Here is a 72,089-nt window from a genome sequence, read left to right as displayed (position 1 = left end):
GATAGAAAAACCTGATTATTCCATAGAATCAGTGGTGAAAGCCTTATCAATGACACAAGAAGAGAGTGATAACATAAGCAAGCAAACTGTAGAGCAAGCATCCTCCAAAGGATGGCACAATCAGCGTAAGGGAAGAATTACTGCCAGTCTGTTTCATCTGGTGGCCAGTCGTGCTAAAACTATTCAAAAGGATGAAGACGCAAATGTGACTGCCCTGACTGACACACTTCTAGGAAAAAAATCCTTCGATCCAAGTCTTGCCATGAAGCATGGAACGTCATAAGAACCAATGGCCAAGAAGAAATACACTCTCTCCATGAAGAAACACAGGAATTTCAATGCTAGAGAGAGTGGGTTGACTGTTCCCTTGAAACACCCATATTTGGCTGCCAGTCCTGACTTAATTGTCCAATGTGATTGGCAAAGGCCTATGTGAAGTTAAGAGTCCAGAGACAGTGAAGGACCAAATTCCAACAGTAGATAATATTAAATATCTTCTTGAAGAGAATGGCAAAATAGTGCTCGATTCAAAACACCCCTACTATTTCCAAATAAAGGATCAAATGGGCATTCTTGGCCGAAGCTTCTGTGACCTATTCATTTATACTTTACATGGCAGTCTTACTGTCAGAGTATGTTTTGACATGCAATTTTGGTCTTCGCTAGAAAAGAGTCTTAGTTCATTTTGGACTAAACACATGTTCCAAGCTATCTGTGGGTTGAACAGGAATGATCAGCCTTCTAACAGAGATGAAGCATGACGTGCTTTGATTCCAATCAGCACACAGCCATTGAAGCGGAAAAAGAAAACCAGAAAGGCTGAGTCAAAGACACTTGTATTCCTCTGTGGTATATGTGGTATATGTGGTTTGGATTGTTTGGAAGAGCCACAAAGTGAGAATGAGCAGTCTGTTCAGTGTGATGGATGTAGTGTTTGGACACATTATGTTTGTGCTGGGGTGACAGATGAGTTAGTGAGCATTGCTCTCAAGTGGTTCTGCAAAAAGTGTAAAACTGACAAAAATGAAATTCAAGTGCATAATACCATTAAATGGCAGTTTCATCTACACCGATATATATTTTTTACTAGCATTCAGTGGTGAAATTAGATTTAAAAAATATATGATCTAAGTAAATGTTAACATGAGTGTTTGCCGTCATAGTAATTAATATACTTATGAAGGGTTTCAGAAACATATGTTCAATAGTATTGGGATAAATTTGTTTGTATACTTTTATTTGATAACCCTTCTGGCTTGGAGTGAAGCTAAGGCACCCTTTTGCCTTATTAGAATTAAATGCTTAAAAAACATTATTTGCTGTTAAAATATGTTGCTACCGATGTGCTATTACATGAAATAATGCAAGTAGTTTTAATTCTTCTTGCATCTTTTCGAATCATTAATGTATGTGCTGCGTTCTATTTTCACATGATCATACCCTGTCACATCATTGTTATTGTTCTCAATGTTTGAAGCTGCACTCTCACAATTCATCAGTGCCTTCAATTAAGTCATATAAGTTGACTTACACTTCAACATATCTCAATTGTTTGGGCAACTGCCGATAATGTCATTTTTCTTAAAGCGTATGTCAGGGGTTCTGCCACAAAAACGCATTTTCAAATGAAGACAAAAAAAGTTGTCAAAAGAAGCAATCTGTGAGGGTGCAGCTTTAAATAAATCTTATTTTATGTTATAGTCATTATATTTATTTATATTTTTGCATGATCTCATTTCTATAATGCTCCTTGCTGATAATGGTCGGAATTAAATTATATGTTTTTTCTTTCATTCTTTCAATATTTGATGATGGCATAGCTTTAAAATCTGTACAAAATAGTTGTTTAACATTGACGCAGTAATAATCAAAATGATAGGAGTTATGGTAAATAACATAAATAAGACAGCGTGTAAGCTCCATCATTCTAAGGCCAGAGTTTTTATATCTTTAGATTTACGGGAGCGCCGTACCTAAATATTGCAAAACCCAAATAAAAATAAAATTCATTTTCGTAGTTTTATTTTTTCCGACGAACGTTGCTCCAAGGTTAAGAAAAAAAATAAAATTAGTGTTCTATAACCCATATCTCAGAACCAACTGGTGTACCAATTGTCATTCATTATCGGTCTTTTTACTGCACAAACCACGTAACCAGTCGGAAATACGCGGGGAAACAGAACAGGTACCCGTTACCATAACAACGTCCTGTTAAAAGTGAAAGTACTTTTTGTCATACCCCTTATTTCTCACAATTTCTGCAGCTATATAGAAATGTTTTACTACAAAAACGTTCCGATGTTTATGTTTCATTATTTAAATCAAACAGCGTCTTTATTGTGATTTTTTTGTTGTTCGCGTTTCGTGGAATGATTGCGAAACTTCCGGTCAAAAAAAGGAGACAGAAATTCGTGGGTTGTATTGTCTATTAAAAGTCGTTGGCGCACGTCGTATATTAACAAGGATGAATTGGATTACAGCGCAAAAATGTATAGCTTCTGACAAACACAAACTGCAAAATGATATCGTGTTCATCATAGTCAAAATGGATATTTTTGTCTGAATTTGACTCTGGGGAGCATTGAACACACTGCTTTACGATCACATATTTGAAGAGAAAAACACAAGGTATCGTGATATTCGTAGTTGTTAATTAGTTTAATAATGATTTAGAATTTAAATCGTTATAGAATACTGAAAATGATGTAATAATAACATAGTGTGTGTTTCCGATAAAACAGAAAAAATCTGAACATAAGATATCTGGCAGTCAGTGCAAAGTCAAACTTATCCGTTGCTTATTGCCAACGGGCATAGCTGGAATTAGAAGGATATTTTTCAGGACTGATTCTAAAATCAGTTCTTAGACCTGGTTTTTTGAAACATATAACACTCACAAAATTTATCTTAATGCTCTCGAATTTTCTTTGGTGAAGTACATAAATGTAGATTTTGACTGTCTGTGTATCCGTAAGCCCTGTCAAACTTTGAAGTGAAGAGGAATTTCCATCAGGGCTTCTACTTTTTTGGTTATATTTTCTATATAAAAACCACATCACGGTAAATTGTCACGGTGCTATTTCGTTAAAGACAGAAAAACACATTTGACCTCCTTATTATACCGTGTCTGAAACTGTGTTCAATGTTTGATTACTTCACAATGGGAAGGATATGCTTATATTGTGGGCAAAAGGTTAGAATTGGCCATTTAAACTTCTTTATTACACTGACATGTTTCATAAAATCCATGGGTTGATAATATATGTACCTCATATGCATAGATGCATTCAAACAAATATATACAATTAATTTCAATGAGCGCTTGAACTCACAGTGTTGAGGTCAATATTTTCAGTCATTAAAAGGATCTTTTAATTATGCTTTTGAAACTTTGTGGTGATCTATCACCCTTTTTTCAGCCTATGAAATAGCTGACACAAGTAAGGTGTGTTTTGTCTTCATGATATAAGAAGATTCAAAAAATAAAAAAAATCGGAGAAAAATCCGTTTTATTTTTATTTATTTCTCCTTTGGGACATTTTATGCATTTTATTTTTATTTTTATTTCCTCCTCCTTACCCAAATTTTTGAAAAATCTCCCGTAAATCTAAAGATAAAAAAACTCTGGCCTAACAGTTGTAATGAATCAAAATTACCTTTCGTCGACAGCTTTAACTAAGCTTTATCCTGTTTAAAAATGAAAAGATATGCCACTATGGTGAGAATGCATAAGCATTATTATGTCTGTTTAGTTCAAATTGGGTGTACATTTTTTCGGAATAAACAGAAAACTGTAATAAAACACAGATTATTGTGTAATTACATCATAATAACTGCACTAATATTTACAATGCATGTATTAAAGCAGATAGTTATCAAAGACATTGACAAAATGAGTTCATTTTTACAGTATGCAGTACCATCAATTTCAACTTATTACAAACACTGTCAAATAGGTGAACATAATGTTTACCATACACATTTTACTATGTCTTGCAAACCACAAGGATATCATCAATGTGAGACACAATGGATATTGGAAGCTCATTTGCCAGAATACGAAAAGTTTTGAGCCGCCTGATCACTTGCTAAATCAGAATTCTATGATTAGCAATTTTTTTAGTTTTTCTGACACAGTCACTAGGCATCTGAGATGTTCCTCTCCGCCCGGGTGGTACATACAGGGATATATTTCTGGAGGCGCACTCTCCCTGTATGTTAAATACCTTGTCTGCCATAACCATGCAGTGCATCGGGATGAGGTCCAAATAGTTCGAATCCAATGTTATGGCCTTATCCGACACTCGTCCAAGATATGCCTTGGATATGAAAATGATGGAACTGTTCGGAGAGCAGGCCACAAGCAGTTTTAAAGTGTTATGGTGTTTATAATCACTCCAAGTTGCACTTTATAGGTACAAGTCTTTGGGGGGTCTCTATGAATAACTCTGTGCAGTCTATTATTGAATGTAGGGATGACAGTTTACGGAAGCGCTCTGGTTTTGTTGCTATCAGGGTCTCTTCATCAGGCAGATACACCATAGCTTTAAGAGCTAAGCTAGATGCCCGCAACCATGCAAGGAAAATTCTTGAAACAAGACATTCCAAAATGTTGAAGCGTTTTGCAAGGTCTGCATTAAGTAGTCCTAACCTGATTTTCATTAACATCAACAAAAATTCACATTTTGAGGTCAATTTCCTGTCTGGCCCATAGCGTGATTTAGCTTTAAATTTTCGAACATTCTTTATCATAGATGTGACACCAGTCCATCTCCTATTCACAAAGGGACTTATAAATGAGTGTAGCTTGTTGAAGATAGATTTAGTTGACAAGCCAGTGTAAAACTGGACATCTTTGTCACACACCAGCAGTTGTTCTGAGTTCATATGATTTCAGTGTTTTTGAATGGTATCTTTTAATCTTTGAATTTCTTGCTTCTGTTTTTGAATAGTTTGGTACTGAATTATTAGAAAGTTAAACATAACAAGGATGACTGTAATAAGAACTAAAAGAGGTGGAAATGACAAAAGTGCTTGTGTCAATTGAGGAATTTCTGGATCTTCATAGATTGGTGTAGCAGTAAATTCTGGTTCCGCAGGTTCATCCGCAAAGATTTTGCACCGCTTTTGTTTAGGCATGTGTTTTGTAGCTTCGAACTGGTTCATCCGCTTTACCCGTTTCGAAGCATCGTCATAACCAAGATGAAGGGTTGGCAGTGGATTTTGTAGAGTCGGTTCCCCGTCAACAAAATGCCTTAAAAGAAATTAACTAATTTATTGTTTGTTGTATACTAATGACATGTTAGTTACACAATTGTACTTCAATGGCATCAGATGAAATAAGTACAGTTAAGCCAATACATGTGTAAATTAATCATTGCTTGAGGTTTAGTTAATAACAACTTGCTTCACATATACCTTGAACAAACACGACAGTATTTTGGTGGTGACCAAAGTTTACTTCCTTGTTTTCGCCCTATGAGTTGCTTCCATTTTTCACGTCGCTCTGGGTTCTTCTTTACCGTTGGAAAGGTGAACAGTCTGAAAGAGGATGGTAATGAGTTGACAAATGTTGCTTTCAACACCCATGTTCTTGAAATCAATATAATCGCATTCATATGGGAAACAAAATTGAATTTTGCTTCCGAAAAATACCTTTATTTAAATGTTATCAGAATGCCACATTCAATTTACAACTTACAAGGCATTAACACAAGTGACTATTCCACTTTAAGAAGTAAAATTATTTGGATGTTCTCGAAATATATACTTAAGCGCTTGATACATTACATATAAATGACAGTATAATATAATAACAATAAAATAATAATAGTAAAATGCATACACGAAAATGTGTAACATCCCATAATTTTCTTCATTATATATCGTCAAAAAAGTCAAACAATGGTATATTACCTAAAAGGGGCAGCACAGATGCAACTCTTGTCTTTATGCAGACAACCACACGTCTCACAAAGTTGTTTTCTCCATCTATTTAGCCAATAAGAGCCGTTAGAACAGTTCTGTACCGCACAGGTCAGGGCCATGTTCATTTCTTACTCGCACTTCAAGAAAGACAACTCTTACCGGATATTGATTTCGCGCATGCGCAGTGGAAAACTGTTAAAGTGTGTATTGTTGTTGTTGTTGTTAAATGATAAAATGCCAGGGAATTTGCAAGACAGAAACTCTCACTTTATGAACTGGATAAGTGGAAGACATCATAAATTAGACTGTTTTGCTCTACACAGGAGTGTTAAAGTCGGTTGATTCAGGTATTTTACATTTAGATAGATTGACATATGCTGTGTCAAGTTTACTGAGCAAAAATGAATAAATTCGAAACAGATATCTTGACTATGCCAGACATGCAGTTACTGGTTTATTTTTTTAAAGACGGGAAGATCCTTTATAGAGAAACCTTTACTTCATACAATGTACATGCCCTGATCCATATTGCTGATGATGTGGAACACTTTGGAACCTCGCTGTACAAAATATCTGCCTTTCTATTAGAAAATCACCTCCATAAATTGAAGAAAAGTGTTTAAAGAACTCAAAATGCAATACTGCAAATAACGAAATGTGCAATAGCGCTTGAAAAGTCCAAATTTAAATACACTCCAAAGTCAAATTCCGCTTTTGTTTCAACATTGAAAAAAGATTGCTGTTTTCTATCAAGGATCTAACAGTATGTTTTTGTAAATGAGAAACGAAGAAAAAAAACATTTGTGTGTAATGTTATTGACCAACCTTGCTTGGAATGCTTCTTTGATACTCCATGTGATTCAAAGCTTAATGATATAGGAGTTGTAAGGGATATCAGACCATATAGCATAAGAAAACTTCTTGGAACTCACGAGTTTTAGAGAAAGGTTGTTTTGCTCCCATATCAAACTGGTTGCCTTTTGCTGCCCATGCTGCTTGGTGTGGAGAGACGATAGTGGATGCATGCTGCATACTGGTTTTGCATGTATTCTTCAGTAATCATGTTTCAATTTATCTAAATAATTCTTAAAATAAATTTAATTAAGCTTTTAATTGCATTTAGACCAACTACCTTTTTCACACCTCCTGGTCATGAACGGACCTCTGTGGGGGTTTTCTGGGAGCCAATTTCTCACTCCATGCTAGTCATTACACCAGGTTTATCAGACTAGACGCTCTACAATATGTTTAAATTAAATGATTATTAGTTTTTGTTTTGTGTGTAACAAAGTAACAAGTTATATCCAAAATGAGTGAACTAGAAGGAGCTACTCCAAAATTGTCACAAAAGGTATCGCAGGTGTTGAGACAGGAAGAGTTGGTAACAAAGGATGCCTTGCGACTCATTGTGGAAAGTGACCTTAAACAAACTGGCATTCCATTAGAAACAGTTAAAATAATTATGCGGGACGAAAAACTGTAAAAAGGTGAAAGGACTAGCCCAATTGTGTCAGTAACCACAGAAGCGGCTGGCTTGAGAAAGACAACTCCCCGAGGACTACTACGACCTTGAATGTTTGCTGTTAGGAATTAAAGACACAGATGATTTTCATATTGTTGATAAACACAACAAAATATCAAGTTTTTCAGAGAAGAAGTGGTGAAGATAAATTTCAAATGTAAATGTTAAAAGGACATTACATAATAATGCATGAAAAACACTCAATGTATCTGCACTTGGTGCAATTCCAAAGAAAAAGTCATCAAAGCAGACCAACAGGTTCTCCTGTTAATGATTTTGCAACAACTAATCACTTCAAATATCAAACTGTGCAAGAGGCCTTGGATTTAATAATACCTAATTGCTACACCTCAAAGTTGAGCTTTAAAAGCAAATGCCTATCACAGATGAAAATACTTCTATCAAATTTCAAGTCATGGGTCTTCAGTGGAAAGTTAGTGGTGTGAGAATTACACCTTCATGGTACACCAGCGTCTGAGTTTCTCTGAGTTTCGGTGCAGAACGAAGTCCCGAAATCTTCAATCGTATTACACAATCTGTTAGAATAATGATGGCTCGAAAATGCTACAAATCAATCAATCATTACCTGGATGATTTCTGAGTAATTGCTCCAACATATGAAAAATGCGAGATGGCCTTACATATACTTTTACTTTACTGCCTGAACTTGGATTTCAGATAAACTACAACAAACTTGAAGGTCCCCAAAAAAAGATGCTATTTTTTGGTGTAAATTTAGACTCCACCTCTCTGACAATTAGCATTCATAAACAAAAGTGAGTTGAGTTGTGGGCATCTTTGCATACATTTATAAATCAGAAAAAAAGTTTAAAAGCCGAATATTCCGAGCATGGTGGGGATATTGAAATATTGCATACATGTTAATGTATTTAACCTTTTCTCAGCATTGGTATATATCAGAATACTTCACAATAAGTCCAAAGGTACATACTAGTATTGATTACTCTGTTGAACTGGTTAAACAGACATAAGCATTTTATGCATACATAAAAATTGTATTTCGTCAAAATTGTATTCGCTCATTGTGTTAATCAATTATGTTAATTAGGTAGCATATCAACTTTAACCCTTAAGCCGCTTATTGCGGCATAAGTCGTTTTTCGATATCGATCACGTTACGCTGCTCAGAACTATTGTTGTTTTACAGTGTACTCCTTACTGACCTAGTTTACATCTGAAAAAACATTTTTTAATGCGGGTTTTATGGGTAAATTGACCTCAATAAATGTTGTGGAGGCCCTAAACTATGCATATGTAAAACTGTCAAAGCAAATTTTACAATAGTAATTTAATTATGCATACCAGAACTGGGGCATTTTTTATGCATAAATAATTTTCACAATGGCGTAATCCGGTTCATCCGTTCCTGAAATATACGATATAAAACCGGATTTTGATGATTCTTCGGATGATAGTGATGGTGAGTTCAAAGGATTTGAACCAGTAGACTGTGAGAGAAACCGTGGCATGATCGTTCAGTTGCCTTTGACTGATTTTGCACAGCAAAATGACGCAGAACTCAAGGCCGACCTTGAACTTGGATGGACACGCGACGACGACGTTCCAGATATTGCCCCCTTTACTGGGGAATCAAGATTGCTCGTCAACATGAATTCTACAGAGCCTATTGACTCTTTCGTTTTATTTATTAATGACAAATTTATTCATAAAGTGACTGTAGAAACCAATAACCGGCTAGCAATGATAAAGGCCGCAACTTGAAGCCTAACAGCAGAATGCGGAAGTGGGTAGCTGTGACAGTTGACGAGATGAAGGTCTTTTTAGGCGTCGTCATATGTATGGGCCTTGCCTACAAACCAGGCATTGGGACGTATTGGAGCACAGACACGTCTTCTGAGACACCATTCTTCAGCAAGACCATGCCTAGAGACTGGTCAGTAAATAATAAAAAAAAAAATAAAAAAAATATTGCATGCTGCTATTATTTTTGTGTCACTTTACCCATATAAATGCATGTAGTTATTAAATACTTGTGTTTTGTCAACAACATTACCAATGATGAACATTTGTTTGGTGAACTCATACAGACTATATGAGAAGTTCACAACAAGCACATATAATAAAGGATTTACAGACATTCTTGTGACTAGGGTATCCAGCTATTGTTTAAGCCTTATTAATGCAGCAGTGACAGATTATCAGTATATCATATATATAGCGGCTTACGGGTTAAGCTAAAAAAAGCAAATATTAAGCTTAGCTGATAAGTTGATAACACCCTGCCATATAAACACCACGAGATCTTGAATTAGATGCAGGAAGCCATGCCTTGTTCAACAATAGAGACAAAAGAGACAGCAACATTTAAGCTATGATGTTTGATGTGGCTACAGATGAGTCTACTGAAAAGACTCTTGTTATCCATGTGTGTTATGGAAACATGGCAGGGCAGAAACAAAATTCTTTGTTGTATCTGGAATAAATGGGGATGAATGTAATGCTGTGCAAGATGATGACCCAAGTTCTAGAGGTGAACGATGTCAACCTATAAAACATTTGCTGCATCACGTGCTAGTGCAAGCTTGGTGACAGGTGTACGTGGAGGCTTGACAACGTGACAGTGCGAGCATGGTGACAGGTGTACGTGGAGGCCAACAAGGAAATAAACACCAGTGACAAGATCTGTATCACGTATGTCGATCATGCCATCCAAAACCTCACCAACTTTGCAGTGCTGGACCAAATTTTTTAACAATCTGCATAACAATCTACTAGCAGATCCCAAAGTCCCTGCATAAAAAGAATGTCTTTGTAAGTTCATCGATTTAGCCCAAACTCTGCCCATTCTTGTCTCTGTTGTCCCTGTCAATCCCCACTTTACCCTGCAGATGGATGGCCAGGCCAACTAAAGTCTAGTCACTGCACAAAAGTCATGCAAGGTAACCGCAATTGAACAATGGATAACTGGTTTTGTAAGGTTTGTTGTGGTATATAACTTGAAAAATGACCACCAACTTATGTACAAGGAACTTGTCTGGTATTTAGCAAAAAAACATGCTAATTGGTTTTATTTGATATTTTCCAAGTCAACACTGCCAAAAGATGGCTCACTTACATTCAACATAGAGGTTTGCAATTAGCAAATCTGTAATAATTATATAGATTTTATACTTGTGGTTAATTAAACTTTATGTTTAAGGGCTTTTCACCTGACTGTGCTGTGTTCTTGTAAAGCCCTTTGCCAACAGAAGAACAAGTTCATCAATTTTCAAAGTACAAGAGGGGAAAAAGATTTCTGGTGGCAGAAGGGTTCAATGCCAGATGTAGGATTTCTGGAATAGTTAGAGCGGTAGATGGCACACACTTTCCAGTTCCTGGTCCACGATCTCAGCATTTTTCATAAGTAGAAAAGGGTATCCTAGCAACCAGATGCAGGAAGTTTGTGATAGAAAACTCCAGCAGCTAGATACATACACGGGTTGGCCTGGCTCTGTGCATGATGCAAGAGTATTCAAGAACAGCCCTTTACAGGATGCATGCCAGCAGCTTCATGGACAGTACCATTCGATTGGGGACTCAGCATTTTCTCTTTCCAGATATATGCTAGTCCCATATAGAGACAAGAGCCATCTTCATGCTCAACCAAAGAAGTTTAACAAAGCCCACTCCTCAACTATAGTTGAAAAACCTTGATACGCTTCTTGCCGAACAAATACCTGAAGTCATAACAGCTTATTGTGTTCTGCATAACTTTATTTTGGACAGGGAGGGTGAAGATGTGCGGAAGGTTGTAGAATGTGATTCAGCAACTGTGGAGAATGATGGATGTGGTGATGCACTAAATGCCCTGGGAGAGGAGAAGCCAAAAATCATGTTTCACATGTTTTGACGATAGTAACTGTCATTAAAGAGAGTTGAAACAGTTTTAATAGGTGTCTTTGTTACTGGTTGTTTTAAATGACCATTTTAAGGTTCATTGTATTTTCCCAATTTTGGGAATTAACGCACTTATTTTCCCAATTGTAAATGTAAAGCCACAGGTGTTTTTAAAATTTTTAAATAAAAATCACTGCAGACATATTAAAAAATGGAAACATTTCTGTGGGGAAGATCATGATCCCTTGGTCCCATGACGGAAAAAGTCTTGAGGGAGATATGTTCTGTACTACAGGAAGTTTGTTATAGTCAATAAAGTAATTCCATGAGTAAGCCGACATTATAAGCAGATGATTGCAAAATCAATTACAAAAGCATTTAAATCACGTTACGGACACACAAAACAATTAAAAAAATGACTCCACTGACAATGAAGCTCCAAGCGGAAGTGAAACAAACAATCTCTCTGGTTCGGGCGATGTGCGAATATTGTCAAACATGCCTATATCTAGAGCCCATTGTTCTACCGCAAGAATGGGACAGCGGTTACCAGGCAGCAAGATGCAAGTGTGCTCTCCAAGTGCATACAAACAAGAGGCCCAAAAGGGCCTATGCTCTACTGGCATGGCTTTTGTGGTCATATCAATCCAGAGCATGTATGTATGGGTAAAAGGCAACAGACATATGGTTTATGTTTTGTGTTTGGCTTACCTGAAAACGTAGCACGTTCAACATCTGAGCCCAGAAAGTATTGTAAGCAGATTAGTTCCATGAACTATTTTAATATGTGCCAAGTAAAAGTCATCTGACAAAAAAAAAATGCTTTCAAAACTGTACTCATAGTAAAAATTTCTGTAGTTTTAAAAGTTAAAACAAGAGCTGTCACAGTATGTGACGAATGCCCCCGAATGTGACATTGACCTACGAACAAGGTCAGTACATGAAAAGTTGATCTTGCCTTTACGTGTCAAATACATATGGCAAGTTATTTTAAATTGCCTCTGAACATAAAAAAATACCACCCATACTTGACAACCTACACTGTTATGTCCTTATATTCAGAATTCCCTTGTGAATAAACACTTAGTGTATCTTTCACCTTAGAGGTAGGGACACAGGTCTTGCCCGCGACACGTCATCTTGGTATGTGTAACACATGTGGCAAGTTATTTTAAAATCTGTCCATACAAGGGAAAGTTACAGCCCTGACACGACAACCTATACTCTATGTCCTTATATGCAGCACTCCATTGTGAATAAACACTATGTGTGACCTTGACCTTTGAGGCAGGGACACGGGTCTTGCACGCAACACGTTGTCTTGGTATGTGGAACACATGTGGCAAGTTATTTTAAAATCTGTCCATACAAGGGAAAGTTACAGCCCTGACACGACAACCTATACTCTATGTCCTTATATGCAGCACTCCATTGTGAATAAACACTATGTGTGACCTTGACCTTTGAGGCAGGGACACGGGTCTTGCACGCAACACGTTGTCTTGGTATGTGGAACACATGTGGCAAGTTATTTTAAAATCTGTCCATACAAGAGAAAGTTACAGCCCGGACACGACAACCTATACTCTATGTCCTTATATGCAGCACTATCATGTCTCTGCAAACAATTGTAAATTTCAGATAAAGTAAAGGCAAACAATGTAAACCCGAAGAAGACGGCATCTGGAGGTGTCATTTCCACAGGATCTGCATACTTTACATAACTTCACGAGCAAAACAAACAATCATGTTTTACTGATGTCCATGTTATGCATCCAAGTTTCTCAGTGAATTCGAATCGTACCTCATGCTGTCAGGCATCGACCCAAGTATAGATAGTGCCCGAGCAATCGCTGCTTTCCATCTTCATTAATTTTGCAGGGTCCAGAGTATGTGCCATGAGACTGATTGAGTATATGCCATGAGACTGGTTGAGTATATGCCATGAGACTGATTGAGTATATGCCATGAGACTACTAGAGTATATGCCATGAGATTGATTGAGTATATGCCATGAGACTACTAGAGTATATGTCATGAGGCTACTAGAGTATATGCCATGAGACTGGTTGAGTATATGCCATGAGACTGATTGAGTATGTGCCATGAGACTGATTGAGAATATGCCATGAGACTGATTGAGTATATGCCATGAGACTCGTTGAGTATATGCCATGAGACTACTAGAGTATATGCCATGAGACTGATTGAGTATATGCCATGATACAGATTGAGTATATGCCATGAGACTTCTAGAGTATATGTCATGAGACTGGTTGAGTATATGCCATGAGACTGATTGAGTATATGCCATGAGACTGATTGAGAATATGCCATGAGACTGATTGAGTATATGCCATGAGACTCGTTGAGTATATGCCATGATACAGATTGAGTATATGCCATGAGACTGGTTGAGTATATGTCATGAGACTGATTGAGTATATGCCATGAGGCTGATTGAGAATATGCCATGGGACTTATTGAATATATGCCATGAGACTGATTGAGTATGTGCCATGAGACTGATTGAGTATATGCCATGAGACTGGTTGAGTATATGCCATGAGACTGATTGAGTATATGCCATGAGACTACTAGAGTATATGCCATGAGATTGATTGAGTATATGCCATGAGACTACTAGAGTATATGTCATGAGGCTACTAGAGTATATGCCATGAGACTGGTTGAGTATATGCCATGAGACTGATTGAGTATGTGCCATGAGACTGATTGAGTATATGCCATGAGACTGATTGAGAATATGGCATGAGACTGATTGAGTATATGCCATGAGACTCGTTGAGTATATGCCATGAGACTACTAGAGTATATGCCATGAGACTGATTGAGTATATGCCATGATACAGATTGAGTATATGCCATGAGACTTCTAGAGTATATGTCATGAGACTGATTGAGAATATGCCATGGTCCTAGTACAGTATATGCCATGAGACTGGTTGAGTATATGCCATGAGACTGATTGAGTATATGCCATGAGACTGGTTGAGTATATGCCATGAGACTGATTGAGTATATGCCATGAGGCTACTAGAGTATATGCCATGAGACTGGTTGAGTATATGCCATGAGACTGATTGAGTATATGCCATGAGACTACTAGAGTATATGCCATGAGACTGATTGAGTATATGCCATGAGACTGATTGAGTATATGCCATGAGACTACTAGAGTATATGCCATGAGACTGATTGAGTATATGCCATGAGACTGGTTGAGTATATGCCATGAGACTACTAGAGTATATGCCATGAGACTGATTGAGTATATGCCATGAGGCTACTAGAGTATATGCCATGAGACTGGTTGAGTATATGCCATGAGACTGATTGAGTATATGCCATGAGACTACTAGAGTATATGCCATGAGACTGATTGAGTATATGCCATGAGACTGATTGACAATATGCCATGAGACTGAGTATATGCCATGAGACTCGTTGAGTATATGCCATGAGACTGATTGAGTATATGCCATGAGATATCTCCTACTGTAGGCCAATGACTCCTGAAAGTTTTGAGTCAATCGGTGAAATGGTTCAGGAGAAACTGCACGCGACAGGTAAACCAAGATGGCTGCCTGGGGGCCATATTGGATTGCAGATCGCGACAAAAATCAATAGCGCACATTTCCTACTGTAGGCCAATGACTCCTGAAAGTTTTGAGTCAATCGGTGAAATGGTTCAGGAGAAACTGCACGTGACAGGTAAACCAAGATGGCTGCCTGGCGGCCATATTGGATTGCAGATCGCGACAAAAATCAATAGCGCACATCTCCTACTGTTAAACCATCTGATAATGAACATGACTAGGGGGGGTAGTGAGGATTTTGAGGGGGGGCCGCCTATTTTGTACCCGAGTTGGAAGGGGGGGCCGGCTATTTTGTACCCAGCTGAGAAGGGGGGGTCGTCTGTTTTGTACTCAGACCCGTAGGCGGATCTGGAAGTCATTTTGAAAGACAATTTTCATGCCAGAGACTTTGCAATTATTGTGCAGGTGATTGCATTTTAAAGATTGCACTTATAATACTTTGATCTGATTTTTGCATACATGTTTTGATCAGGGTCCATACACATTTCTACAGTGTATCCTATATAAACGTGCATTTTATTCTTAATATTCATGTATTATTTGCTCTCTGATTAGAGTTGATGTTTACACATGTTGTAGAAGCCATACATGCTTTAATATGAGAATCTTGCCAGGTTGAGATGTTTACCAAATTATGTGGTTGCAGAATATTAGGGTTTTCAGAATCATAACACCTTTGCTTAGCAATTATCATAATTTGTGTGCTGATGTATGGTAATTCATGCTTTATATAGAGATATTATGTATAATATAGAGTATTTGTTCATGTATTGGGGAGCCAATTGCTCTGGTGCATTTCCTCATCGTTTCCTTGTGCAGAATACTATTAAAGATACAATTTAACAAAGTGTTGCCATTTAACACTATGTTTACAGACATTTAACACTTTGTTTGCACAGGACAATTTTGGTTGAAATCACTTTTGGATATTTTCACATAGACTTGTTGACAAAATGCAGTTTTGTCAACAAGATGAGTGTTTTATTAATTGGGGGTATATTTCAAAGGTTTTTGATTGAAATGAAAAGGTTTGATATACTTTTTGTATTAGTATATATCAAGACGGACCTTGATATGAAAGATTCTGAAGGATCTCACATGGAGATTTGATATTAAACAATTTCATAAGGTGTTGTTTAATTGAGATTTGATTTAAATTTTAAGGAGTATTTTTGTGTGCATAGTTTAGGTCTGTTTGTATTAGCCTGCGTGCATCTTGTTAACTTTCAATAGCTTTATCCTTTAATACCGATGCCAAATGTGTTGCCACAGCCGTCGCCAAATGTGTTATCGCAGCCGATGCCAAATGTGTTATCCCAGCCAAGTCCGCAGCCAGGCCCGACAACTGTGTATCTTCACACTCTGGCTGTTCAGCCTATATCATTGTCGGACAGAATAATAAAAACCTTTGAGGTAGGGACACGGGTCTTGCACGCGACACGTCGTCTTGGTATGTGGAACACATGTGGCAAGTTATTTTAAAATCTGTCCATACAAGGAAAAGTTACAGCCCGGACACGACAACCTATACTCTATGTCCTTATATGCAGCACTCCATTGTAAATAAACACTAAGGGTGACCTTGACCTTTGAGGTAGGGACACGGGTCTTGCACGCGACACGTCGTCTTGGTATGTGGAACACATGTGGCAAGTTATTTTAAAATCTGTCCATACAAGGAAAAGTTACAGCCCGGACACGACAACCTATACTCTATGTCCTTATATGCAGCACTCCATTGTAAATAAACACTAAGGGTGACCTTGACCTTTGAGGCAGGGACATGGGTCTTGCACGCTACATGTCGTCTTGGTATGTGGAACACATGTGGCAAGTTATTTTAAAATCTGTCCATACAAGGAAAAGTTACAGCCCGGACACGACAACCTATACTCTATGTCCTTATATGCAGCACTCCATTGTAAATAAACACTAAGGGTGACCTTGACCTTTGAGGTAGGGACACGGGTCTTGCACGCGACACGTCGTCTTGGTATGTGGAACACATGTGGCAAGTTATTTTAAAATCTGTCCATACAAGGAAAAATTACAGCCCGGACACGACAACCTATACTCTATGTCCTTATATGCAGCACTCCATTGTAAATAAACACTAAGGGTGACCTTGACCTTTGAGGTAGGGACACGGGTCTTGCACGCGACACGTCGTCTTGGTATGTGGAACACATGTGGCAAGTTATTTTAAAATCTGTCCATACAAGGAAAAGTTACAGCCCGGACACGACAACCTATACTCTATGTCCTTATATGCAGCACTCCATTGTAAATAAACACTAAGGGTGACCTTGACCTTTGAGGTAGGGACATGGGTCTTGCACGCGACACGTCGTCTTGGTATGTGGAACACATGTGGCAAGTTATTTTAAAATCTGTCCATACAAGGAAAAGTTACAGCCCGGACACGACAACCTATACTCTATGTCCTTATATGCAGCACTCCATTGTAAATAAACACTAAGGGTGACCTTGACCTTTGAGGTAGGGACACGGGTCTTGCACGCGACACGTCGTCTTGGTATGTGGAACACATGTGGCAAGTTATTTTAAAATCTGTCCATACAAGGAAAAGTTACAGCCCGGACACGACAACCTATACTCTATGTCCTTATATGCAGCACTCCATTGTAAATAAACACTAAGGGTGACCTTGACCTTTGAGGTAGGGACACGGGTCTTGCACGCGACACGTCGTCTTGGTATGTGGAACACATGTGGCAAGTTATTTTAAAATCTGTCCATACAAGGAAAAGTTACAGCCCGGACACGACAACCTATACTCTATGTCCTTATATGCAGCACTCCATTGTAAATAAACACTAAGGGTGACCTTGACCTTTGAGGTAGGGACACGGGTCTTGCACGCGACACGTCGTCTTGGTATGTGGAACACATGTGGCAAGTTATTTTTAAATCTGTCCATACAAGGAAAAGTTACAGCCCGGACACGACAACCTATACTCTATGTCCTTATATGCAGCACTCCATTGTAAATAAACACTAAGGGTGACCTTGACCTTTGAGGTAGGGACACGGGTCTTGCACGCGACACGTCGTCTTGGTATGTGGAACACATGTGGCAAGTTATTTTAAAATCTGTCCATACAAGGGAAAGTTACAGCCCGGACACGGCAACCTATACTCTATGTCCTTATATGCAGCACTCCATTGTGAATTAACACTAAGTGTGACCTTGACCTTTGAGGTAGGGACACGGGTCTTGCACGCGACACGTCGTCTTGGTATGTGGAACACATGTGGCAAGTTATTTTAAAATCTGTCCATACAAGGGAAAGTTACAGCCCGGACACGGCAACCTATACTCTATGTCCTTATATGCAGCACTCCATTGTGAATTAACACTAAGTGTGACCTTGACCTTTGAGGTAGGGACACGGGTCTTGCACTATAACTTGACCTTACCCATATTTGTTTTCAGAAAAGTCGATTCCCACGTTGCACAATAAGTGGCAGTAAGCAAGGCATGTCGGCAGTGTGGAATTGGAAATCCGTGACTCCTAGTTCCATCGAAGCAAACCAGGTTGAGTATGATATACAAGACTGGGTGTGTCTGTTGCCCTATAAACTCTCAACTGATAGAACTGTTCCTGAAGAAGTTAAAGATAACATTGTGAAACTCGTGAAGCCACTTCAATCCTTGTACTTCAACAGTACTTCACAATCATGGCATTACAAGGAAAATTGTAAGTGTTGTCTTGCGTCGTCGTTAGAAAAATTTGTTACTAATTCCGTTACCAAATTTAAAAAAAAAAGTTAATTTGTGAAATATTTATTTGAGTGTGAATAAAACTAACTATATATTCTCCGTCTACTGCCTAATATACAGCACCAACATGACCAAATTAAACATCTGTTGATTCTTTGTTCTTTCTATTCTTTTCAGGTAAATTAACCGCAGCCGAACAAACTATTACACAAGGCTTTGTCTCGGATATGTCCAACTCCCGTGGCAGAGGAATGGTGGAGAGGATCATTTCAGGTCTATTCAGCTCAGAAAGCTCAATGAAAGTGGTGAATATTGGTGGTAACTCTACTTCCAAAGAGCCAGGAGTTAGGGATACATTTAAAATTACATTTGAGGAAAGTGAGACCGACTCTTCGGCATCAGATTCTCCTACCAAGTTGCCACCAGAATCTTCGCCGATAAAAATTTCACCTCGCATTTCTATTCAGAGACAATTAGATGAAATCAGTTGTCCTGAATCAAAATCCTTCAAGTTCGTACCAGACATTGTTCTCGAAAGCACAAGCAAAGAACACTTGGTAGTTGAAGTCAAGAAAGGGAGGGTATTTCATCAGGAATATGTATCTCAACTGAGATATATGCTCATGCCCGCAGCACTCCATCAAGAAACAGCTGTGGGTGTCTTGATTTGCGCGAAACGGGCAGTTCTAGAGAAATGCATCGCTACTAATGGCGAGGTGAATTTTCAGAGAAGTGTCTACGAGTTCGGGAAAGATTCTCTTGTGGCCGGCATGGAAAACCTCTTGAAAGATATCTATTGTAATTTTGTTCAGTGAATGTGAAGAATGCCAATTAACCCACAACATACTTCCTCTTGACAGATATCTATTTCCCTGTTCAATAAGGAGTGTGCATAAGGCTCAGGAATTCCCTATGCCCCTCTTACAAATATAGATACATACATAGTATTTTGTATACCCGTAGACTATAGTATTTTGTATACCCGTAGACTATACTACAACAATTGAGTTAATTTTTCCATAATAGCACCATATATTATGTATTGTTATTGCTTTACCCTTGGGAAGAAAATGGCGAACTTCAAAGCCAACGAAGCGATTTTAGCCAAGACAATTTCACAACCTACCTTCTGGCCCCAGGGCCCATTTCTGGTCTATAGACCACTTGGGGGACTGGCTACTTGGAGACTAAAAACTAGGTCAGTGCGACCCCATTTCTGGACTTAGTGGGTCAGTGTAGAAAGCAGAAAGGGGACATGTATGTGGTGCAGATAATATACAATAGCAACAGTCTTTAAACTTACACAAAAGAGTTATAATAAATTTCTATAAATTTCTATGTACTTATTGGTAAAATGTGCATAAGCAAGTATCATCCCAACCTACTGATTCTACTTGAGAAAGAGGCTGAAATTGGTAGGGATTCCCATCGATCAGAATAGAATGTTACTTGGAAGATAGATGGACAAATCTACATTACTACCATAGGTTGTCATCATAATGATGGCTACCCTATGGAGACCCCGCATTGAAATACATGGTAAAAGAGATTTCAGAAATTTATTATAACTCTTTTGTGTAAGTTTAAAGACTGTTGCTATTGTATAGTATTCCAAATAAATACCTGGGTGAGATGTAACTATTGTAATTGTATTTTCATGTTCCATGTTTTGTAGTGAATAAAGCTTATTGTCTATTTTAAAACAAACAGAGTCAGTTGTTTGTTTAAACACTCTGCCCCGCAGAGCCATATTATCAGAAACAAACAGAGTCAGTCGTTTGTTTGAATGGAGTCAGTCATTCAGTAAAGGTTTGCAACTAGGACCATGGCATATTCTCAATCAATCTCATGGCATATACTCTAGTAGTCTCATGGCACATACACAATCAGTCTCATGGCATATACTCAATCAGTCTCATGGCATATACTCTAGTAGTCTCATGGCATATACTCAACCAGTCTCATGGCATATACTCAATCAGTCTCATGGCATATTCTCAATCAGTCTCATGGCACATACATAAGTATGGCAAATGCTATCATCTAGCTTTATGGTCTACATTTGAGTAACTTTGTTATGAATCTTTAGTGACTTTGATGAAGGTTTATTTTAGTTGAGTATGTATGTTTGTCTGAATAACTGTTTGGGTGAATGATGTCCTTTGCCTGGCCAGCTGGGACTGGTATACATCAGTGTATGACTGTTTTGTGTAGTTTAAATTAGATTAAACCCTTACTTAGTCACTGTTGATTACTGACAAAACTTTTCTGCTCGTGTTAAAATTGACATTTCAATTTTAGTTTTTTGGCGGGGATGTTGTGAATATAGGGTTTAACGAGCAGGCAGGTTTTGTCAGTTGAAGGGAGTTAACTTTCTATTGTACTTCAAGCTGTAATTGATACGTTTAATGTTAGGTTGTTTCCCTTTGATGGTGCGCATGCGTGGAGAGGGACATGTGGAGGAAAATAAATGAGATTGTGAACACAATGCCGAGTTATGAATTAGACTTTATTCCCCTAAGAAGTGCTGATAAAACCATAAATACAACATAATGTCGGGCAAGTTATGTTTTTTAACCAGTTTAAAATCTACAATGTGTCTGATTTTGTTTAAGCTTATTGATAATTTCAGCAAATCTAATTTAAAATTCATTGTTCTAATTATATTTTTAAAAACAATGTGAAGCTAATTATTATAAGATAAACAAATAGATCTGTCATTGTAGTATTTCAAATATATGGCATTTTGGTATGCAATAAAATATTTTTATTCTCTATAGATTATGTCTGGATGTGGAGCAAGCAACTACCTGATGACAGTGTACTCCACAGGGCAGTAACCCAACAGATTGATTATTCAAGAAAGGAATGAAAAAAAGTGTCCAAAGACTAAGAGACCTGAACATTTCAGTATTTGATTTCAGTTGAATATGATGTAATATGATGCACCGAGTTGAGGAAGAGCTTCTTTACATATGCAGCAATCCTCTTCCACACAGGGACATAGGGACCCAATCATTGTCAAGGAAGGCTTGTCATGCAGTACTTAAATAGAGACATCTTATTATGCAAGTTGGACATTCAACTTTTCTAGTGAAAAATCAACTTTACAAAAATACAAGCCTGTATCCAGTTTATTCTCATGAATTATAACACATGATTAATTGAAAACTCGCAACAACTCACATCGCTCTTTTTGATATTGCTCTTTTCTGTGCAAATTGTTATAAAGAAACAATATAAGGACGTGGAAATCAGTGCTTGAAAAGGTCGAACCAATGTTCATGGAAACTGTAGAGGCTTATATATAGAAGCATCACGTCGGCAATGATACATGATCAAACTCATTTGACAGAATATGAATGAAAGCCTAGTCGGTAACACACTTCTTGACAGACTGGTATATAGTATATAGGCGGCTAGGCCTACTTGAAATATTGTGTACTTAACACGCCTGAAGCGCTGGACATCACGGCCAATGGGAAGGTCCCTATTCATCGACAGTTCTCAGTGTAGTGAACCTTTATCTCCAGATGTCTCCTTTGAGCATGTTGTTGCTGCCATTTCTACGAAACTGACATGCTTCATCTACAAGAATCCTTCGATGAACAGTTAAGACTTTCTTCAGTGTTAATCAGTGATTTGATGATTGTGTGATATTATTTTGCAAAGTTACATTGGAAGAATTGTTATTTCATTAGTCTTTGAAAACAACATTTATCTATATAGCATAAAAGTTAAGAAAGCTTAGAGAATGTATAATTATTCATCCATGAGATAGGTGTCATAAACTGTTATTCTGTTTCATTGTTTGATGGTTTTGAATTGTCATGCAATCGTCATTTGCTTATTTTTAACTGTTTTGTTTTGAGTCTTGCCAAACTGTTTAGATTTCTGAGTACAACCAAACTATTTAGAATTTTGAGTACTGCCAAACTGTTAGTTTTTGAGTATTGCCAAACTGTTTAGATCTTTTAGTCTGGCTAATTGTAGATTAATATAGTACTAAGGCCAAAAAAAAAAATAGGTCTGTTTCCGGTCGCCCGACCGACCCTCTTATTTCCGCGCCGACACTATACTTTTTATTGGTGTAAAAGTTAACTGCGCGCATATTTAGTACTTTTCGGTACTTTCTTTCCGTTAATTTTCTTATCTTTGGTCTCATTTCGAATTCGGTAATTTGATAAGCAGTCTATTAAAATGGCGGCACCCATGTCGAGTTCGTCAGTGTTGGGACTGAAATTGAAACGTTGCTCCCACAATAAAACCGATAAAAATATTTTAGTAAGCCTGCCAAACAATAAAAATATTGAAGATGTTTGGCATATCTACCATGATACGAACGTTGGTAAATCGAGCGTGACGATAAAATGCTCTACGGAAATGTCTGGTGCAACAAACTTTGATGTTGAAGGTATAGTGTTTGTATTTTGGCAAACCATATATTTTTCGTTCAAATTTCAAAATAATGGCCATGTTTTTAAGATATCACCTGCAATGAATTACTGTGTCTTATCAACTAAACTTGTATTTGTCTTTTTGTCACTGTCATATTCTGCTATTAATGTTAATTCTGCAAAGCTTGTGAAAATAAGTTTGTTCTGGTACTTCGTTGGAATGAGCTTCGGTAGGAAATTATTCGGCCTGAAAACACTTGTAGAAGGACTTTTATTTAATATAAAATTTAAAATAATTCCCAAATTGTATTAAATTTCCTTGGTACAATTTTTAAAGGAGTTCCACTTTAAAGGAATTAAAAATAAACAAGTTTTTAATGTTGCTTTTATAAAGGTAGTATGACAGTTGGGACCCTAGTACAGAATTTTGGAATAAAAGTGGTTGAGTTTACCTGCATCGACCTGGAAGCTTCCGTGGCTAGTACAAGTCTCGAAACATGTGCAAAGGAGGCTACAGAGAAAGCAGTAGATGCATTCCAGTTATTAATGGCAGGAGGAAGAAGATTCACCTCAAAGAAGGAGTCAAGGTATTTTTTCGTGTGACCAATATTTAGAAATTCTATATAAATTTTATTACATTTTCCTACTATTAAAGATATTTTTGTAAAGAATCATTTAATGGAAGTTTATTTTTCTATGCCCCTCACACAAACACAAACATATAAACAAGCAAACACAAGAAACACCAGAATGAGAAATATACAAATAAACAATGCACAAAAAATTGGTCTGGCGCAGCCGAGTATCCAGTCCAGAGAACCTCAGTGGATTGGATTCTCGACAGCTGCGCCAGACCTTTTTTTCATGCATTATTTTTGTATATTATAAATATATAGATAAATGCTTTTTTTAAAATATTAAACTGTATAAACAATGGTACTACAAACCTCACCTGTTTGACATCTGTCAAAATGAAAAAAAAAAAATTTGTGAAAATAAAACATAAGAGTCTCATTGTACGAAAAAACAGCCGAAATATTTTTGATAAGGCTTTTGTGACAAGCGTAGGCCCAATTAAGCCCTCAAGCAACTGTGTGGTCCGTCATATCTGACATGGTTCACACGGTTGTTTGTAGGCTGATCTGGGCCTATGTTGGTCGCAGACCCTTAAGGTTGGTTTTCTTATGACTGCCAGGCTAAAATATCATTTAATATTTCTAGCCATGGTTTGAAGACTGGATTATCAAGAAAAGACGAACTGTACAACAACTTGATAGATGATTTTAAAACCAAGGGTCTGGATTTTCCAAAAGGAACAGAAGCTGTGGAGGGATCCTACATTGTTCAGGTATTTAGAAATTCAGTACAGTTATATTAAAGCCTCCTCATGCAATATAAAGCAACAGAGTGGTGTCTGTGACAAGCCTTGGCCAAGGATCAGGGCCTGTGCTGTTAATTAAATAAGCTAACCTCGCTTGGTTCTGAGGCCGATTGGTGCAAGCTCTTATCAGAGTTGTGAGTTCAAGCCTCTGACACCATTTTGCTTGAGTAATTACATAGAAATATCTGGAATGTTTTTGTTTTATAATATTAATTTGCTTCATGTAAAGATGTCAGAATATTCAATGTCTTAAAATAAATGATTGTAATGTAGAAACAGGCAGATATGGTTTCATTCACAACTAGTATTATTCAGTATTTTAAATTTTCTTTCAGTGCAAGTCAGTACATTTGGTTTGTATTTGTGTTGTTTTCTTTGGAAAGAAGTGTCTGCTTTAATTATATTAACTATATTAATATAAACTATTTAATCTTGCTTTCTGTGTACTGGTGTGTGGGGTGATGGTTGTACAGTGTATACTCAGTAGTTTAGGCTTTAGCTATTAATCTTCTTTGTATTAGTCTGCTCATATCTTTCTTTTATAGTTCTTCTGTAGATTTCTTTTTCTTACAACAAAGTATCTGACAATGTTCGTCAGAAGGTATTGTTAATCAAAACTCTTGCTTAAATAAATTGCACGTAACAGCTCTTGCTTTAATTCATTAAAACAGAAATTTGATTTAATTTTGATACAGACAAGACTTTAGTATCTATAGATGTTACAGTGGTCTGTGTCAAGACAGCTGTAATACTGAAGTGAAATGCTTTTTTCTGACTTCATATTAACTGTTTTAATTTATAAACTTCAATACCTGAAAGAAAGATGTGTTTCAATTATATTAAACAATTAATAAGTCAGTCCTTGAAGTCTTTAATAGAAGGCATATTTTTTACGATTTTGCTTTTGTTTAAATTTTCAGGTGTTGTGCAATGCGTTATGGTACATCACAAATCACCATACCACAATAAATGATGCTGCTGCAAGATATAAAGATGTATTGCCTGTTCCGCCTGCTTTTGAAAATTATGATGGGTACAATGATGTCAAGCGGAAGAAAATAAAAATGACTCAGATGTCTGCTAGGGAGCTTGAAAGTCATTCCCAGGCTCTATATTCATTGCTCATGAAACCAGTTGTTAGTAGTACTGCGAAATGGCTGGACGGTAAAAAGGAAATTGAACAACTGGCTGAGTGTTTGGGTTCATATAATAAGTATCTTGAGAAAAAAAACTCTGATAGCCTAAACATACAGAATAGAACTGAGCCAGCTAGAACAATAGATAAACATGCTACTTTGGAAACTAGGATGGGAAGTCCGTTTGGTGTGAATGACAAATATGAGCTTCTAAATAAAGCTGTAATATCAGAGGGAGTTAACAGCTATGTTGTTTTTGATGAAACAGTTCATCTTGAGAGGCCTTTTAAAACACCAGATGAAAAGTACAAGTACTTCAAAAAATTGCAACTTTCAGTACCTGTAGACCTGATTAAGTTCTGTCCAGGTGGATCTCTTGAAGCAACTGTTTGTATCAGACAGGTAACGCCAAACAGAAGTGAGCCTCAGATTTTGACAGATGGGGCACGCTTTCTTCAGAATGTAAGACCAGTGTTAGGAGAGATCCATACTAGACTTCAGCGAATGTCTTTTAAGTCGAAGATTGCTAATATTGCCACAATTTCACCAGCAATATCAGACTTCATATATACACATTTAACATTAGATAAGTCTGCTGCTGAAAACCCTGTTACTCGAGAGAGACTTAGACTTATTTTCTCAGGACAGACTGGTTTGGTAAAAGATCTAATAGAACTAAATCCAGGAAGACCAAACAATAAGTTTGACTCATTCTTCAATGTACTATCTGGTATAGTGGAAGAGGTGACATCAGCTGATGATCGTCGACATGGGGAAGCACATATGTCACAGTTCATATCTCTTGACGAAATGATCCAGCAAGCCAAGTCTCAGTGCCCAGAAGGAACTGCAGTCCCTTCTAAGAGTTTGGTTCGTCTGCAGTTCGCGCCAAAAAATCCGTTCACCAAAATTGCAACAACCTTTACGTCAAAACTAAATGTTCAATATAAAATTCAGAAGCGTCAGCTGAGGGTGGCACACCCTGATGAACATTTCTGTAATGCACAGTTTAGATACATGAAAGAATGTGCCATTGAGAACAAAGAAAAAGTGAAACTTCTGTTTTGTGACGATAAAGCCAAAGTACCGTTTGGCAATCCTGGAGCATTGCTATCTACAGGGGTCAGAGGAAAAAAGACTATTGTGCCAGTCACATCAACTCTTAGCGCGCTTGATCATGACATGCAAAGTTCAGGATCTTTGACACCTTCTGTTTACCTGGACTGTCAGATACCAGATTCACCAGTGTCCTCCTTTGTTCGTGGCCAGGTAACTGTGATTGTTAATGATTCTGTTTTCAAGGCATCCTCACCAATGCGCCATGCAGCAGCTATAGTGAAACTTCTGACAATGAATGAACAAGTACCACCTCTTCTGTTTAAATTTACTGATGGTGGGTGTGATCAAAGAAATACACTGGAAAGTGTTAAATGTGCCAGTGTTTGCATATTTAAAGAGCTAAACTTGGACATGATAGTGCTAGGTAGATGTGCACCAAATCACAGCTATGTGAATCCTGCAGAAAGGGTTATGTCAATTCTTAATTTGGGGCTACAAAATGTTGCATTGGAGAGAAAGCCTTGTGAGGATGAAAATATTGAAAAACTATCAAATATAAGAATAGCATTATAGCACAAATGTGAAATTGGTAAATATGAAAAATTGACAAATCTGAGGCACTCTTTTTCGACATCTGTCATACAGACAAACATGTTCAACAATACATGCATTTATATTCTAGAAAATGTATATCTATACATTATAATTAATACACATTATACATTTCTTAATAAATGAATGGACTTGTATTTACATTTTATGCTTTAGTACCTTTTAAAATTGTCTCATACGCAGTTAATATGGTTGTTTTTGAATAAAAGTCAGCCGCCTTCTATTCTAGATCACTTCCCCCCCCCCCCCAAAAAAAAAAAAATTAAAAAAAATGCCTACCTACCTACCCTCTTTTTTTGGGGAAGGAGACCGGAAACGAACCTATTTTTTGGGGGGCCTAAGTTAAAATTGGACAGTAGCAAGGATAAATTAGGTGAGATAAGTGATAAAGCTGTTGAATCACATAAGTCAAATATACCATAAATAAAGCAATAAGCACTTGGCAGCTAAGTAATTAAATATAATATAAATAAAACAAGACTAGAAAAAAAAAAATATGGATGAAACTTTGCTCAGTAGATTGACGAGATTGACAGTCATTTTTTCTTTGAAATCTTCAAAATCGTCTCTTCTTGTTATGTGGCTGCTTATTTTGATTCAATTCTCAATTTGCAGTTTGGTAATTAAATATATGCATATATTGATCTTTTATTTGTTATTTTTGTCGCACTGATTTGTTAACCAACTCGCCGTTAGTTTTTGGAAAATATTGGCAGTACAAATAAAAAAATATTTTTCAGGTTGGAAGATGGATGTCAAAGTCTCAGACAAAAGCTTCTTGAGTTAAGAAAAGATCACTTCAACAAAAACAAGCACGAGAAGAAGTAAAAAGCTATACATAGCTTATGTTTCAAATATTATATATAGAATCCGACAATAAACAAATATTGACTTGACTTGACTTGAGAAAAAACAAGCTTTTAATGCAGATAAAATGGCATAAATGTATTAATGTGCTTTTAACGCAGAAAAAAATGCGCTTTTAACAATAGGCTTAAGACATAATGCCCATAATGCTGCTTTAATGCAGATCAATGTGCATTTAACACACTTCTTCGAGAAGGGTTGTTGGCAAAGAATCTTTTTTGTGGCTGCCTGGTAATTCAATATGACTGACAACTTAGTTTACTCTATAAGTGCTCTGTTCAAGCTGGCATAACAAACCCAGATAATAAAGATTACAAATGAGTATGTTTGCTTTTTCAGGTCAATCAATAATTTTTTGACAATATCTGCTTCTACTGAGAGGGAAATGATGTTCTTGACACTGATGAAGTGCGAGATTTAAAGGAACGGCATTGTTTGTCCGATATGTGCAACATGCAGGGAAACAAAACCTATCAAGACAAGAAGAGCAAAGAAAACAGAAAAGAGCACAAAAAATGACAGTTCATATCATAAAAATGAGATGTTTTGAAGTCTTAATAGAGCCAATGAATACTGATGTGTTTAAAGGTATAACAATTAATTACAGTCATGTAAGTGACATTGCTAAATTGTTGTATAGAATATCTCAATGTTTGTCTAGTTCTAAAAGTGACATCAGTTGTTATGTTTTGATGATTCTGGGAGCAATAATCAGCTGTTAAGCAGCTTTAAGGTATCATTTTTTCTAGTCCATATATAAGTTAATATATTGTTGCGATCACATGATCATAACATGACCCTCGAAGGTGAGCTTCTGATTGGCCATTGGAAAAACTTTGTATGGACACCCAGAGGACCAGCAGAGAAAGGCATTCCAGAACCAGAGCCCGAATTTCCAAGATCTAGAAAGAAACCAATCCAGATCCAGCCATCATAATAGAGTCTACCAGTTACGTCTGCTAATCAAGGGCAGTCCCCCTCACGTGGATGTTAAGTTGGGGCTTGTGCCTTAGAAGAGGCACCTGGGAGATTGTCATCTTCAGCGATTAACTCTGATCTCTCAATGGTCCCTATAAAAGAGGAGTCCTTATTCCTTATTCAGTCAAGCACCGCAGGATGGCCTTTTGCTTCAAATGATTGTAGGCTCTTGTGGGCCCTCGGGTATCTTTGAGAGTATTGAGGATCCTTTGATTGCTGGGTATTCAGGATCATATAAATGATAGACACCCGGAGGACCCGCAGAGAAAGGCATTCCAGAACCAGAACCTGATCTATGAAGGTTTAGAGAGAAACGAATTTGAACCCAGCCGTCATGGATGGTTAGTTTGGATCTCAGGGTCTTCCTGTAGTTAGGGTAAAATTCAATCATATTTACAGCAGATCTGATGCAGCAAGGTTGTCAAATATGTCATAAAGCACTTTTTGTTGATGACCATGTGTTATTAAAGACAAATATATGTATGGAACAAAACAGAGTACAGTGATAGTTTTATGTTATTTGCATTTTATGACTTCTTTTCTTCAGGTCTGACTTAGACACACAAGACTGTGCTTCTATTAATAAACTTATATGGTGAAAATAAGGAAAAGTTTTCTTCGTCCTGTTGGTAATTTTTCCCCGAAATTAAATGAGCATTTTACCTGTTCCCGAATGGTATATTACGTACATTTCATACCTGTACGGAAAATGACAGAAATATTTCTGGGAAAATACAAAGAAGATGATCCAACATGTCTGACAGTGAAAATTACACAATTAACGGGGATGGATCGATTGCTTTGTTGGATATTTGCTCGTATGACACTGAAAATAACATTGTTCCATATCAGTCTGAACCATTCAAACAGGGATAATTTAATTGACCACAACAAAATTTTACTAGATCTTTATGAAATTGATGATGTAGATCATATTGGCAACACAAAAAGGTAATCTTAAACTTCAAGTTGGTCTTGTTTATTTTAGCGTAAGAAAGACCATAAAATGTTAAAATGCAAAATAATTATGATACAATTTCGGTTGTAAGTCATTCAAGGCCATTGTTTTTATATTCTGTAATGCATGTGTCTGAATCAAGAAGGTAAATCAGCATTTGCCACACTGTGAAATGTCTGAAAATGCATGAAATAAAGTGACAATTTGGTGATTTAATCTATTATAAATCCTTTTTTTAGGTGCAGATGCAATTGCTGTATTGCTATGTGAACAGAGCGGGAATCGGTATGCTGCTGTGGTGTTGAACAAACAAACTTCAAACTTAATGTGTTCAAGGAAAAAGGCCATGACATTGAATGTATAACAGACCATCTTGGGTTTGGCACTGTGTGCCTAGACCTCTATGTGCTAGAGACCGCGTATTACCAGGACAGACAGCAGTATGGAGTGCCGCAACAAGAAGATAATGACTTAGTCTTAGTTATAAAGAAATAATTAATGTATTTGGTTAGAAGTTCCTTTATGTTCTGTCAGTATTGAGAATGCTTGCACAAGATATTCTTAGAACTTCATTATTTTTCAGTCAGTGGGAAAGAGATGGTGTTAGGGATATTTGGGAAGAGAGGTGCATATCGTACTTCCATAATGTGCAGTTGAAAGAATTTGGACACAGTTTCAATCACGGCAGTATCAGGGATTTCGGGACTCCTAGGCAATCATGAAAGATGTTTGTGACATATTGTTGTTACTTTTGTGTCATGTTTTGATTGTAGTATTCTTATTTATACATATTGCTATATAACAGACAAAATATTTGGAGTTGTAGTTTTTTTTTATTTCTATGGTTGTTTTTAGTGTCACTGGTTTTCTGTCTAGTCAATTGATATTAAATATATTTTATATATTTTTTTTGACAAGCCTTTGGCTTTTGCATGTATAGGCCTAATCCAAAACTAGGTTGTCTCCCTTGGCAAATCATCGGTAACGTCCCCTGATTATGACTAATTCTACTTTCGGGGACTCGTAAAACCAAAAAGGCGGACGACAACAGGATAGCAAATGCGTGTAGAAATGACACATTAGACCGTTGTAAAGTTGATGAATTGAAAAAGTATTTGCGCAGTGTTGGACAGTATGTATCGGGAAATAAACCTGAATTAATCGATCGCGTGAAGGGAGCATATAAACTGGGACTTGGGAATGTTAATGATTTACAAGAATCGGATCGATCTGCATTCCTGAGGAAAGAAAATGGGTTGCTGACGCCAAGAGGGGGGAAGATGACTCATCCATCGTGTATCGACAGTTGGAGTGATGATGTGTCGTTGATTCCGGATATGACTGAGAAGGACATTTATAATTATTTCGTGTACAAGCTAAACACCAAACGTCAGTTGAAGTCAAAGGTTGTGTACGAGGATGGGCACATACACCGCGTCCAGGTAAATATTCAGAAGACGTGAAGAAACTTAGTTAAATAAATAAATTACATCATTTTGAATGGAAATCTAAAAAAACCTGTACCTCTTATATATAGTTATGCTAGCTTTGGTAATACTGGCAAATGTCACACAATATGTCAAGTGAATATTAGGGTAAAAATAGAAAAGTTATGCAAGTAATATGAGTTTACAGTCTTTGTAGTTAAATAAACTCAGATAACAGTGTCTGCCAATGGTTTTCATGTCCAACAATAAATTTATTAATATTCTTACTTCTGTAAATTTTCCCATGAAAGTATTGGTATTTTAAATTGTTAAATTTGTCGTTAAAATACAGTGTGTCGAAGATGGTTAAAGAATTTGATAATAAATTAAACCTAATTGCGAAAAATGTGTGTTCTTCTTTTTTAAAGCTGCACTCTCACAGATGTTCCGTTTTTACAACTTTTTTATTTTTTGTCTTGGAAAGAGCAAATTGTTGCATAAATATCTGTAAACCAATGATAATAGACAAATCGCAGGTTTTCATATTTCCATTTGAAAATGCATGTTTTATGCCTTAAACCATACTAACGGTTTCAGAAAAATGCATAAAACATCAATTTTTTAACTGAAATATAAAAATCTGTGACCTAATTTTTGTCAGCAGTCTTATGTAACTGGTTTCCATGCATTTTCGCAAAAATTGGCTTGTTCCAAGACAAAAATTAAAACAGCTGCCTAAATGTTCAATCTGTGGGAGTGCAACTTTAAAAAAATTGTAGCGTTATTAATAACAGCGTTTTTATTTTCTAGCTTTGATTATTGTTTTAATAATTGTTCTTCAGGTTAACAACTCAGATGAAAACGAGAGTCATTGCTTCGTTAGATGCAAGGCGATTCCATCAATGCCTTCAACAAACCAGAAACCGTGTCCTGACTATGTTGTATGGGTGATGCTTTCAAAGATGATTCGTTGCATAAATTCTGCTGAATGCAGTTGCACTGCAGGGTATGTTCAATTTTCTACTTGTAAAACATAACATCATATTCATATTTTGGTTAGATATATTATAATTAAAACTGAGAAAATATAACAGTTTTCCAAAATCTGCAGGCTGGGAAATGGAAAAAGTTAACACCCCGCATTCCGGGGACATCCTAGGTAAAGCCTTTTCCAGCTATTTTCAGCCCAAAAACAAATCCACCGCCTTCACTCGGCTCTGTGTGGCAACCTAGAAGGTAAAAACACCACCCATTTTCCCCACTGTCCCAGGTTTTCCCCTGGAGCTTGGGGGCTGTGATTACAAATGGCTGGTGCATTACCTAACAGTGATTTATTTCCATGTAAATTTTCTATCAGACTACATTTTCTATGTTTCAGGAAAGGCGAAGGCTGCAACCACATAGCTGCCCTCCTGTATGGCATTGCAGACATAACAGAGAAGAAGAAAGATGGTAAACTTGCACCAACATCAGTGAAATGTAAATGGAACAATCCTAGGAAACGGAAATTAACCCCCAAAAAGTCTCAGGACCTTACATTTCAAAAGGTGATTCATGGGAAGCAAAGTGTAATTAAAAAGCTGTCCGTGCCAGTTTTCAATATACAGAAGCCAGTTGATGTGGACAAGTTTAAGGACAAACTTCTTGGCATGGGTGCAAATGCTGGGTGGCTGAAGAACTTCGAAGTGAAAACTGACTCCATCTTAATTCCAAAACAGAACGAAATTAATTTTAACTTTAGTGATAGTGTAAACCTTAAAGACCCAAAACAAAATGATTTCTTTAATTCATACTTTAAATCAATGCAGATCACAGAATTTGATTGCATGACAATTGAGTGTCTAACGAGAAGCCAAGGCCAGTCTGATTTGTGGGCACTAGCAAGGGAGGAGAGATTGATGGCATCAAACTTTAGGCGCATATGCAAACAAAAAAACACAACGGAACCAGATTCTGTTCTAAAAGACCTGCTAAAGTACAGGACATTTGATACCATATACACAAAGTATGGACGTAACCATGAGAGTGTGGTGAGGAGAACATATGAAAAAAATATGAGAAAATCCCATCCAGGATTAAGTGCCAAGAAATGCGGCCTGCTTGTTAGCAACGATTATGTATAACTAGAAACAAAGTATAATGTAACCAGTCTGTACAGGAACAGTGAACCCCTAAAAATCTCAACGTCCAAGCCATGTCTGGACAACTTAAAGGTGAGCTGTAACGCCAAAGGCCACCAGGTGACCAGTACACCAATTTCGCCAATCAAATACGTAAATTTGTCTAGACCAGTTATTCGCTGTAGTATTTCTGAATGCAATGAACATCCTACGAAAAGATTATGCATTCCAGGCTTATATCCAGACCTGTTTCGGTGCAAACGTAAGGAATATCAGCATAAAGAGCACTTTCACAGGCAGCATTTTGGCTTCTAGATTGTCCTTTCAACTTTACAGGAACTTTTGAACTTTGTGAATGCACACTGTCGTTTGCAATCTCCCGCCACACTGTCTTTTGCAATCTCCCGGAGCATCAACGATTAGGGACAATCTAGACCTTGGCATGCGGAATTTTGGAGCGGTTTTGGGAATACATTTGCAAGATTAGATTATTAAACTCCGTTATTCAAATAATCCATAATAATATAATATTGAATAACTTTAATCAAAAAATATTTTTGTTAAAATTATAAACGTCTTACGATATACCATATACCGATTTTCAACTGCCGTTTTAACCCGTATATAATCGATCAATATGATGCGAGTAACATCCCTTTCTACATAAATCTAAACAAACTCTCCGCTTGAAATCGACCTCAGAAAAAAAGTTCAAAAAATTGTTACTGGGTATTATATGCAGGCATTTCTTTGCATCAGAATCTGAGGGGAAAAAATGTGTCTAATACCCAGTCATTTACGGTACTGGACCCTACAGATGGGACAACTTGAGTGGGCTCTGAAGGAAGTGAGACCACACCATGTTGTTGTGATCCACAGCAGACCCATGGCGCAAACAGTAACTCATGGAATAGAGGTGCTCTCCATGCTCTTACCTAAATTGAAGGGGGTTATTCTAAAAAAATATATATGTTCACTGTTACACAGGTTCCCCTGTGACAATGACACTTATAATTCAAACCGTTGTGAAAACTTCTTATCAGATGCTGAAAAAACTATTGAAATTAAATGATTTTAACATACGAACATATCGCTTTGAATCGCAGCAAAATACAGAAAACCAGAATTCCAAATCTGAGGGGGAAACAGATGAAGAAAAATTAGCTAGATGATGGTATTCTTGAAATGTTTTGAGTTTGCAACGTTGACTGGTGCCTATGTGATCAATGTTTAGAAATGGTATAAGAGATTGAATATTTATGTTATTGTGTATTAGTTGCAGTTAATGACAAGCAGTATAGCGAACAAATTCAGCTTCATTGCCACTCAAAGTTCTCTACTTTCCGTCTGGATCAAGATGTTTTGAGAGTAGCAGCCATAACTGTATCTATAATGATAGCTGATAATGATGGGAACATTTCTACCAGTGCCAGTAACTGAGACATATGTTGAAAATAATAATTAAATTTATCATTGAAAATTATACCAGGTGGTGTTATGTATTTCTTATTATGAAATGCAACAAAAATAATAATCACAATTTATTTGCACCGTTTAGTCGTTTACATTTATAAATGTCATGCGGAACAATAACAAAAATTATTTCCTAATGGAAATATTTTCATTAAGAATTAAATGTTTTCTACAACCTAGATATGGGGAAGCACAAGTGGTTGCCCAGAAATCATTATGCGGAAAGCTCAGGTCATCCGATAACTTGACCATGTGACTAGCCTAGAACATTCTTTTCTCTCTAGCCTTTGAGGGAGCAACATGTGGAAAAAATATCGGAAAAAAAATGATCTAGTTTAAAGTTAAGTTTATGAAAATGCCAGGACGGGGGAGAGGTGTTAAGAGGAGGATGTCAAGACAAGCAGATGTGGAGCCTGACAATGACCTAAGCAGCCAGCTCAACAATGTGTCGAAAGGTAAAAATGTTGTTGAGTTTAGAGAGATTCTACAAATAGGAGTTCAAAAATTCAAAGAAAATGATCAAATTGATGCAAAAAGAGCATCCGTGCAATATACAAGTTTTGACGAGCTGTCAAAATGATACACAACTTGGGCAGGAATTGTAAGATTTGTATAGTTTACATAAACAAGAGGCCCAAAAGGGCCTATGCTCTACTGGCATGGCTTTTGTGGTCATATCAATCCAGAGCATGTATGTATGGGTAAAAGGCAACAGACATATAGTTTATGTTTTTGTTTCATGAGTTATCGTCCGGAAACAATTTTTCTATTTTTAGTAACAGTGACCTTGACCTTGGCCCCACCAGCCCCAATATCGAACTTGACCTGTATCTTCTGATGTTACACCTGTGTACCAAAAAATTTTCAAATCTGTCTAGCCTTTCATGAGTTATCGTCCGGAAACCATGAAAACCGACAGACCGACCGACCGACCGACCGACAAGCTCACTCCTATATACCCCCTCAAACTTCATTTGTGGGGGTATAATGAAATTCAACTTAACTGTGAAAACAGGTGTGACCCAATCTGAATTGACGGCTTTGACTATTGCCAATATGAATAGATTATATTATGTTCTTACGAGAGGCAGCGTAATTCATTGAGACACTAAAACTTCAGCACGTTGTGTTGAGTATTAAAACTTTAAGATTATAAATAACAAACTCCAAACTACTTATTGTAACGGGTGCAAATTTAATTATGTGTAACCTTTAAGTTTTGGTGAGCAAATTTGGTAATGAGCTTTACCTCACATCCGGCATCTTCCTTTTCGACAAAACATCTTTAAACAAAATTACAACTTTAAATCTTTAAAATATCCAACTGGCTATACTTATTATAGTTAAAATATTATTACGAACATTACATCAGACAGAAGTCTTTAGCAGCACACCCCTAACCCTGTGAGAAAGAGGTGGACCCTCGGTAGTCGAGAGGAGCTTATCCTCTGACAGGAAACCTACATATCAGCATTACCATTGAACTGTTAATCAATAGAAATAAATAGTGAACCATCATCAATAATCGTTTACCATACCCCTACTCTGACAAGTCACATTATTCAAACAGGTTTTTCATTACGTATTATATTGGTTTACGTGTATCTCTTGTAAAAAAATTCCTTGCATGCAGGTTTGCATCTTGTGGTCAGTGAATGAACGAATTTGGCTCATAAATTGGTGGCTGTAACCTAAAAATCAGGAAACACCTGCTTTTTATTTGAAAATCAATAAGTGCCCCATGGCAAAAATCTGTCACTTGTGAATGCAAATGAACTAAGGCGCTCATTTCACCAATTTAAGAATGTGATGAACAAAAACCGAGACCCGAGTTTGACAGAATTTTGCATCTATGTTATTTATGACTATAAAGATGCATATCCGACTTTAAGAAACATTAGCTTCAGTCTTGGGTTCACGCCCTTTGACATCAGTGCCATGTTCACGGGGGTTTTCACTACAAAATAGGCATCATACAGCAAGTTCCTGCAGGCATACAGTTGATAATGTGCAGAACAGAATGGAGTACTATTGTAAGCAAATGCCCAAGCCAGAGAAAAATCTTGTCATATCAAAAGTTGCTGAAGCATTTAGGCCTTAGACTTCAGTATACTAATACTGACTGTTCATATCTGTCATTTGTCACAGATAACTTAAGCCTACTGTAGATATACATCAGAGTTTAGTTTACTGTATAAACACAATACCAGTCCTGAGTCCTAATCTTCATGTTAAATTAGTAAGATCTCGTGATTTTGTTCTTAAAATGTCCCTTATCATACATAAAAATATTACTATGTTTATATGTTCAATAACTTTTGAATTGAAACAAAAAAAAAGGATCAATTTGATTTTAAAATACATTCAACTGCTGATTCCCTTATATGAATCGTGTTATTAAAAGCGCTTGTATTTAACTAATATGCATCTACAACACTTTGAGAAAAGACAATGGTTAACAAAGAAAATTTGAATCATTCAATGTCTCTATGTAGGTATATGAATGTTATTCCAGTTATATTAATGGCGACTCAATAACAGCGCAATTATGGCTTTAAAAATGTGATTGCAAGAACTACACATATTTCGGATGCGATTATTTTCGACTATGTTGCTATTCTTCTGAAAGACCCAATTTTCTGTTACAATGACTGCTTTAAGCCAGTTTTTCTGACATCTTACTGATACAGGTAAAAGAATTTTCATCTATATAAACTTTAAAGCTGTTTGATACTCATCTTCAAAGCTGTCTGATATTGGCTGAATGAAAAATCCAGAAGAAAATTACCAAAGAAGGCACATGTTGCAAGATCTAAAATGCAAAAAATCCAAATGGTCTGATCAAGACTAGTGATGCTTCTGTACAAACTGAAGGTGGGCCAATGGCAATGACCAGAGACGAGATTGCTGATCTGATTAACGATGAGGTTTTCAGCAAGCCATTTGATCTGCCATGTGCTGATGAATCCAATCAGGAGCAATACTTTATGAATAAAAATATGTATGTTTTCAAACTTTTTTTTACTCGTATCAATGGTATTTACACTCCAAACACATGTAAAATGATGTGGAAAACAGGAATTTTGCTCTTAGGAGAGTTAACTTGACTGATTTCATAATGCTTAAAAACAATTTCGACCCCCTGGGCCCCCGGTTAAATATGGGCTCTGCCCCTTAAACCCCATTGGGGGAGGCCCCCCTAAACCCCCCTTCTACTTTCTATGCTCACCCTTCTACTTCAAAAATTATTGAGAGCCCTGATATTATCAGGTAATAAAACAGTGGTTGCATGGGCATTTGTGTAACAGTCAAAACTGTTGTCCCTTCATGTCTGGGATGACATTCTGAACTGTAGCCCTCAGCCTATAGCTACAACTGTATACAACTTTTTGTTTTGTAAAATCATAAGTACATAAAGTAAGTATTGTTGCTAAATAAAATAAGATACTGTGTTCAGTTAAAGTTTTTTTGAGAAATTAGGACCCAAGTTTAAACTACTAGATTATTTCAATTTACTTGTTTCCAGATGAAGTGTTTATTATCACAGCAACTTATACTAGCTTTTATGCAATTCAGTTGTTTGAAAACCATAAATTTGGGCTCTAGTAAAGTGTTTTTAAAAATGGACAGATACATCAGAAAATGAGATGGAAGCTTTTGGCGCATTGCAAAAATAGTGGTGAGTATAAACCCATAAGCCAGAACTCGTGAGGAATATAACAGTTGACTTTTAGCAAGTTAAGGTTAACACAATCATTTTCCATAAAAGCAAAGAAGCTCATCTATGAGAAGTGTTTTCATAAATACCGTAAATGTCATATTAAACATGCATGACCCCATAGAAGATCCAGGGGCTTCCAATTCCCCATTTTGTGACATGAACAATGAATACCATAAGCTTAAACTCTACAAAATGCCATAAATTCCGGTGAAAACCATACGCTATTGTAAACAATGAGAGTCGCGATGCCAAAAATTGTGTAGTGATATATTGAATCCACATATTCAGTTGACCATTTTATTGATTTACACTACATGGTATGTTACCGCTAGGATGCAGCAAATATTGATTATTGTATTTTCCTTCAATTGAGCGGATTTTAAAAAGTTGTTAAATTAGGGAAAATGGTTCTTTTTGGCACCCAGGGATCTCAAAAAGACATTACCTGCATGCTTAAGAAGACATATACGGTAATTTCTCCAATTTCTGTCAAAGATAAAAGATAAACTAAATTTCTTTTATATTTGACAAAAAGCTAGAATAACATGTCTATTGGGAATATTGAGTTTGTAGAAATAATTATGATCCTTGATTGTAGAATTGGGAAACTTAACAGTACAATACTTCAACTGTCTACAGTTCTATCACATTTCATATCAATATTTTCAGTGCCATTAAGAGCTTCCTTTAGAGATGTATCACAGTATGTCGAATTTCTATCCATAGTATCAGAAGGTTTACTATCACATGATGGTATTATATCACAGGTGGTGCTTATCTGGGACTCTGAGAACTCCTCCAGGTTGTCCATGGATGGTGTCAAGTTTCCTTGGTCAGCATCACAGGTCTTGGTTGAGGTCAACTGCATCTTCAGTGTGTTTTCGTCCTCTTTCTTTCTGATGGGGTCATCAACTCTGTCTGTATAAAAAAGTAATAGTCAATAATGGCATTGAAATTTTATCCAGTTGTTTTATTTTGACATGTTTGAAGTATATACCACAGAGTGGGTAGAAAAAGTTCTATTTCACCAGTGGCATAGCAACCAGTGAAGTATTTACTTTGTTTATAAGGTGAAATAATGTGTGATCTTACACTGAAACAAACAATTATCCTATATATATTGTTTACTCTATAAATGGTTTCTTTTTATTATATTATATGCTTTATGCCTATAAGGTATTCAAATACTTTTTATCAAATTTCCTTTCATCAATGACTTTGATATCGTGTCCAATTACTGTTTGTGCGGATGTCAGATTTGGATAGCACGTTGGACTTAGTTCAAAACACTAAAAATAAAATGTTGCATTCCATTCGATTTTGATCCTTGTTGAAATAATAACCATCATACAATCAATGTATCTATACAGTCAACATACTGTGTTCACCACTGTCTCTAGTTAAGGCATTCTCTGCATCCTGCCGTTGCATCCGACGTATGAGTTTCCTGGGAAGGGTTTTGTTCCAGAGTCCATGGGCAATCTTGTACTCCCTGCTCTGGTGGGCCACAGCTCCGTGATGCAACTGGAACCTGCAGAGGGCCTCCAATGGAGCAACTAGTGTCTGAAACAATCAAAAACACATCTTAAACCTTTAGAGGGCCTCTGGAAGGGCAACTAGTGTCTGAAACAATCATAAACACATCTTAAACCTCTAGAGGGCCTCCAATGGGGCAACTAGTGTCTGAAACAATCATAAACACATCTTTAACCTCTAGAGGGCCTCCGGAAGGGCAACTGCTGTCTGAAACAATCACTGACACATCTTAAACATGCAGAAGGCCTCCAAAGGGCAACTTGTGTCGGAAACAATCATAAACACATCTTGAACCTCCCGAGGGCTTTTAGAGGGGCAACTAGTGTCTGAAACAATCAATAATACATCTTGAACATGCAGAGGGCCTCAAAGGGGCAGTTAGTGTCTGAAACAATCAATAACACATCTTGAACATATAGAGGGCCTCAAATGGGCAACTGGTTTCTACACCAATCAATAACACATCTTGAACCTACAGAGCATTAAAGGGGCAACTGGTGTCTGAAACAATCAATAACACATCTTCAACCTACAGAAGGCCTCAAAAGGGCAACTGGTGTCTGAAACAATCAATAACACATCTTGAACCCAGGGTTCTCAATAAATTTTCAGTGAACAGGCCGTTTATAAAAAGTAACAGGCCCAAATTGTGGGGGGGGGGTCCGGGGTTCCTCCCCCGGAAATTTTTTTAAGTGAGCGCGTCATTTCCTGCATTCTGGGGTTATTTGAATGCCTTTTAAATCACCCCTTTCAAGTGCAATTTTATAAGTAATATCCCCTAAATATGCAGATACAAGTACTGCTGAGCAGTAGTTGTATCAGGATCTATATATATCATAATGCAATTATATTTATTTACCAAATTTCAACCACAAAATATCCATTTGAAAATTGTATTTTAAACACCATATACAATGTATTAACAAAACTACAATGCAATTGTACTGTGAAAATACATAAGGCACATTGAATTAATAAGAACAGTATTCATTACGCTTAACCCTGTTATTAACACATGTCACTGTCCTCATCTGATGAACTGGACGAGTAGTAGTCCCCCTCCCCCTCAACAAGTATATCCTTGAGGACTGCCCGAATTTCCTCCCTACAAGGTGTGACTGTGTCCAGTGCCATGCATGTGTCAGTCTGAACACCTACCGTCACTGGAAATGCAACTGAAATCAAAAGTACACTATCTTTTTTACATGTTTTTGTTTTGTTCAAAACACTTGCAATAAAAATGTTTTGTTATAAATGGGACACACTGTCTAATTTTGACATCATGTAGTTGCAAATTTGTATTAAAATTGAAGTTAAAGCAAAAATTAAAAAAATTACCTTACCCAACCCACTTTATATTTGGTGAGTCTTTAATATTGCTACGATTTTTTTCATACAGAATAATGATAATGATAATAGAGTAAACTTACCTCCGTATCAAATCTTCGTAATAATGCATCTTGTACGGAATAAACAACGATCAAAACTTCAAACAAAATAAACGGTGGAAATCGAACGTGAAACAATAAACAGAACACAAAATAAACGGTGGAAATCAAACGTGAAACAATAAACAGAACAAGAAATTCATAAATGCAACTGTTTTATTTCATTTTTATCTTATACTCACTCGACACGGTGAAAGAAATCGTGTATTTTTCTATTCTTCATTTTTACTAGAATGAGACGCTTGCTTCCAAGCGTTTTATCAATCGTCTATCTACACGGACTAGTGAAGTTTATTAAACGGCGCGGTAAAGAAATATGCGGGACCGGGCGAACGCTAATCAAGTCGTCGTATTTAAAAGGCAATAACTTTTTTATTCGTTGACGGATTTTAAAAATTTAAATTGTAAACGATTTGGGAACTTTTAATTTTTGTTACTAGGCGATTTTGAACCGGCCCAAATGCCATTTGAACCGGTCATTTTGGCCGGCGGCCGGTTCTTATTGAGAACCCTGTGAACCTACAGAGCATTAAAGGGGCAACTGGTGTCTGAATCAATCAATAACACATCTTCAACCTACAGAAGGCCTCAAAAGGGCAACTGGTGTCTGAAACAATCAATAACAAATCTTGAACCTCCAGAGGGCCTAGAGCAGTAACTAGCATTTGAAACAATCAAGACCACTGCCATTAGGGAAATCATCCCTTTTATTAATATAATATAGGCATTGTAATATACTGTTCATTTAAGCATCTACAGACAAAGATTTAAAATGTTTTATAGCGGTGTCTTTTAAGAATAAGCCATCCAAAAGTCTTTCTTTTTTTTTACATTTAGCAGTTTTTTTTTACATCAGTCTGAGATAGGAAAATAATCGTGAACATTATAAGAAGGCCCCCAAGAAGAACGCATTTGACTAATTTTTTTTAACATACAATTAATTGATAAAAGGTTCTCCAAAAACAGTGAGTGTATACCACATAATAAATTATGTCATATATATATATGCTACATCAGAAGACAACAATTTGCTTAAAATGAAGTCTTTAAACAAAAATCACTTTTCTTATACTTCATCACATGCTTCCAAAATAATGTTTTGACAGTGCTCCGTCAGACAGACATTTTGTACAAAGGTTTGTCGAAGTAATTTAATAAACCAAACTCTCAATCAAACTCTGGCAAAAGACCGAAGGCGTGGCATGGTAAGCGGCGTAGACTGAGCAATGTTTCTTTTAAAATGGTGAAGAAATAGTAAAGGTATCTTTGCTTAAAGTATTCATTCGAAGCAATATGTTGCCCTCTGAAGTAGCATTTATGACGCAATTTTAATATCACTTGGTATACACACTGACACACTGAAAAACATGTCATATTTTTAAACACAATTTGAATGAAAGCAAATGCAAGCAAATGTTGATTCACTTTGTTCTATTTCTTGAAAAGTTCTGGTCTTTTATTCTGGCAAAGGATGCAAACAGTTTTAGAGACCTTGTTATAATATATATGATTAAATAAGAACTAAAAAAATCCCCATCACCGACTGATGCTGCCACCTATGGTCATAATGGTGTCAAATCTCACCTCAACCAGTTCAGGCCTGTTCTCTAGTATGGAGAGGGCCACAGCTACAGACTCGAGGGTAGAGAGGGCGGTGTCCGTGGGTTGGGTCCGAATCACGTAACGACTCGTCATATCTGTCTCCACCTTCACCTAGAATACACTTATATTTATATTCTTACTTCGCGAATGACTGTGACATCACAAGGAGAACAAGAACTTGCTTAAAATTCATAAAAGTCATTAAAAAACATGCATGTTAACCTATAAGGTTTGTACATGAATCATCATCCTCACATCTAGAATATTGAAATGTATCTACATCATAGGAATTTATTACCAAAGTAGGAACATACAGAACATATTCCAGCTATGACAAATAAACAACAGCTTTCACAGAGACAGCCTGCTCGACGATTCCAGTGCAAGTTTCAATGTGCAAGGATTGCAAAGTGTTAGTGAAATTTGCATGGATTACTGTAAAAAACAATTTCATGCAAAACCTTAACCAGTAAAAAAGGGGCAAATTGTGCATTATATATATGCAAATTAGAGTTATCATACTTTATTGTATAAAGTGCAAAACATGAAGTAGTTGCAGAGTTATTGACTTACATATGCTTACATGCAAAACCTTCACAAGAATTTCTAAGTAAGAAAATAAAGGGTCATAATAAGCTTTATATGCAAAATAGAGTTATCTAACTTAATAGTTCAAGTAGGTCCAATGGATGAGAAATGTTGTATAATTTTTCAATGAAATACTTCCAGTAGTTGCTTATATGATGCATTTGCTGAAGAATTTACTTTAAGTTTCAATGCAAGAGAAGTTTTTGCTGAAATGTTGAATTAAATGACTTGTGGTAACATGCAAAACCTTAATCCAGGAGTGATGCAGACGCTGACACTAGGATGAGTATGGAGCTCTCCTTATTCATCGAATAGTTGAGCTAATAAAAATCGCCATTTCTTACGCCATTAGAAATGTTTTGTACTGCAATACCTTCCTTGGCAGTTGAAGGAGTTTATTATTGGCATACATCCCACGGGCCTGGGACCAAGTGCCGTCAAGGACAACCAGGTTGTATGAGGTGTTGGGCTCTCCCACCAACTGGCGAATGTCGACTGCATCCTCCCCAGGGAAGAGCAGCAGCGTGTCGGGGCTAGAGAGAACCTCATGCAGGTCTGGGTACCTCACACATCTGATATGCAAGGCAGAGAGGGGATTGAAAACAGATCAAGTTTGCTTTATAGAAAACAAATCTTCTATATATTATTTGCCTGTCCTAAGGACTCAAACCCTAACCATGTCTAGTCTAGTTTAAACCTCTATTTTACAACAGTTGTAAAACAAAATATTACAACATTATTCATATTACTCTCATTGGCACAATGTTACGCAAGGGTGTGGTCTTGTATTGTGGGGAGAACAGGAGTATGAGGCAAAACCCACTTGTCCTTATTGGTGACCACAAACCAAACTCACTGGCGCCAAGGCCGGTAATTGAACCAAGGATGCCTTGGTGAGATGGGAATGCGCTCACTACTGCACAAATCATACAACCAAACCTAGCCTAACCCTCTCTGATCTAGTCAAGTAACCACACTTATAATAATAGTGACCCTATCTAATAGATTCAATCTTTTATATTTTTCATTCACAACAAATGTACCGTATTATATCATGCATAGGACGCACTTTTTTACCCCCAATTCTCGTCTTAAAAATTGCCTGCGTCCTTTCTATGCTATTAGAATTTCATCTGTTTTTTTCCAAGTCCATTTCAGGTTGAAAATATTGGACCGGGAAAGAACGCGGTAATAGTAAGTATCTGTACTGCGTCACCGAAGAGAACAACTGACATAGGTAAAATCACGCAAGTTAACACACGCAGAAATATATTGAATGTTTACTTTAAAATGATTTATTGAGAAATAAATTGAAAAAAACACGAGTGTTTACTTTTTTATAAAAGGGACGCTACTCACAAAAACTCGATGTGAGTCAGCACTTTAACTGGATTGAGTTATAACGGCAACGGAAATCGGGAATGGAGGTAAATATCAATTAATCGTTGTTTATGATTTTAATGTTTCGATATTTTACAAAACATTTTGTTGTATGTTACTGTTTTAAAAAATTGATAAATGAATGTGCATAACGCAAAGTAGCATTATTATCACTATCAAATCTTTTCAAATGTGCGGAGGTGTGAAAAACACCCGCTGTCTGTCATTAGAAAAACATCAATAGAACAAACTATTGTGATGGTAAAACCTTATGGTTGTTTGTTCGCACTTTACCCGATGTGCCTTCCACTGGCAAGGCTAATTACTGACACTTAATTATGCCGACATGCTTTAATCCGCACAGCGACAAGCCTTTTTGACAATACACAGTTTTGTTGCGATTGCAACGGTTGACTGTCATTCAGAAAGCATGTCGAGACTATTGCAACGGTTGCAACGGTTGACTGTCAGTCTGGACTACTACGGCATTTGTATAAGTCTTATAATATGCATAAATGTTCTCAAAATGTCAAGACATATATCATTGTTGTGTACACTAAATTACCAAAATAAGACAATAATTATCGAAATACACAAGACAGTTACCAAAATATGCCTTATATACAATTTTTTGTTTGTTTTTTACTTCAATATATATGTTATAAATACTTGACCAACCTCAATTTTTCGGCTCCGATTTTGACATTTTTCCGCTGCGTCCTATCTTATATATCAAGGGTTTTTACCCGTTTTCTCAACTATTTTTTTGCCTGCGTCCTATCTATGCTAGCGTCCTATACATGATATAATACGGTACTTGATGTTGACATCAACATCTACAGTACACTCCATGCGGAACTACCACTTCCCTCGGTCAATCCGAGGGTTTTTAATTTATCGCGGACATCCACCGAGTACATAACCTTTTTCCTCGCTAAAATCCGCGAGTTTCTAGTTTTCTGCCGAGGGTTTTATTGCCAGTATCGCCGGTGTTCGTGTTGTTTTATTGGCCTCAAAGCGGAACTCCAAGTTGTATGCTTTGCTACTACATTGCTACTATTGAAAATAAATAATTACATTCGCAGTTATTTCATTTATAAAAATAATTTTTTCTCGTAAAAAAAGGAAGAATACCTATTCAATAAAACAATACATCTTTATCACGTTCGGTTATTAATTTACCTTTCAACTAACATTCGTTAATTGCCTGTTGATATTCGCACACATTTAAGATATAACACCATGTGTTGTTTGTTTACCATAATTACATCATACGGCTTTTGTGTTGTTGAGAACTAAATTGGCTTGGAGTAATATGCAGGTGTTGAGTACCATGTATGTGTGAATATTTCTCCCTGTCACTATTTCTTTTGTGATACATATTGTTTTTCCGCATTCCAGATAATATCTAAATTGCAATGTTAATTATGACGTTAAAAAGTATGAAGGTAACTCATGTACTGTGGTTTAATAAATCGCCGATTTAATCTTCATATGTACATGTATGAAGATATTGGTGTAATCTATTTCCTACTCTCAATGAATATAATTCAGCTTTCAATTAAACTATTTTATGAAAGTTACGATGTTAGTATGAATATTGTGCTTTAAAATATTGAAACCATAACTTCTTAGTTAATAATTAGAAATTTTACGTATGAAACGCAATCTAGTATTTTTGACAATGTGGAAGTCACGTGATATGCAAAAAGTGACGTATTGTGCGCTAAATTAAGACTACTTTTGGTTATCAGGCATGTTTGTTATTGCATACATGCCATATCCCCCGGAGGGGGAAAAAATCCCCCGGAATTTTGACCCTTCCCCCGGTCTACCGGAGGGGGATGAAAATCCCCCAGAATTAAAAAAAAGAGTGCTTAAAATTACACAAATTTATCACCGGGCCTGTTTACAGTTATAATGCCCTTCCTGTCCTGAAGCTTAATTGGATTATCAACTGATGGTGTGTTTTAACAACACCTATTGGGTGACACTTAATAAATCAGCAAGGCACATTTCATGCATTGTTTTGATTGAAACTGACAGAAAGAAATGTCAATATTAGACTGGTCAGATAAAAGGTCGATTTTCATTGGTTTGATTATAATTTTTATCCAATCAGAGAGAATGTAACAAATTAAAGAGTTCTTCAAAACATGTGTCATTGTCATCAAAAGGATTAATAATTTAAAGGTGACAGTAAATTATTCAGTAAAGAAAAGGATTAAAATAACTAATAGACAAAGCTGTTCTTTGTTATGCCTCACTTACATGTTTACATACATGACATTGACCTTTATCGCAATTATCGGAAAAAGCGAACAAATCTGACTATTTGGGAATTGAAATGAAAAATATTGATAATTCATTCCATTCTCTCTATTAGTCTGAAAGTCATCATTTATGATCATAGGCAGCAGATTTTGTATCCAATTTTAGAGGAAGGTAAGCCCATTAAATTGTCTCTGAAACATATTTTTCTATGGAGTATTCTATTTTGCAAGTGAGTGCTTTTATTATGCAATATGGCTGTGTCTCATAAAAATATAGATTAAGTGCTGGAAAAAGGGGTAAACACGGTGAATGGCACATGCGCCATGCCTGTAGTGCTACATGGCGATGATGAAAATCCCCTGGTATGTGACCCAAATCCCCTTAAATTCTGGACATAATCCCCTCGGGAGCCTTTCAAAATTATGGCAATTTGTTTTTTTCATACTTGCATATAAAATACTTTGAAATTTTGCCAAATTAGATCTGCTAAAAAATCCCCCTGAATACTACCAAAATCCCCCTGAATTTTCAGCCTTTTGAACAAATTCCCCTGAATGGTCTCCAGACAATATGGCATGTATGTTATTGCGAAAAATGCATTTTTTTTTTATCAAACTGCATGTTTAAATAAAAACAGTTCAGAGAAATTTATTGAATATACGTAGCAAACAGAATGTTTACATTACTTTAAGTAACTGGAACTGTTGGAAGTCAAATGAGTAAGATATAATTAGAACTCGGTCAAAAATGGACATCGACATATATTGCATTTTTGCACGGTCAAAGGATTATGAGTCTTATTATGTGCAAGTAAGTCCGAAAAATATTGAAACATCACAATAAAAGAACAGTATTCAAATAAATTACACAAAATCAGATACATGTACAGTAGGAGATTCTTATCGGTTTCCTCGGAGTTTCGCGGTGTTTTTACTCCCGAGTAACGCGGCGATTGTAATTATACGGTCCAATGATCAGTCTCGGCGGCCAAACGAGTGAAAACACCAAGGAAAGCGGATTATGATGAATTGGATGTCGTGTCCGCGATAACCAAAATCCGCCAAGGAAAACGGAAAGGTGTAGTTCCACGTGTAGTGTACTGTAGCTACGAACAGCTATCCCATGACTGTTTCTCTGCTGTAGGGGAATGTGGCTAGGGAATTTCAAATAAACACTCAAAAAAGTGTATATAATTAATAATCCCAAGTGTTTGTCTTTTGTACCATATTAATGACATTCATGTTATTTTATAATAGTTTCGGTCAGATTCTTTTTTTTTCTACACATAAACAGAAAAGCCTGAATCGGAATTCTGACACACAATGGGGAAAATATACACTTGTACTCTTGAATTTGGGCTCAATTTCTGCCCCCTATATTAGATTAAAAATTCAATTGAAAAACAACTTTTCTCAAAATGGAAAGAAAATAAATAATGCCATTAGACTGATATGGGAGGAAAATTCTTGCTTGAACCCTGTATTAAAGCTTTACCTCTTATTATTGTTAAACTTCTTGCCCCGGATGATATGGCACTTGCCTTCCTGCACACTCTGGTACAACATGGGAGCCGTCTTCAGCTTCCGCAACTCCTGCAATATACATCTCCTTTTGCTATCTAAAGAAATTATCAACTAGTTTTTATACTTAATGATATTGATTTAAACTATAAACCACAAAATGATTATGACATGTTCAATGATAAACACAAATTCATTCAATCTGCATCTCCGCTTAAAATGTATTAACATGTAACAAGCAAGCTGTAACATAATACTTACCTCAAAAGGATGCTGTAGTATGAAAACATCGGTGGATATCTGTATCCGCTCAGCTGCTAAATAAGGGCACCAGCACACAGTCAATGGACGACTAAAAAAAAAGTCACAGATTCATTGAAGCCACGACTTTGATATACATTTACCAGTGGAATTGGAAAAACATTAACAATGCTTTCTTGCACTTTGGCTTGAAAATTAGCAAGAAAGGGTAAATAAAAAATAAATTAAAAAAAAAAAATGTTTTCATAACCATGGAATAAGTATGCTATGGAACCTGTATGCGTCAGGGTTTTTTTGAGACATTTCATCTTATTATTTAATATAATTAGAAATCCACACATTAAAACATAAACAAGTATTTTGCAAAGGTAAGAAATGGTTTTATATGTATTTTAACTAATTTAGTCATTGCTTTCATGACTTTGTTACAGCCTTTTGATGCCTAGAAAAATGACAATGTGGCATACTTTATTACCTAGTTGAAGCTTATTTTTAAACTTTGAGGTTTAGCACTAACCCATCCTTTCAAAAGATAAGGTCTAGAACCTCATATATGTTTTGAACAGTAATCCAGTCTGATACTTTAGAAAAACATGCAGAACAGAATTTTGACTACGAGGCTATAGAGTTTCACTATGGATTTGTCTTCGACTTCCAGGTAGCAGTAAAAGCAAAAGGGAGCCTAAGAAGCTTGGACTATGTGCTTGCCGCTATATAAGCAAAGGGGAGCCTAAGAAGCTCCAAATGTAACAGACTGCACAAATTGCTATGTGCACCTGTCGGGGTTCGAACCCACGACCTTGGACTTACGAAATAAGTATAGTGGTAAGTATCCCCGCCTGTCACGGGGAAAAATTTGCAATGACATTTTTTGAAAAATGTCGAAATCCTCTAATCACCCTGTACGCATGACCGGTGATTAGAGGATTTCGACATTTTTCAAAAAATGTCATTGCAATTATTTTTTTCAACTTGTGCAAATTTGAAAACCTGCAATGGGTTTTTTATTTTGGAACACACTTTTGGGAAAATGTGTAAAATTATGACCTTGACGTTATCATAGGTTTTGCTCATGATTTGTGTGTTTTGGACCAGCAGTGGTGCTCCATTCCTCGGTTAAGCGCAGTGGTTAGCACACTCGCTTCTCACCTAGGCGAGCCGGGTTAAATTCCCGTCATGGGCGCATGTGAGTTTGGTTAGTGGTCACCAAGCCAGACAAGTGGGTTTTCTCCGGGCACTCCAGTTTCCCCACAAGACAAGACCAATCTCTCATCATAACTTTCTTCACAATCGTTTTTTCACAATCATTGAAAAATATATTTTTTAAACTAACCCATAATCAGTATATTCTTTATGAAAAAGAGGGAATAATAGTTGGGAGTAAGCCTCAAGCTCGACAAATCGCAAGTTCTTGAATGACTGGCATCTTTGATGTACAAGTCAACAATTCCTAATATCAACTCTTAATATACCTGCAGCCGACACCAAAGGCATTGCCATAAATTGTTAAAAGCTAGCTCATCGGCAAGGCTGTTGGAGGTGTACTTAAGGGCTGACACTACACTTAAATCATCTCAGGCGCGTAGGAAGGGAACTGACATTGAGGCCGCGGAAGGGGTGGGCTGGGGAGGGTTGTCCCCTGCCGTCGAGATTTTTTTCAACTTTAAGCATTGAAAGACTCGATATCCAGTGAGTTCAGGTTTTATTTTCATGTTTTTATCTATACCTTTTCGGTTAAAATAGTTTATATATATAAAAAAACTATTATAGTTTAGTAACATTTATTCACTATTACATTTATTTCATAATTTCTATTTCTGTACCATATACAAATATAAATTGTCACAGTAATTCAAACTCATCTAATACATTAATTTGCACACTTTTTTGAACAATCAAAGCAACATCATTCAGACCTTGCCGAGAACATCCATTTTAAAGTCAAAACTTTAATGTGACGAGTATGAAATAATACATATTGTTAGCTATTTAACGACGATTCTATTATAACGGGTAGTTGCAATTATAACAATAAATTACAGTTTTTGAAACATCAAAAACGATACAAATAATAATTTTCTTATTGCTTCTTCTTCCACTAACCCGTCCATTTTCACGCCAATTAGCTAGATGGTGTAATTATGACATGGTAACTTGTTTATTCAATATCGTGTCAGACTGGTATTGATCTATATGCACGTAGCTTTATTCAAAATACGATTATTAAGAAAATCGGTATCAAATATTCGCGGCCCCATTGCCGTTTAACTAGCCCGAATATTGGGGCCGCGGCCGAGGCCCCTGCGGCCCCAGCTCCTACATCTTCGTTTTAAAGTTTGTAATTTAAAAACATTTATAAGTACCACAGTTATAGAATAAATAAATCAAAAGTAATATTTACAGAAATAAATTGGTGGCGTGTAACCTACAAATAATGGTCACGGAATTACATTGCGTTTTATGATTTTGACTTTTTACCTGCATCTGTTGCAAACTTTTCGCGATTGCTTAGGTGGTTCTTTGTTTTCTGTGGCAAACAGGTACAATTCGTTCATAAATTTTTCCTCATCTAAACCGTCAATAGACGATTCATCTAAGCCAAATCCGTCAGCCATGCTTTGTACTCATGTATTTCGAACCTGCTAATTTTGCGACCAGCATGTTCGCGCCATTAATTGGATATGTCGGCTCAAAAGTAATCGGTCAAATTTATTTCTCATATATTGTATAATTTATGATTGATTTGGGATTGGAATGACCATCAATGAATTTGACATGGTTGCAACACTTTATTATCGGTAATAATATTTTATATAAGAAAAAAAAAATATATATGTGTCATATGGTTCAGAAAGCTTATAAAGATTCTAGAAAATGTAGGCCAGTATATATGTTACAGTAAGATTGTGAAACCAGGGATTTCATGAAATCCCTGAAAATTTCAGTAATTTCGCGAAATTACTGAATCACTCGGGGATTTCATGAAATCCCTGGAAATTCCAGTAATTTCGTGAAATCCCTAAAAAATGTAGTCAGTCAGGGATTTCATGAAATCCCTGAAGAGGAAATAAGCAGACAATACATCTGGTGATTTTTTTATTTATTTATACATTTGAATAATCAGGTATACATTTCAGGTATAGTTTCTTGCGTAGTTCAACCAAACTGCACCAGTGCAATGAGCACTGCAGTAACTGATTAATGCGGCACATTTCCCATTGTATATTGGGCATATCTATCAACAGTTTATTTGTTGCAGCATGTGAGGCTGGGATGACATCTTGAGTTACACTTCAGCTTTGCTTTAAAACAATTGCATCTGTTGGACTGGCACTTTTTTGGACCGTTGCAGTTGCACTTGGTAAAACCTTGCCCACCAGATGAAGATTCCGCAATAACAGCAGAACGAAGTGACGTTACATTCTCCTGACTGAAATCAGCTTCTGTCAGTAATCCCTGAGGACACAAATCAAACTGGTTCCTGGATTATTGTCCCTTTAAAACACCCGCCTTTACAGCAATCTTGTACTGGTCAGTGTCGACGTCTCTGTTGACGATGACACCAAGAATGTTACGAGGATCCCCTCTGCCACGATCTACTGCCGGTATAGGAACAGCCACATTATCCCCAGGCACACCGGTTTTGAGATCCACACGGCTGCGTTTCACCATCCTCTCTGCCTGAGATAGTAGTGCTGTATAGGCTTCAGCTCTACGCTTCCTGATCTGGATAGTGTGGTCTTTCAAGATTGATGTGGTGGTGACTGATGGGGATATCTGGGAATGGTCGGCTGGTATACTGTCAGTTTCATGTGGAGATGTTGGGCTGCTTGAGGAGGCTGGTATGCTGTCAGTTTCATGAGAAGAAGCTGGGCTGTTTGATGAGGCTGTGATGCTGTCAGTTTCATGAGAAGGAGTTGTGCTGCTTGAGATGACTTGTATGATGTCAGCTTCTTGTGTATGAGGTGTGCTACACGAGAAAGCAGCCAGAAGATCATCCTCACTCTCCATCCTGTAGATCACTTCTGTGGGTAGTGCTGAAGAGGTTAAGCCCACTCGAGCTTCACACCCAAACATGGCCGAGTATGGCGAACACTTAATCCCCGAGTGATGTGCTGAGTTCTTCTGGAATTGTACAAACTTGATGCCTGTAGCCCAGTCCTGTGTTTCATTGTCTGCCATCCATGCCACTAACATGTCCTTGATGTCTCCATTTGCACGTTATACAGAACCTTGTATATGTGGATGACGGGGTTTGCCATGTACAAGCTTAAGGGTTGGCCACACCTCCTTCAGCTCTGTGATCACATGGGATGTAAACTCTGAACCATTGTCACTCCGGAGAATGACAGGAGCTCCCATGAGGCGGAATATGTCCATGAGCTGGAAGGCAACCTCTGAGGCACGCTTGGTGGTGAGTGGTCGGATGACACAAAATTTGGTCAGGTGGTCCTGGTAAACCATGATCCACTTGTAGTTGGAGTGTGCAATAGCCTGCATGTCTATTAAATCAACCTGGCCTCTACATGCAAACTCCTTGGTCAGAATAGGTCGCACCACTATACCCTTGGTCATTGGACGCTTCCTCTTTTTCTGACACTCCGCACAAAGTGACTTGAAGTGCTCTAGAGCCTTGGTAGTGATGTTCGCATATTTTCGTTGTAGTTCCTTGATCATGCGATCACGACCACCATGACCAGTAGCAATGTGGGCACGCTTGATAACATCAAATGTGTCCTCAATAGTAACATAGTAAAGAGGCGACTCCTCTGGATGTGTACGCTTCTTTATCAGTTTCTCCACATCACCACACTGGAGAATCTCATACCTGAAATGCGGTTAATTACTATATTAATAACATTTAAGTAACTCGTATCGTTTTCATAGCGGTAATGACTCAGATCATTTAACAAAACAATTAACGAAAATAAATAGGTGTTAAAATAATACCTAATTGTCAGATACATCCAATTAATACGTACAATGAGAGGAATATTTAAAATATATTCCATAGATTAAAGGAGAAACACTGTAATGATTAACCTATTATCTAAAAGTGACAAAAAAAAAACTTAACAAAATTTAATAACATCACTTATTGGGTATCACCTATTTAATTATTCAATTAAACAAAAAACGTGTTTTATACATAATCTCTCTCTCCCTCTCTATTTATCTGTCTATCTATCATCTAGTAATGATAGCTGTTTATATTCTACATTAATTTTATAAAGACATATATATAGAAAATTCTACTATTATTCTTCGAGGGGATTTTGAGTATGCTGTATTTTACACCTAGGAGATTTTGACTACCTAGCCATTTTTGGACCTAGGGGATTATGAGCTAGGGGATTTTGTGGTACACTCGTTCCTGGTCATCTCTTTTCCAACTTTTCTGAGCATTTGGAAAAACAGACATATTTAAATTACTTAAATTAATCTACTTACTTGGATAACAGATAGTAGCTGCTCCTGATCTTTGTGTGATTATTGGTAGATGCCGATTTCAAGCTTTCTATAATTCTGTAATATTCTGTCTTTGGAGTCAGATACTTCTGACATACTTCATATCTTTTGAACAACTCTTGCCTGAAAACGTCTTCCATACTATCAGAAGACATCTTGCATGAAAGTAAATCTATACTGAATGGGCTGAACCGGGATGGGATGCCTTTTTAATAGGACAGGCCTTCGGTGAAGAAGCCATTTGCCAGGCTCACACCTATTGACCTGGTGTGACTGGAAATAATTGACATATGGTCAGACAGACAACCCCTATTGTCCTGACCAACACCTTTTTCCTGGTAGTGCACATCAGTAGAAGTGACTTCCTGACACTGTTTGTGCTAATGAGTGATGTAATAATCAGAAAAAATCAACAACTGTATAGTAAGTTAACTAAAACAGAATTACACAGATTTACTGAAATCAGCCAGTAAGATAGTGTAAAATCCCTGCCCATATTTCAGGGATTTCATGAAATAACTGGAATTTTCAGGGATTTCATGAAATCCCTGAGTGAAACAGTAATTTCGTGAAATTACTGAAATTTTCAGGGATCTCATGAAATCCCTGGTTTCACAATCTTACTGTAACATATATATACGTTGACTCGTTTGAAAATTAACCCCCCATTGTTCATTTTTCAAACGGGCCGATGTTATTCTTTTATCAGTAATGGGGCCAATCCCTAACGGTTAATAGAGTTAAAAATATTTATCATAGAAAACAAAAATTCCTTCAACGCAACACACACCTACATGTGTATGATTATTGTCTGGTCCAGATTGCATCAGGCCAAGAGTGTTAAGAGAAATGAGAAGTATGTTGAGAACCGGTAATACATATTATTCGAAAAACAATTAAAACACGATGAACTATCTTAAGATTGGTAGACGGCGAACGTTACAGCCGATAAAACGTATGCAGGTATTTTTTTTAAAGTAATAAGCCTTTTAGTCTTATTGGGGCAGATAGTAAGAGAAAACATAAAGGATTAAATGAAAGACTTATTCAGTGAAAACAATTTGAATTTATGTCCGGCCGGTATACAGTTCTACAGTTTAAGACAGTTGTACTGAAATCCTTAATAATGGTAAAAATGTTGATACGCATATAGTTTAACCATATGAATACGTTCGACAAAGTGTCTCCAAGACGTCTATTACATAAACTGAAATATTATGGATTTAGCAGCTTAAACGTGAATTGGATTGAAATTTGTTGTATAAGTATACCCATTTAATATGGAGTCCTCACATTGAAACAAATGTAACTACTGTACAGAGAAGAACAACAAAATGTTGTGAGGTTTGTCAAACCTGTCATACGAGGGCAGATATAGAACCATGAATTTACCAACTTTAAGCTACACACGAACTAGAGGTGATTTGGTTCAAGTGTATCTGAGTTATTCAACAAGCATTCTTATTGTTACTAAAACAAACGTTTGAAATTGCGTGAAAACTCTTGCACAAGAGGTAACCAGCAAAGACCGCTAAAGTCAAAACCAAGATGAACATCAGGCAATATTCTTCTGAGATTTTGGACGTTTTGGAATTCTTAACCAGATACGGTTATAAGTGCAATTCAATTTACTCAATTGAACTGAAATAACGTTCTACCAGAAGACGTGCAATCTACGGTTATAGCTGAAATGTAACAATCTAATTTCTCCTTTACCTTTTATAGTGTTCAATGATATTTGGAGGAAATCTGTATCAAGTTATATGGATCTCGCTTTTCACACAGTCAGAAGTTTACATATAAAATGAATAATATTTAAATAATGTGCTTGCATCAAAATTAATTGTGACCTTCCTTTTAAATCGAGATTCTCACCAATAAGTGACGCGTTGGAGAACTAAGAAAAAGGAAAGCCTGGAATAAATATTTCGTGTCCGACTAAATGCACTGTAACAGAGGATTACTTGGTATATATGCTAATGATAGTTTGTGTGCAAACAATCTTTGACAAAGGAGAACTCATTTTTTTTCTCTTGATCAGCAATATTGAAATTGTACCAGGCTGCGTCATCTTTTTCCACCGGGGGCTTTTCGATGCTTTACGCTCAACAAAATGGAAAATATTTCACACCCATATAATCGTTTTAAACAGAGCAACATGTTCAGTTTAATTAAAAAAAGAAAGCATTAAACAATTTGTTTTTAGTCAGGATGATTAAAGTGCATATGTAATTACACCAGTGCAGCTGCATTACTAACTTTGGCGGCCGTGACGAGGCTCTGAGGGAGGCGGTTCCATAGAACAATCGTGGAAGGGAAAAACGACTCCTTCGGTACAAATATCCTGCAGTTGGAGGTTATGTACCTTATCGAGTGGCATCTAGTTGAAACACCCTGTGAATGTAAGCCTTGGCTGGCTACAGCAACTAGTTTGTTTTATACCTTATAGAGCATGACATCTTTAGCCTCGATCCTCCGTACCCGTAGGCTATCCAATCATATGTTGAGCATTGCGGTGACGCTGCTTTTGCGTTAGTAATTCCCAGACACGAATCTGGCAGCTATGTGTTGCACGCTCCAACTTTGTTGATGTTAGCTTATGTGTAGGGGTCCCGTAGAGTGGCAGCACATTTAACTTATTGGCCTGTTGGAGGTCTTGTAGGCCTGTTTTGTGGCTCTTGGGCATTATATTAAGTTGCGGCTGAGGAAGGCTGTGGCGGTATTTTCCTTTTTGGTTTTTATATCTGTATGGACATTCCAGGACAAATTGTTAGTTAGTACAGGTCCGAGATTTTTATTGTTTTAGACTTGATCACCTGTTTGCCATGTATGGTGTATTCGGCGGTTATGTTCTTCCACTTGTTAGATATATGGAGGACCCCACTTGTCAGGGTTGAACTCCATTAGTCACTTCTTTTCCCATTCCTGTAGTTTGTCAAGTTCGTCCTGTAGGGTCTGGCATCTGCAGCTGTCTTGATTATCCTGTACATCGGTGAGTCATTGGCAAACAGTCTAGTGGGAGACTGGACAAGGATGGTCATTGATATACACCATGAACAGGAGAGGACCAAAAACCCGTCAAGGAAGAACCGCTGACTTCGGTTTCGTAAAAATCTTTTGATCCAGTCAAATACCTTTCCTTGGACACCATAGTCTTCGGCTTCTAGGCAAGGCGCGTGTGGTGCACCTTGTCGAACACTTTTGAGGTGGCGTCTGCCTTTTGAGAGCTGTCGAGGCTTGTTGCGAGGTCGTTGACTGTCATGATCAGTTTGGACTCACAGCACCACTGTTTCATGAAGCCAAGATGGCATTGGCTGATGATGTCTTGGCAGTCCAAGAGATGCATCAAGTTACTCTGGATGATGTGCTCGGGGAGCTTGCAGGCCACTTAAGTAAGGGACTTTGGTTTGTAGTTTGATGGTTTGCTCTTATCCCCTTCTTGAAGTTAGGTGAGACCTTTGTTACTTTACAATCATCTAGTTCTTTGCTTTGTTCTAATGAGACTTGTTGGGATAAGAGTGAGGTTGTGCACACAAACTGGTTTAAACCCCCAGTAAATTTACATTTTACTGACCGTTCCAAGGCGGTACCTAACAATTCTTGATAAACATACCTAGTTTTTTATATATAGTATGTATGCACTGTGCTGTTTATGGAGTTTTGTGCTGTTCTTTCATGTTTCTTGTTTGTGATTTTATGTTCTATGTCTTTGGCGTTTACCCAGTGCCATTAAACCGGGTTTATGTTTTAACATTTTGCTACTGAGCTTTAAGAGTCATGTCTGGTGGCTTTGTGGGGGTTGAGACCCTGAAGCAGTTTCAGGTCGCCATCAATGGTAACTTGGATAAACGGGATATCCGGATAAGGGGATTTTCCGAGTTTAGGTAGCGACGTATCACCCTCATTGGTAAATACTGAAGAGAACTGCTTGTTCAGTGTTTATGCCTTCATGGTAACATCAACGTGGTTTAATGATGTTTGAAAGAAGACGGTACAATTATAAGGTCTTAATGCTTAATACTTATGACTTTTCAACGCTTTATACACCTATTCCACAGTATTTAGTTACAAACAAATTGACTTCTCTTATCGAAAAAAACTTTTGCTAGTGAGTAAACTTCTTATATGGCAGTTAATGATAAACGAAGTTTTTTTACCAATGAACGCTCAGATAAATATATCTATTGGACATGCACAGATGTCATTGAAGTATGAACTTTTGTACTGAATAATCCTTTTTTAAAATTCGGTAAATGTTTATATAAGCAAACAATAGGCATTCCAGCCGGTGCTAACTGTGCACCTTTACTTGCAGACCGCTTTTTATATGTTGAAAATATCTAAGTCTGGAGAGCTTGTCCTTGTTGATAAATTCAATAATACTTTTAGATATATTGACGATATATCAAGATGAATAATCCTGTATTTGCAGATAATATTAACTCGATATACCCTTTACAATTGCAATTTACTAAAGCTTATACATCCAATCTAAAAGCATCCTGCAACTCGAAGTTAGGGAAGATAAATTGAATATCAATCTTAATGATAAACAAGATGATTTAAATTTAAAAAAAAATAATAACCCTTCTTAGATGGAGATGTTCTTAGTTCATCATATGGTGCTTTTATTGCACAGTTGATAAGATTCGCTAGAATATGCGCAAATGTAAAAAAGTCAACTCTCGCATACTTATGACGGAAAAACTTCTGAAATAGGGTTTCAGATATCATAAATTAGGGAAAACGTCCTCTAAATTTGTTAATGGTAATCATAATTTCTAACACACCGTTTATAGGCATTTCCGGTGACGTCAGCCGTGCTGGAAAATTCCAGCTGGCACCCCCCATGCCAGATGAGTCACGCGCTGTGACGTAATACTTTTTATTTCTTTTATTATATACTTTATGTAACCATAATTATGAGATTTCAATAAATGTGTTCCATAAATATTAACTTTGCAAAATATATCTTCATAACAAAACAAAATAACCCTTAAAAGACGTGATATCGAAGGAACTTATTGACGTATGCAGTGAATACAAATTACTGCGCGTCATGACGTCAGTCAACATTATCGCAAGTGCTTTTTGGTGAAATGTACAAAAATGCAACTTTTTATGTATTTTCTTCACAAAAAATGTAATTCAAGGTATGCTAGAAAAAATATCTACCATGTGTGTCCGTTTCGGATAGGAAAATCCGACCCTCGGGCACGCTGAGAAGCCAGCTAGTAACTCGGCAAGCCTCGTTACCTGACAACGCAGGTGCCATCGGGTCAGATTTTTCTATCCGGAACGGGAACACATGACATATATTATTATTCTCCCACCTCAGATAAGAAGATCCAAAAATTTAACCATGCTAGAAATTCTTATTTTGCCCACGGGCAAAGATAAAACGCCCGTATGGAACTCCTTTTTAAACGTCATCACATTGTAATTACCTCCCTTGTTGAAGACTGTAGCATCATAGAAACCTTGTCTTGTAGCAATATTTAGAATGCTTAGTAATTATTTCTCGCTTCAAATGTCACCATAAAAACGTTTTCATGCACCTTAAAAGGAATAATGCTTCACTCTCCTCAGAACTATTTAATTACCGATTTCACTATTAACATAATCTGAATCACTGCGCGCGTATCCATGACAACCACGAATTATCACATATCCATACGCATTTATTTTCACTACGCACAAAAGGGTTCCAGCAAAAATACATTTTTACTTAATTTTGTTTAACTGAGGTGGGAGAAAAAGTAAGCCTCGTTTCCGCAAAACACCCTTTAGATCCATTAAATTAACAATGCTAGAAATTATTTTCTCCCACCTCAGTTAAGTAGATCCATTAATTTAACCATGCTAGAAATTCTTATCTTGCCCACGGGCGAAGATAAAATGGCCGTATGGAACTTCTTTTAATGGTCACCACATTGTAATTACCTCCCATGTTGAAGACTGTCGTCTGTAGCGCATCATGGAAACCTTGTCTTGTGGCAATATTTAGAACGCTAGTTAATTATTTCTCGCTTCAAATGTCACCAGAAAACAGTTTTCACGCACCTTTCAAGAAATAATGCTTCACTCTTCTTAGAACTATTTAAAAACCGATCAGACCATTTACATACTCTGAATCACTGCGCGAATATCCATGACAACCACGAATTATCGCATATCCGTACGCAATTACTTTCACTAAGCACAAAAGAGTTCCAGCCAAAAAATACATTTTTACATAATTTTGTTTAACTGAGGTGGGAGATCTTACACTCTCGGTCATGGAAGATACTTATAATCTTACACTCTTGGCCGTGGAAGATACGTATAATCATATCAAAGTACACTATAGTAGTCTTAAATCGTTGGTTGCTAACAGTACTGCTCAACCCGATTTTGATGGTGATTTTTTAAAGAAAATTCGTAAAATTAAAATGTTTCCAGCATCTACAATGTAGTTGGGTAGATAGAATCAATGGATTTTATTCAAACCGTGGAAATAATGATAATACTTTGTCAAAGAGTACTTGCCTTTTGCTTTTTGATGATGAATTCCTTATAAAAAAATATAATGTTTAATATGGCGTACTAACATAACTTTTAATCTTTCAGTGCAAAAAGCAGATTCGTGCAATCCTTAAAACCGTTTAACTTTTTTGCTCACCATGAACGTTTCAGCATGTGAAGTTATTTTGTTTCAAAATTTTACTTCGGGTTATCAATTGGATAAAGATTTAGCAAATATAATTATATGCTATGTTTTTATTTTTACTAATGTTTTTGTCAGTTTCATTATGAAACTCTATGATCACACAGTTTATGTTTATAATAATGTTTACATGTCAGATGCTCTTCTTATGACCATACATTTATAATGAAACAAGGGAGGTCACAGCGTACGATATTAAATAAATATGGGTTGTGTGTAGCCGTAATATTATTTTAAGACAGTCTCCATGATCGTATTCTAATTATAGTTTGGGGTTTTCCATAAAAGGAGGACCGACAAAGGTTGGTTTCATTTTCAAGTTATTTTTCTCCAATATTGTAATGATTCAATTGTAGTGTTGAACGTGACTGTTTACATTCTGCAGTTCTGAGTGTATACTTATAGAAGATGATCTAATGATTTCTTATCGACTTTAATGTTTTACCAATGTAAAAAAGTTTGTTAAATGATACAATATATATAAATATACAATAATAAAGTGACTGTTTTTTCTTCGGGGATTTTTATGATTTGTTCAGTTTTCCAAATCTTTTAAAAGGTGTACTGTTGCTGATTTAATTGGGTCTTTTCTGAGTTAATTAACTGAATTTGTATGAAAGTATAAAAAACTACATGTACATGACATTTAATCAGCAATCCAAATACAATGTTCAGGTGAGGTACATGTACAGTACTGTATGTTAACAAGCATGCCATTATGTCACATTTATGACTTATTTAAGTGCTCATCATAGTATATTATAAATATAACAGTGTCATTACTGTAAAGTTGGTAAACTGTGATAATATTTCTGGTGCTGTGTGTCTAAAACAGCCTTCATCTCATTATAAAACTGGATATATATCTCAATTGTTGCAGACAAAGACAGAAAATAGCCAAGGCATGGGATGAAATGTACTTGAGTTATGACAAGGTGATGAACATATTGAAATTAAGACAACAAAACACTCCAAAAACGTGATGACTTCTTCACTGAGCTCAACGAGAGATCAGCAAAGGGCAAGGAGAAAATTAAGCTTGCGGGAAAGAAGAGAGTCAGCTGGTGATCTTTCAAACCTGATACTGGAAAATGACCACAATAAAAACCCATTCTTCAGAAATGAGTTGGGATCTACTGCAAGTGAGGAGGAGACGCAGAAGGAGGGGGAGGTCCTATTTGGAAATTTCATCGTTGATCAGATCATAAAGGATAGCGAGGAGAAAATTTCCACACCGGAGGAAATACGAGAAAAACTTACACTCTGGTAAGATTGCTCAAGATTATGGTTTTGTACTTCCAAATTACTCAAGTTAAGTGTACGTAAGTCAACTACTAATTCACAGAATGTGTTGAAATAAGATGAGCATGAATCTTGCCTGTAGTATGTTTTAGATTTACAACATACTGGTATATGATGAAAAAAAAAAATATTGTGTAGGAATGTACAATATCATCAACAACTTGTGATATGGAACAATAAATTGTGTATATTGGGGCAATTGTATAGATATTTCCTTTTGTGTTAAATGACTTGTTTTGCCTATTTTTAAGTATTTTAACAGTTCCAAATAGCTGTATTTAGTTATCATTTTTGTCATCCCTAGCCTTGGTATTGTCGTCATCATTGTCTGCGTCACCAGCTGTGTCTTTAGGGCCAAAACTTTCACCTTGGCCATAGCTATAAAACCATTCAACATTTTCAAATGAAACTTGGTTCACATGTTTACAGAAGCACATATTATGGCAAGGCAAATAACTGGCTTAAATTTATAATGCTTCTTTTGCTACTAGGGCTATTTTTCAACAATGGAACCATAATAAATCAATATTTAAGCAGATATGTGTCCAATCGACTTATTTTGCCTGCTGAATGGGCCATGCACATAGACAACAAGATTGAGCAAACCTATTTTCCTATAAACATTGGGCTGATTGTTCAGAACTTTGTTAAAGTTAACAACGTGATTAACAACATTGTTGTTAATTTTTAAATTTGATATATATGATTATGTACGCATAGATTTGGATTAAACAAGTACAGCTGAAAAAGTTGTCTTGAATCGTGTTATACACACTAGTGTATCCAATAAATTTCCAGAAAGGTCAAGATTTGAAACATTCTCAACTTTATCAAAGTTCTGAACAACTGGCACATTGTTAGTGAGTTTCTTAAAAATTAGATACAAAATGCTTAAAGTAAGAAAGCAAACAAAGAAAATTAGGCCATTTTTTTCTTTTACTATTAACTGACATTTTCTTTTTACTAAATCTTTAGATCTATGTTTTATTAATTTGAATCTTTATAATGTCATATAAATGTAATAACATTGTCCCTGCCTAGATTTTCAATATTATTAGTTTTATTTAGTTATCATATCATAAACGATACCCTCACACGTTTACCCATTTGCATGCTGCTTATGTTGTTGTGATGAATATCGCCAATGCATTAAAGATTTTTGTTGTTTTTGTAATACTTCAAGGTTAATAATAAATTCAGAGTAAACATAGTGTAGACTGTATGTAATCAACGTTCTTAAACCAACCGACCATCCAACTGGAGTGAATTTGTCAGTCGTTTGGTTTCGTTGGTTAGTCTTGTCGGGACAATAACTCATTAAAGGGTTATCTGATTTAAAAAAAATATATATTTTGGTACGCTGGTTTGACAGTATTTAATACAGGTCAAGTTTTAACCACTAATGTTAGAGAGTTACGGCTCCTTCTCAAGAAATACTTACCCTTTCCTTGTCGAGATGGCATGTGGAGGTATTTTTCCCTCCTGTGACAGCTCTAATTAAAGATATATTGGCCATAAACATTGTTTTCACATATAGTGAAGGTGGATAAGAAATGCTTTAGTTGAAGGGAGAACAAAAAATTGTGACACTGTATGTTACATATTGCAAAAATGGTCAACTACTGTGCATTTTACATTAAAAATTATTTACTTGTATTTATATACATGTATATTACTCTTAAATTGCATTTTTCAGGTATTAGAATCAAACCACATACGCCTGATTTATTTAATGCTAAACAGAAGTTGGCTTGTGTTTTTTTCAGCACACCACAAGGATACAAGAACCCAGAATGGGCTCGTGCGGGTCAGGTGTTGCGGGGGCTTGCTGACCAGTTTGCTGAGAGCCGGGAGAGACAGCAAGTCCAACAGCGTGCACTCGAGGTGAATAAATGTGATCGATTTGTAGGAAATGAATCAATACTGTGATGATATCATAATTATGTAACTTTACAAATTTTATAAACACATTGTTGCTTTGTTTTTAACTGTCGTATTGACGTAATATGGACCGTATATCATATATCCCATTCAAATAATGTCACAACATTTGCCTCATCATCTTACATCATTTACCATTATTTTATAATAGTTTCATGCTATCTGATCTAATGACATGATGCCTCATTATTTTAAGCCTATCCTTAACTTCAGACCCAATACCAGTAAATTTCATTATATTTGCATCCAATAAATCTCACTCCATGATCTTGGGACAGTTCCTCATTCAAGGCATCATTTCGTGAATAAATTGGTCTCATTGCACCCTTAATTATCTCTGGCCATGAGATGGCCAACCATTATTACTTATTGCGACTTAAACTCCCCAGCATTTAAATTGATCTACGTATTCAATATAACATAACTGTTCTAAAATTGAAATAATCATTATAAATAGAAGCTGTATCGAGTGCTTATCTCATTCATTGTTGGGAAACCTTGCAGGTTTTCATTATTCATGGTTTTAACTTCCTTGATATCGATCCATTCTTTTGTATTTACTGTTATGAGCCTATTTAACTGATAAAGGAAATATTCTGCTTATGTAACCAGCCAGCGCTTCATACACCTTTACTGATATCATCATTCAAATGTTCATGACATTAATTAGCCTCTTAAATGGCCTATTCACGGAGATTGAGTCATAGAAAATATACTACTGTTTGGTCAGAATTATATGGCTTTATGAAAGGTCCATTAGCTGCAAGTTAAATGTAATCAAAAAGTTTTTGTTAGTTTTTTCCAAAACTCCAGATCAAAGTTATAGGTTTTCATATTTTTGTTTTTATGCCCCCGAAGGTGGGCATATTAAAATCGCACCGTCCGTCCGTCTGTCCGTCCGTCCAGCCGGCCGGCTCTGTAACTTTCTCTTGTATGGACAGATTTTAAAATAACTTGCCACATGTGTTCCACATACCAAGACGACGTGTCACCTGCAAGACCCGTGTCCCTACCTCAAAGGTCAAGGTCACACTTATTGTTTATTCACAATGGAGTGCTGCATATAAGGACATAGAGTATAGGTTGTCGTGTCTGGGCTGTAACTTTCCCTTGTATGGACAGATTTTAAAATAACTTGCCACATGTGTTCCACATACCAAGACGACGTGTCACCTGCAAGACCCGTGTCCCTACCTCAAAGGTCAAGGTCACACTTAGTTTTTATTCACAATGGAGTGCTGCATATAAGGACATAGAGTATAGGTTGTCGTGTCCGGGCTGTAATTTTCCCTTGTATGGACAGATTTTAAAATAACTTGCCAAATGTGTTCCACATACCAAGACGACGTGTCGCGTGCAAGAATTGTGTCCCTATCTCAAAGGTCAAGGTCACACTTAGTGTTTATTCACAATGGAGTGCTGCATATAAGGACATAGAGTATAGGTTGTCGTGTCTGGGCTGTAACTTTCCCTTGTATGGACAGATTTTAAAATAACTTGCCACATGTGTTCCACATACCAAGACGACGTGTCGCGTGCAAGACCCGTGTCCCTGCCTCAAAGGTCAAGGTCACACTTAGTGTTTATTCATAATGGAGTGCTGCATATAAGGACATAGAGTATAGGTTGTCGTGTCCGGGCTGTAACTTTCCCTTGTATGGACAGATTTTTAAATCACTTGCTACATGTGTTCCACATACCAAGAGGACGTGTCGTGTGCAAGACCCATGTCCCTACCTCTAAGGTGAAAGATACACTAAGTGTTTATTCACAAGGGAATTCTGAATATAAGGACATAACAGTGTAGGTTGTCAAGTATGGGTGGTATTTTTTTATGTTCAGAGGCAATTTAAAATAACTTGCCATATGTATTTGACACGTAAAGGCAAGATCAACTTTTCATGTACTGACCTTGTTCATAGGTCAATGTCACATTCGGGGGCATTCGTCACATACTGTGACAGCTCTTGTTTTAATTAATGACACAATAGAAAATAAGATTTTTTTTGAGAACCTTGTTTCTCCTGTTTTGCATTCAGAGACCTTTGCCACTGCACAAGGGACTTGGGTTGGTAATTGCATAGATTTTCATGGAACTTATAAACACAAATAAATGTGGCAGAATTTGTCAAAATTGAAACAAAAGTTGTAAAAAGTTGTTCTGTTCGTTAGTTGAACATACTTTTGAACAAAATTATCTTTTATATCAACATATTTCGCCATCAGTCAAAATGTTAATAAAAAGTTTTGGAGAGGCCTAATGCAACCATTAATTTATTTATTTATTTGTAAATATTAAAGTATAAACTAATAAAAACAGAGAATTAGGCTTTAATTAAAGTTGCTGACATTTTTTTGCCAAATGTGTGCATGTAACTTCATTAAGTGTTAGACAAAACACATGTTGTTCCGTATGCTACAGGTTCACCTTTAATTTTGCTGGCTTAAATTTGATCACTTCTGGAACAAAGGTTTATAATGCTGGCGGTGACTCTTGTGTATTTGATGATAATATTGTGTTTCAGATCTCATCAGGGAATGACATAGACTCTGTGACACAGGAACAGTTCGGAGACCTGCTGTCGGTGTTGCTAGAGGGTGGGATCACTCAACACCGAATCGTTGTCCTGTTCTGCTTCTGTGCTGATATCGCCATCGCTGCTTTGAGACACACTCACCTTGATCTGTGCCAGAAGTTTGTACGTTGGTCCCTGGAATTCATAACTAAGCACATCTGTTCATGGGTACAGAGAAATGGAGGATGGGTAAGAATTGAACATTTATCATTCAATGTGGCATAGATAGATATATTAACTTCCTAATCTTTTATTATCATATGAAACATATTTTTCCTGGGAGACCATTATTGATTTTTGGTACACAGTTTATACAGCATGGTATACTTCAATAATTATGTTATCTTTGGTTATGTCAGCATATCAGGTTTATTATAACAATGAGACAGAAATAACTTGTTTATTTTTTTATTTATAATAAATTAAATTCAAAACTAATTGTATCAACAAACATTAGAAGATGATGTCAGGCTTACAGGCATTCAATTATATTCTATATGTCACCATACCTTTGTTTTCTAGGGTGCAGTGTTTGGGTCATCAATGCGACTGATCGGAAAGGCAGTAGTGGTGACGGGTATCATGGCGGGTATTGGGGGCCTCTGTTACCTTGGTTACAAGCGATTCTCCCATGGACCTTCCAACTTTATAACAGCATAGTAGATACAATTATGAGCATTTTGGAGCTTGGAGCCATCTTATCAATTATCGTATCGTTCAATAGATTTTTGGATTCTTTCATTTTGGGTTGTAATGCAACATATTTTGAAACAAACAATATATTTTTAAGATTTATTTCTAACACTTGCTTTGTAATCGCTTGAAAATCATGATATTCCGCCCATTTGTGGTACGCTGGTTGATAAGAGTGCCATTTTCTGTGTAATGCCTGTAAAGTTATGCATAAAGTCTCCTTTTTTCTTTTTTAAGAATAATTGATTTGGAAAAGAACAAAAGACATGTGGCATGTTTTTTTCACCACATGTAATAATTTTCAATAGATACGGTAGGCTTTGTTATGAACAATTTATCCATGTATTTCTTCTGAAAAACAATTTTATGAATTAATACCTGAAAATAATGTTTTTCTTTTGATTTTTTTATGTATTTCCTTTGAAAAGATTTTGATATTATTTTGGGTTAACTGTAAATTCTTGAAATATTTATTTTTTGTTTCTTGGCTTATGAGTTTTTTGTCAAGGTATTGATTATCATGTGAAGTATTTGTAGTGATAAAACGTGAGTTATAGTTGTACATTTGTGTAAATAATGTCAACCAGTTTTGTTTCTGCCAATGTACCTAACCTCTGGTTGTATATACCTATTCTATGACAGAAAGTATAATTGACATATCACTATAAGAGCATTACTATACATAGGAGCTGTTCCATTACGATATTCCTGTGGTTTTGTCATATCTTTATCAGTGTGATGGTATTTTGTGGCTACATATTGGTGCACCATTGATTTTGTTAATTGTAATTTATAATTTTATACATCATTTGATTTCACTATTAGATAGTTATCTTGATGTTTCAGATTTAAGTTGTTCATGTTTGTGTTCATTATTTGTTCATTAATTGTTTGTTTAAATGTAAATGTTGTATATTGCCCCATACTAGTCAACTTGTCATTGGTATCATTGGGTTTGTTTTTTTGGAAGGGGGGGGGGGCTATTTGTTCAGATAACTGATTCATTCTATCTTTACATAACAGTTTGCAGTATGAAGACTGAAGACTCATGATGTTGATAACTTTAGGTATACCAGTATTGAATTGAAAGCTGAATTTATTACGAAAGTTCATGTAATGTATAAATTGTGTATACATGTAGGGGAGTAGATTTTTTTTTCAAGATACATTCCTGATCTATCGAGATATCCAATATATTTTTTTCTGTAAAGTAAACTTCCACTCTTTTTTCAACTAGAAACAAACAAAATATGAGGTGAAATTAAAAAGCCAATTTTTGGTTTCTATGGTCATCTAATAGGTGTTCAAATGTGGTCATATTCCAGATGAGAGTAGTAGTTCTTATATTTTTCTGAATATGATGTCATAATTATGGTTGTTTGGTTAATGTTTATGAGTAAATTTGCAGTTGTCCATTCCCTTTAATTTGATTAAAGCAATATTGCTCAACAGAACATATGAACCATTTTTAACCATGTCCTAACTTGACTTCTTTAACTTCTTGTCTGGTTTGTTGTATGCACACGACAATGATAGAAAATAAGATGAAGGTGTACCTTTTTCTGAACAAAGGATACATCACAAATACTTGATTGATTTCAGTAGGCACTTCATGTAATTTAAAGCAAAGCAAATATGATGAATGTCTGAGATCTACTCCTGTATTATATCTCTTTCTGAGATATACTCCTGTCTGAGATACTCCTGTCTGAGATCCACTCCTGCCTGAGATATACACCTGTCTGAGATCCACTCCTGTCTGAGATCCACTCCTGTCTGAGATATACTACTGTCTGAGATCCAATCCTGTCTGAGATATACTCCTGTCTGAGATCCACTCCTGTCTGATATCCAATCCTGTCTGAGATATACTCCTGTCTGAGATATACTCCTGTCTGAGATCCACACCTGTCTGAGATCCACTCCTGTCTGAGATCTACTCCAGTCTGAGATCTACTCCTGTCTAAGATCCACTCCTGTCTGAGATATACACCACTCCTGTCTGAGATATACACCACTCCTGTCTGAGATCCACTCCTGTCTGAGATCCACTCCTGTCTGAGATCCACTCCTGTCTGAGATCCACACCTGTCTGAGATCCACTCCTGTCTGAGATGTTGAACATATGTTTTCAAAAAGTGTGATCATGAATTTGGTGCAATAAAAAAAATTATTCATAGAAATGTGTGCGATATATAGTTACAATTTATGTACTGTAAATCATCAAGTTAGTATATATATAATATAATTAGAATGTCACATGAGTGGTCATTCAATGTGAAAATTATTAAACCTACTAAAGCTCACAATCAGTTTTAAAGAACTTGTTTAATATTTCTGAATTGAATTACCACTAATGTGCTTTCTTCAATATCATAAGTTATTCAGTTTACATGGTGTTGGTCTTTGCCAATTGAGAGAGGGATGTCGCCTTCCATTTTTGCCTGTGTTATCATTGAAGAAAAAATAGTTTACCATATTGGTAAATAAAGTATATGTATGTGGAGGTCTTTTTAGCAGATGACATATGGAGAGATATAAGCCAATGGGATCGGCTGCATCCCTAAACAGACCTTGGTCAACGGCATGGTCACCAGCATGTTTTACGTCATCTTCCTTTGATCTCCAGAACCTTATATGCTCATGGACATCATGATGTCCCTAATCCAACATCATCATGTCCCTAATCCAACATCATCATGTCCCTAATCCAACATCATCATGTCCCTAATCCATACAGTTGTATTATGCAATACATGTTACATCATCTGATAGTTATGTCAGCAAGGTTGAGAAATATTAATAGGTTGTATTGATTTTGAACTGTTAGTTCAACAACGTCTAGTCACTGTCAAATGTGATTCATGACTTGTTTAACATATTAATATTATTCTGCCTTGCTAATTCATATGTTTCTATATGTAAGTCATTTGTCTCTCTTTTGTATTCAAAGCATTATATGAGTAAAATATGGATGCAAATAAAATGTCTAAACACTTTCGACTTTGTGTCGGTGGTTAATTCATTACAAATAGTTTTGTACCATGTTTGAGCTTTTTTGTTGGGAGTGTTTTCTTTGTTTTGGTCTACACATTATTTCCCATCAGTATAGTAATAAAAGGGCTGAACTTAATCATGCTATAACTTTTGTGGGGATAATTTACAACAATGTTAATGTATATGCATGCTGACGTATTGAATTGAATATTGTCCTCAGCAACATTGTGCAAAACAGTTTCTTCATCCACTTCCCTTGGAAGTTGTAATTTAAATAACTCGTAACATAATTGACCTATAAGCAGCTATCTGTATATCTGAATAACTTGCTTTGCCAATATTCTTAACTTTATATTATCCATTAAAACAAATTTACTGCTGTAACTCATCAACTCCTGTAACATTTAGAACTTGTCAATAACAATTCCTTCTATCCTCAAACTTGGAAGGGATGTTGGTCATGACCTTGAAGGGACTGGCTTATGTTCTTGTAAAATGCATTTATTTTGCGTATGATAGAATGAAGTGTGGCAAATCATTAGGAGTGTTAAAAGAAACCTAAAGCTGGAACCTTTCAACAAATGTTGATTTATGCTCATATATTGTATATAAGCCCATGATTTTAAAAAAGCGTTAGTCAAGTGATTCAACAAAAGGCTGAACGTTTATTTATTCAGGTATCCTCCTTCTTGTGTATGAATCATTGTAGGTGACTGAGGGTGATGTTTTGTTGTCAATTTTTCTAATTTTTCATAGAATGTGCTGGGGTGGGTTTGCACTAAAACCAGAATATTTATTATTCTTTTAAGTGTATTTTTTCTGCAATTTCGGTATCAAAGAGTAAAAAAGTGTTTTCAGATGCATTAACAGGTAAAAAAAATTGGTGCCAAAACATGAGCGAGTATATTTAATGCGAAAGGACTAATTTGCTGCCATAAGGGTGCATACAAGTTTTACAAACAACTCTAAGACTTTTTATTTTATAATTCTGTTC

The 72,089-nt window shown here is 36.5% G+C and overlaps 5 protein-coding genes across 8 annotated transcripts; 2 read left to right on the top strand and 3 right to left on the bottom strand.

The window, feature by feature from the left end:
* Positions 1-3,927: 3,927 nt before the first annotated feature.
* Positions 3,928-6,167, bottom strand: LOC128226443 (uncharacterized). The gene is given in 5 exon segments (XM_052936317.1): positions 3,928-4,430; positions 4,432-4,888; positions 5,123-5,254; positions 5,419-5,541; positions 5,917-6,167. Coding segments are annotated over 5 exon segments (1,191 nt in total). The 5' UTR covers positions 6,054-6,167; the 3' UTR covers positions 3,928-4,088.
* Positions 6,168-21,458: 15,291 nt separating this feature from the next.
* Positions 21,459-29,680, top strand: LOC128226946 (uncharacterized). Its single transcript, XM_052937068.1, has 6 exons — positions 21,459-23,657; positions 24,292-24,418; positions 24,787-24,804; positions 25,372-26,856; positions 27,999-28,082; positions 28,465-29,680. Exons 1-5 carry the CDS (start codon positions 23,470-23,472, stop codon positions 28,038-28,040), a joined length of 1,860 nt encoding a protein of 619 aa, XP_052793028.1. The 5' UTR covers positions 21,459-23,469; the 3' UTR covers positions 28,041-28,082; positions 28,465-29,680.
* Positions 29,681-38,299: 8,619 nt separating this feature from the next.
* On the bottom strand, positions 38,300-52,026 carry LOC128226442 (tRNA-uridine aminocarboxypropyltransferase 2-like). The gene is made up of 7 exons (XM_052936316.1): positions 51,890-52,026; positions 49,412-49,502; positions 49,125-49,222; positions 44,350-44,548; positions 43,371-43,499; positions 40,182-40,365; positions 38,300-39,720 (listed from the first exon to the last, which is right to left on the bottom strand). Exons 1-7 carry the CDS (start codon positions 52,024-52,026, stop codon positions 39,428-39,430), a joined length of 1,131 nt encoding a protein of 376 aa, XP_052792276.1. The 3' UTR covers positions 38,300-39,427.
* Positions 52,027-53,632: 1,606 nt separating this feature from the next.
* LOC128226440 (KRAB-A domain-containing protein 2-like) lies at positions 53,633-58,142 on the bottom strand. Its single transcript, XM_052936315.1, has 4 exons — positions 58,068-58,142; positions 57,792-57,903; positions 57,140-57,224; positions 53,633-54,239 (listed from the first exon to the last, which is right to left on the bottom strand). The coding sequence occupies exons 1-4, from the start codon at positions 58,140-58,142 to the stop codon at positions 53,633-53,635; spliced, it is 879 nt and encodes a 292-aa protein (XP_052792275.1).
* A 3,675-nt stretch (positions 58,143-61,817) lies between these two features.
* On the top strand, positions 61,818-71,101 carry LOC128228949 (apoptosis regulator BAX-like). Of its 4 annotated transcripts, none has more exons than XM_052940531.1 (5): positions 61,818-61,888; positions 62,467-62,852; positions 64,655-64,772; positions 67,355-67,594; positions 67,928-71,101. In XM_052940531.1, the coding sequence occupies exons 2-5, from the start codon at positions 62,569-62,571 to the stop codon at positions 68,063-68,065; spliced, it is 780 nt and encodes a 259-aa protein (XP_052796491.1). In that variant the 5' UTR covers positions 61,818-61,888; positions 62,467-62,568; the 3' UTR covers positions 68,066-71,101. The 4 variants fall into 4 exon arrangements, with proteins under 4 accessions (XP_052796491.1, XP_052796492.1, XP_052796489.1 ...); XM_052940532.1 differs by lacking the exon at positions 61,818-61,888 and adding an exon at positions 62,014-62,035; XM_052940529.1 differs by lacking the exon at positions 61,818-61,888 and adding an exon at positions 62,056-62,261.
* The last annotated feature ends 988 nt before the right edge of the window (positions 71,102-72,089 follow it).

The sequence above is a fragment of the Mya arenaria genome, chromosome 3 (genome assembly GCF_026914265.1).
Source record: "Mya arenaria isolate MELC-2E11 chromosome 3, ASM2691426v1".
NCBI classification, from domain to species: Eukaryota; Metazoa; Mollusca; class Bivalvia; order Myida; family Myidae; genus Mya; species Mya arenaria.
The sequence above is the reverse complement of the archived record's forward strand: the minus strand, read 5'-3'. Positions and strand labels throughout refer to the sequence as shown.

Coding starts and splice junctions, on each gene's coding strand:
- LOC128226442 (XM_052936316.1), bottom strand. CDS start 52,026: ATGGCTGACGGATTTGGCTTAGATGAATCGTCTATTGACGGTTTAGAT. Junction 49,503..51,889: donor AAAGTTTGCAACAGATGCAG/GTAAAAAGTCAA, acceptor CTTTTTTTTTAG/TCGTCCATTGACTGTGTGCT. Junction 44,549..49,124: donor AAGTTTAACAATAATAAGAG/GTAAAGCTTTAA, acceptor CTTGCATATCAG/ATGTGTGAGGTACCCAGACC.
- LOC128226440 (XM_052936315.1), bottom strand. CDS start 58,142: ATGACAGTCAACGACCTCGCAACAAGCCTCGACAGCTCTCAAAAGGCA. Junction 57,904..58,067: donor CCTCAAAAGTGTTCGACAAG/GTGCACCACACG, acceptor ATCCTTGTCCAG/TCTCCCACTAGACTGTTTGC. Junction 57,225..57,791: donor CTACAGGAATGGGAAAAGAA/GTGACTAATGGA, acceptor CTCCAACTGCAG/GATATTTGTACCGAAGGAGT.
- LOC128228949 (XM_052940531.1), top strand. CDS start 62,569: ATGACTTCTTCACTGAGCTCAACGAGAGATCAGCAAAGGGCAAGGAGA. Junction 64,773..67,354: donor TCCAACAGCGTGCACTCGAG/GTGAATAAATGT, acceptor ATTGTGTTTCAG/ATCTCATCAGGGAATGACAT. Junction 67,595..67,927: donor TACAGAGAAATGGAGGATGG/GTAAGAATTGAA, acceptor TTTGTTTTCTAG/GGTGCAGTGTTTGGGTCATC.
- LOC128226946 (XM_052937068.1), top strand. CDS start 23,470: ATGACAGTTGGGACCCTAGTACAGAATTTTGGAATAAAAGTGGTTGAG. Junction 23,658..24,291: donor ACCTCAAAGAAGGAGTCAAG/GTATTTTTTCGT, acceptor TAATATTTCTAG/CCATGGTTTGAAGACTGGAT. Junction 26,857..27,998: donor CCTCCTTTGTTCGTGGCCAG/GTAACTGTGATT, acceptor AATATTTTTCAG/GTTGGAAGATGGATGTCAAA.